We start from the raw sequence: 72089 nt of genomic DNA, 5'->3' as shown, positions 1-72089 counted from the left end.
GGCTGGGAGGGCACTGAGATATAACTAGCCCTGATGAGAACTATATGAACCATGGTTGGATGATGCACCACGGTGAACTGGACGACCCGTATGTGCGTGTCTATAGGGACGACCCCTGCGGTAAAACTGACCCCCTAAAGGACTACCGCTGAAATCACCTGGTCCACCATGCCTCTTGGCCTCCCTCTCTCCACGTTCCTGACTACAGACTATCTCTATCTGTCGAGCAATGTCAACTACCTCATCAAAAGTAGTACCAGATACTCTCTCCTAAGTCATAAGTAACCATAACTGATATGTGAGGCCGTCAATGAACCTCTTAATCCTCTCCCTATCAGTGGGAACCAACCAAACTGCGTGACAAGCCAACTCAGAAAATCTCATCTTGTATTACGTCACAGACATGCCATCCTGATGTAACTGCTCAAACTATCTACACAGCTTCTCTCTGTGAGGCCGCAACACAAACTTCTCCAAAAAGAGAACGAAGAACTCCTGCCATGTAAGTGGTGCTGCACAAACTGGCCTGCACCTCTCATAATCCTCCCACCATCTGAAGGCAGCCCCAAAAAATTGAAAAGTAGTGAACGAGACCCCATTGGTCTCCAGAATACCCGCTATCCGAAGCATCCGTTGACACTTATCCAAAAAGCCCTAAGCATCCTCTGATTCAGCACTGCTAAATGATGGAGGTCGAAGCCTCTCAAATCTCTCAAGTCTCCTCTGCTCATCATCTGCCATAACAGGAACTACCGGGGCCTGAGCAGCTTTAGCCAGCTAGGCTGGTAGTGCCCCCGGTATCTGAATTCCATGTACTATCTGGTATGGAGTGTGAGCAACAGGGGTATGAGTACCTCTCCCGGCCTGAGAAATGGAAGGTGCGGCATGAGCCGAAACCACCTGAGCAAGACCAGTGCAAACTGTCAATATCTAGGCCAAAGTCTCCTAAAGGCCTGGAATCTCAATGGGCACAACTGGTGCCAGAGCTGGAGCAACTGGCGGTACTACATGTGCTGCTCCAACCGCTGCACGAGCCATACCTCGTCCTCTACTTCGGCCCAGGCCTCTACCACGGCCCCGACCTCTCGCGACCCTAACTAGTGGCACTGGTGGTTGACCGTCCGATCCGATAGTACATGTCCTCACCATGTGTGAGAGAATAGAATAATAGAATCTTAATTTTTCGGAATCAACAAGTTCGCACGATAGAATACAAGAAAGTGAAATTTTCCTAAGGGTTCGGCAGCCTCTCGAAGATAAGCACAAACGTCTCCGTACTGATCTGCAAGGCTCTACTAAACCTGCTCATGACTCGTAAGACCTACGTAACCTAGGCTCTGATACCAACTTGTCACGACCCAAAATCTCACCCGTCGTGATGGCGCCTATCTCGATACTAGGCAAGCTAACAACATCAATAACCCACAATTTCTTTTAAGTTTGAAAATATAATATTTAAGCACAATCCACAAGTCTCACAAATACCGATACAAACACTCCCAAAACCTGGTGTCGCTAAGTATATGAGCATCTATACATTACAAGCCTGGAAAATACAGTCTATAATAGTCTAAGACCAAATATAGTAAACAAGAGATAGGGAAGGAGAGACAAGGTCTGCGAACCATGACAGCTACCTTTGAATCTCCAAAAAATCAACTGTGCGAGAGAATTAACACCCAGTGTATCCGAGATCACCTGGATCTGTACACGAAGTTTAGTGTGTAGTATGAATACAACCAACTCAGTAAGTAGCAATAGTAAACAAAGAACTGAAAGTAGTGACGAGCTTCTCAGCTAAGTCCAAATGTAGTACTTTCCAATATAAAAGAATAGGCATACTCTAAAGTTCAACATTTAAGATTTCACTGAAATTTCATATCAAGTTTGACCAAAATAGAAAATAATATTTTTCAGAGTTTTCCAAAACAGTAATATATGACAGCTGAAGTGGAGCAATAATGAAATCAATGCATCCTCTTTGAGTAACAGTCACTCAATCCTCCCATTGACTCCAACCTCACAATCACTCTTTCCTCCCAGTCACTCATTCCTCACAGTCACTCATTCCTCTCAATCACTCAGCACTCGACACTCGCACTTAGTAGGTACCTGCACTCACTAGGGGTATGTACAGACTCCGGAGGGGCTTCTTCAGCCCAAGAGCTATATCAAGCCAATCATGGCATAAATCAACAAAACATGCTGCGACGTGCATCCCGATCCCATAAATATCCTCACAATTAGGCCCTCATCCTTACTTAGTCATCAACCTCTACAGTCTCTCGGGCTCTCAGAAATCATAATAAGCTGCCCAACAACAATGATATGATGCCTCAATAAATAGCAACAGAGACTGAGATATGACATGAAATGAAAGAACATGACTGAGTGTGAAATTATAATTTTTGAGCATATAATTCAATCATAGAAATGACCCCAGTGGGTACCAACAATAATAGCATATGCCTAAGCATGATTTTTAATACAAGTCTCAGCTCAATTTTCTCTAACACGTAGAGAATGTACGTATATCAACAAAATATTCAACTATACAGTTCCATGAAATTTGACCAAGTCACAATTCCGACAGTGCACACCCACACTTCCGTCACCTAGCATGTGCGCCACCTCAAAACCAATCACATAACACATAATCCGGGGATTCATACCCTCACGACCAAATTTAGAACTGTTACTTACCACAATCCGAGTAATTCTTTATTCCAATAAGCCTTTTCCTCGCGATTTGGCCTCTAAACGCCTCAAATGTTAGTCAAAATAATTCAATACAATCAACACGAGATGTAGGAATCAATTCCATATGAAAATGCTAAATTTCACAAATAAATCCGAAATTAACTAAAAAAATCAACAGTGAGGCCCACGTCTTGGAACCCGACAAAAGTTATAAAATATGAACGCCCATTCATCCACGAGTCCAACCATACAAAATTTTCTAAATTCCGACTCCGATTCGGCCTTCAAACCCTCAAATCAATTTTTGGAAAATTTCTATTCTAATCCCCCAAATCATGAAATAAGTGCTGGAAATAATGTTAGATTCATGAATAATGGACCAAATCAAGTTAAGATCACTTACCTCAGTCCAATTTGTGAAGTTTGCCTCTGAAAATCACCCAAACCGAGCTCCCCAACTATTTTTATGTCAAAAATGGCCAAAAACCCCATTTATAGAGCCTCTTACGTTTTCGAGCGCCACAGGTAGCATAGAGCACTGCCTGTGGTGCAATTTCCAGTATCCCAAAAATTCCCAGAGCTAGGGCTAGCACCCCACGCTACCCTTGGCGCTGGCGGCGATGGAAAATCATTCCCGACACGAAAATAGGCATAACTCTCTCATACAGTATCTGAATTCGACGATTCTTATTGCTATGGCTCCGAAATTTCAATACGGATCTAATGCGTCAATCAAATCTGAATTCGGAGCTCATTTTATTAATGTGATACCACTTATTCTCTAAGAAACGAAGTCGGGACAATCTACATTCGATGCCAAAACCTAGCAACTCAAGTCCGATTGACCTCAAATTTTGCACACAAGTCATCAATGACATAATGGAGGTATTCCAATTTTCAGAATTGAATTCCGGCCCCGATATCAAAATGTCAACTCCTCGGTCAAACTTCCATCTTAAATTTCTATTTTAGCCATTTCAAGCCTAATTTAACTACGGACTTCCAAATAATTTTTTGGACACGCTCCTAAGTCCAAAATTACCATACGGAGCTATTGGAATTATCAAAACTCTATTCCGGGTTCGTTTACATATAAATCGATATCCGGTCACTATTTTAACCTAAGCTTTAAACCTTGAAACTAAGTATTCCAATTCATTCCAAAACGTCATCGGACCCGAACCAATCACCTCGACAAGTCGCATAACAACTGTAAAGCATAAATTGAGAAGTAAATGGGGAAACAAGGTTGTAATACTCAAAACGACTGGTAGGGTCGTTACAACAGGTTAATGTAAGCGACCTGCCTTAACCTCGTCACTACTTAGGCTCGGCACTTACCAGTACATGGAGTCGGTTATACTGATACTACAGTCTGCACTTTTTGTGCAGATTTCGGAGTTAGTCCCAGTGACGTACTATAGACTTGCTCGGATTTCAGCTACCTAGAGGAGACTTTAGGTATAACAGCACAGCGTCCGCAGTTCTAAAGTCCCCGTCTACTTTATTTTAGCTGCGTGTTTCCTTTCAGACAACTTTATTTTATTCAGACCCTTATTTGTATTATTCTAGAAGCTCGTGCACTTGTGAGTCCAGTTCTGGGATGGTATTTAGACATCGCTATTATTATTATAGATTATTCACTTTATTTGACATTATTTCCGCATTTGTTTCTATGTTATTAATAAATTTTAAAATTTTTGTTAAAATGGCTAATTATATTCTAACATTGGCTTGCCTAGCAAGTGAAATATTATGCGCCATCACGGTCCCGAAGGTGGGAATTTCGGGTCGTGATAAGTTGGTATCAGAGCACTAGGTTACTTAGATCTCACGAGTCACGAGAAATCTTAGTAGAGTCTGGAGGATCGGTACGGAGACGTCTGTATTTATCTTTCAGAGGCTATGAAGTTTAGGAACAATATCACTTCTTTCTTACTCTGTCGTGCTATTTTATTCTATCATCGATGATTGAACCATTCCATTCTTATTCTCTCGCAGATGGTGAGGACACATAATATATCTACCGATGGATCGGGACCAGAGCCCCCGGTGGAAACTATGACCAGGGGTAGAGGTCGAGGCTTAGGTCACACTAAAAGCCGAGGTCGCACTAGAGGCCGAGGTAGAGGTAGAGCTCAGTTTAGAGCTCGAGCAACATTACTTGTTGTTGAACCTCAGGTGGATCTTCAGGAGGAGGTTCCAGTTGAGACTGTACCTATTGGAACTATTCAGGTTCCGGAAGGATTCATAGCTACTCCAGTGCTTCAGGATGCTAAAGTCCGTTTGGTGAGTCTTATGGAGGGCGTGGCCCAGAATGGTACATTTTCAGTGGCACCAGCCGTCTCACAGGCTGGGGGAGGAGCACAGACTCCCACTACTCCCACTCCAGAGCAGATGGCTCCTGAGAATTAGGCTCCAGCATTCCCGCCAGTTGGGGTAGTTCAGCCAGTTGTTGCGGCACAGGCCAGTGATTGGCCCGCCATGTCTTTTGAGGCCTTATTGAGACTGGATAAGTTTACTAAGCTCTTTCCAGTTCACTTCAGTGGTACACCTTCTGAGGACCCACACGATTATCTTAACCGTTGCCATGATATGTTGCGAAATATGGGTATAGTTGAGACCAATGAGGTCGATTTTGCTGCAAGATGACGGGTTCCGCCAGGTGGTGGAGAGATTATATATTGACTAGACCAGTTGGATCACCTGCATTGTCCTGGGAGCAGTTTTCACGACTATTTCTAGAGAAGTTCCTCTCTATCACATTGAGAGAGGATTACCGCAGGCAATTTGAACTTCTACAGCAGGGAGGTATGACAGTTACTCAGTATGAGTCCCGTTTTATGGATTTAGCCTGTCATGCTCTCCTTTTACTACCTACTGATAGAGAGAGAGTGAGGAGGTTTATTGAGGGACACACTCACCCTATAAGGCTTCAGATGGCTAAAGAGATCGGAAGTGAGATTTCCTTTCAGGCAGCTGCTAATGTCGCGAGGAGGATCGAGATGGTTCTTGCACAGGAGAGAGGGCAGAGGTCTGATAAGAGGCCTCGTCAGTTCGGTAGTTTCAGTGGTGCCTCATCTGGAGGCAGGGGTAATTTTGGTAGGGGTCATCCTCCCAGACCATTTCATTCAGCACTTCAGGCATCTCCCAGTACTTCAGAGAGTCACGGTCCTATTATGCCTTACTTTAGGCAGCCAGCATTTAGTGCACATTCAGTTCCTATCAGTGCACCACCACTCAAGAGCTACTACAGCGGTTATCCAGCCCGTTCGAATCAGCTTCAGTAGCCACGGCAGCAGGATGGGTATTATGAGTGTGGGAACATTGGTCACATCAGGAGGTATTGCCCTAGGTTATCGAGGAACAGATCTCAGTAGGATTCTCGTGCCATCATACCGGCACCAGTTGCTTCACCGCCTACTCAGCCAGCTAGAAGTAGGGGTCAGGAAGCTAGAGGTAGAGGTAAGGTTGTTAGAGGTGGAGGTCAGCAAGTTAAAGGTCGTCCCAGGGACGCAGTTTAGAGTGGTGGGTCCCAACCCCAATTTTATGCTTTTCCAGCTAGTCCTAAGGCCGAGTAATCCGATGCAATGATCACAGATATTGTTCCAGTTTGCCACAGAGATGCCTCAGTTTTATTTGATCCAGGATCTACTTATTCCTATGTGTGCTCCTATTTTGGTTCATATCTAGTTGTGCCTTGTGATTCTCTGAGTGCTTCTGTATGTGTGTCCATATCAGTAAGACATTCTGTTATGGTAGATCATGTTTATCGTTCGTGTGTGGTTACTATTGGGAATCTTCATACTAGCATACATCTTCGACTTCTTGATATGGTATATTTTGATGTCATCTTGGGTATGGATTGACTGTCACCTTATCATGCTATATTGGACTATCACGCTAAGACGGTGACCTTAGCCTTGCGAGTTGCCTTGATTAGAGTGGAGGGGGACTCCTGGCCATTCTACCAGCAAGGTTATCTTTTATATGAAGGCTCGGTGTATGGTCGAGAAGGGGTGTCTAGCGTATTTGTCTTATGTTCATGATTCTAGTGCATGGGTTCTTTCCATGGATTCCGTACCAGTTGTTCGTGAGTTTCCAGGGGTGTTTCCTACAAACCTGTCGGGGATGCCACCCTATAGGGATATTGATTTCTGTATTGATTTGGCGCCGGGCAGTCAGCCCATTTCAATTCTGCCATACCGTATGGCCCTGCCAGAGTTAAAGGAATTGAAGGAGCAGTTACAAGATTTGCTTGATAAGGGCTTCATTAGACCTAGTGCCTTGCCCTGGGGGTGCACCTGTGTTGTTCGTGAAGAAGAAGGATAGATCGTTGAGGATGTGCATAGATTATCGGCAACTGAACAAAGTCACCATCAAGAACAAGTATCTTTTGCCAATTATTATTGACTTATTTGATCAGCTTCAGGGTGCCAAGGAGTTTTCGAAGATTGATTTGAGATCCGGCTACTATCAGCTGAGGATTAGGGCATCTGATGTCCCTAAGACAACTTTTCATACTAGGTATGGGCATTACGAATTCCTAGTGATGTCATTCGGGCCGATAAATGCCCTAACAACATTTATGGATTTGATGAATCAGGTTTGGATTTATTTGTGGTTGTATTCATTGATGATATCTTGATTTACTCCAGCAAACGAGAGGACCATGAGTAGCATCTTCGGATTGTGCTTTAGACTTTTAAAAATAATCAATTATATGCAAAATTTTCAAAATATGAATTTTGGTTAGACTCAGTTGCCTTCTTGGGGCATGTTATATCGGCAGAAGGTATAAAGGTGGATCCTAAAAATATTGAGGTTATTCAGAATTGGCCTAGACCTACTTCAGCGACAGAGATACAGAGTTTCCTGGGTTTGGTAGGTTATTATTGCTGGTTTGTGGAGGGGTTTTCATCTATAGCATCTCCATTGACCAGACTGACCCAGAAGGGTGCCCTATTCAGATGGTCAGACGAGTGTGAGTTGAGCTTTCTGAAGCTCAAGACTGCTTTGACTATGACGCCAGTATTAGTATTACCCACAGGTTCAGGATCTTATACGGTGTATTGTGATACATCCCGTATTGGGCTTGGTGCAGTATTGATGCAAGATGGTAGGGTGATTGCATATGTGTCACGACAGTTGAAAGTTCACGAGAAGAATTATCATGTTCATGACTTAGAATTGGCAGCCATTGTTCATGCGCTGAAGATTTGGAGGCATTACATTTATGGTGTCTCGTGTGAAGTATAAACTGATCATCGTAGATTACAATATCTGTTCAAACAAAAGGATCTCAATTTTGAGAAGATGGTTGGAGCTGTTGAAGGACTATGATATCACTATTTTGTATCACCCCGAAAAGGCCAATGTGGTGGCCGATGCTTTGAGTAGGAAGGCTGTAAGTATGGGCAATCTTGCGTATATTCCGGTTGGTGAGAGGCTGTTAGGTGTAGATGTACAAACTTTGGCTAATCAGTTTGTCAGGTTAGATGTTTCTGAGCCCAGTCAGATTCTAGCTTGCACAGTCACTCGGTATTCTTTATATGAGCGCATTAGAGAGCGACAGCATGATAATCCTCATTTACTTGTCCTTAAGGATACGGTGCAGCACGGCAATGCCAAACAGGTTGTTGTGGGGGAAGATGGAGTTCTGCGAATGCAGGGTCATATTTGTGTGCCTAATGTGGATGGACTTCGTGAATTAATTCTGGAAGAGGCCCACAGTTCCAGGTATTCTATTCATCTAGGTGCCGCCAAAATGTATCGAGATTTGCGGCAACATTATTGGTGGAGGAGAATGAAGAAGGATATAGTTGCATATGTAGCTCGGTGTCTAAATTTTCATCAAGTCAAGTACGAGCATCAAAGACCTGGTGGTTTGCTTCAGAAGTTAGAAATTTCTGAGTAGGAGTGGGAGCGTATCATTATGGATTTTGTTGTTGGACTCCCATGGACTCAGAGAAAATTCGATGCAGTTTGGGTCATTGTGGACAGGTTGACCAAGTCAGCACATTTCATTCCAGTGGAAGTTACCTATTCTTCAGAGCGGTTAGCTGAAATTTACATTCGTGAGATTGTCCGCATCCACGGTATACCCGTGTCTATTATTTCAGATCGAGGTACGCAGTTTACCTCATACTTCTGGAGGGCTGTACAGCATAAGTTAGGCACGCGGATTGAGTTGAGTACAACGTTTCATCCACAGACAGATGGACAGTCAGAGCGCACTATTTAGATATTGGAAGATATGCTTCGCACTTGTGTCATAGATTTTGGAGTTTCTTGGGATCAATTCTTGCCACTTGCGGAGTTTGTTTATAATAATAGCTACCAGTCAAGTATTCAAATGGCTCCATATGAGGTATTATACAGAAGGCGATATCGCTAGTTGGATGGTTTGAACCGGGAGAGGCTCGGTTGTTAGGTACCGATTTGGTACATGATGCCTTGGACAAGATCAAAATTATTCAGGATCGACTTTGCAAAGCTCAGTCTAGATAAAAGAGTTATGCCGATCGTAAAGTTCATGACATTGCATTCATGGTGGCAGAGAGAGTATTGCTCCGAGTTTCACCTATGAAGGGTGTAATGAGAATCTAAAATAGGGGCAAGTTGAGACGTAGGTATATTGGACCCTTTAAAATTCTTGAAAGGGTGGGGGAAGTAGCCTACAGGTTTGCTCTACCACCTAGTTTATCAGCAGTTCATCCGGTGTTCCATGTGTCTATGCTCTGGAAATATCATGGTGATCTGTCCCATGTTTTAGATTTCAGCTCAGTCCAATTGGACAAGGATTTGACTTACGAGGAGAAGCCAGTGGCTATTCGAGCCCGACAGGTTCGATAATGGAAGTCTAAGAGTTATCCTTCAGTTCAGATGCAATGGAGAGGTCCATCAATTGAGGCAGCTACCTGGGAGTCTGAGTTGGACGTGCGGAATAATTATCCATACTTTTTCACCAGCTCAGGTACTTTTCTAATTCCGTTCGAGGACGAATGTTTGTTTTAGATGTGGAGAATGTGATGATCCAAAAAGTCATCTTTAAATTTAATAATTATTTCTCTGTTCTGAAACCTCAAATAGCATTATTCATTGTTCCCCTACTTGTGTGTGTAGTCCGTATAATTTTCCGAAAAGTTTTTATATAAGAAATTGATTAAAATGTGAAATATAGATTTAAAACTCAATTGGTTTGACTTTGGTTAATAATTTTAGCAAACGGACCCGGATCAGTATTTTGACAGTTCCTGTAGGTCCGTATCGTGATTTGGGACTTGGGCGTATGCCCGAATTTAATTTGGAGGTCCCTAGCACAAGTTATGACCATTTAACGGAAACTAGTAATTTAAAGGCTAAAGATTTTCAAAGTTTGACTACGGATTTGACTTTTTGATACCGGGGTTGGAATCTAATTCTAGAAATTTGAATAGATCTATTATGTCATTAATGACTAGTGTGCAAAATTTTATGTCAATCGGACTTAATTTGAAAGGTTTCGACATCGAATGTAGAAGTTGAAAATTCTTAAGTTCCTTAAGTTTGAATTGGGATATGATTCGTTCTTTTAGCTTGTTTTAAATAATTTGAGGTTTCGACTAAGTTCGTATGATATTTTGGGACTTGATGGTATATATGGTTGAGGTCCCGGTGGCCTCGGGTGAGTTTCAGATGGTTAACGGGTTGAATTTTGGACTTGGAACTCTGCTGGAATTTGTCAGATGCACTGTCTGGTTTCCTTCTTCGCGTTCGCGAAGAGGAACTGGAGGCAGGCGACATTTACTTGTCGCGTTCGCGAAGAGGGGACCGCGTTCGTGTAAAAGGGCGAGGCCTGCCCGGGCACCAGGCGATAAGGTTTCGCGTTCGCATAGGGGAGACCACGTTTGCGAAGTCCAAGCTTGGCAAGGCATCGCGTTCGCGATACTGCCCTCGCGTTCGTGAAGAAGAAATCAGGGGCAGCACAAAAATGTTTTTCGCGAACACGAGGGTTCTATCGCATTCTCGAAGAAGAAATTTCTGGACAACAGAACTTAAGTTCTGGAAATGGGATTTCGCCCCATTTTTCATTATTCACGATTTTGAGCTCGGGTAAGGCGGGTTTTGGACGATTTTCACGGGGAAAAATTGGGATAAGTGTTTCTTATCCTATATTGACTATGTTTCATGATTCCATACTCATTTACATCAGGAATCCGTAAATTTATGGAAGAAAATCAGATTTTTATAAAATCTTCGAAAAATATAAAATGGAGATCTGAAAGCCAATCCGATGTCGGAATTCGATAATTTTTGTATGGTTGAACTCGTATCGGAACGGGTGTTCTGATTTCGTGAGTTTTTCGAGGATTCGAGACATGGGTCCCATTATTGATTTTTTTTAAAAAAATAAATTTCGGATTTAAATCCGAAAAATTAGTAAATTCATATGGAATTAATTCCTACGATTTGTATTGAATATATTGAACTGTTTATGACTAGATTTGAGAATTTCAGACACTAATTCGCGAGGCAAGGGTGTATTGAAAACTTGAATTTGGTTGCGAAGCGAGGTAAGTGCCGTGGTTAACCTTGACTTGAGGGAATAGAACCCTTGAATTATTTGCTATGTGAATTTCATGTGTAACCATGTATAGGCAAGGTAACGAGTACCTATACTTTGTCAAATTAATTATTTGCATAATTATTTAAAAATTATAAATTATTTTAAATCATAAATTAATTATTATATTAATTATTTCTCTCATACTTCTTGCTCAATATTATGCGTTGAATCCATGCTAAATTTGTTACATGCTTGTTTGATTTATGCGAGTTAATTGCTACTTGACAATTAGCATTCTAATTATTAAATTGCTTATTTCGTCCTTAATTTCCACAATTAATTGCTACTTGTCAGCACTTATTTCTAAATAGATTATAATTATTGTATGCCTTATAGTTTTTCATTGAACGTGGTATTTATTAGAGTATTTTTATTACATTTAAGTGTTGTTAAAATATATTGGGGGATCGGGTTGCATGCCTCAAAGAAAATAAAAATAAATATATTGGGGGAGCGGGTTGCACGCCGCAACAGATTTATTAAAAGTTTATATTGGAGGATGGGTTGCACGTCGCAATAGATTTATTTAAAGTTTATACTGTTGGAGCGAGTTGCACGCCGCAATATAAATTTATTGAATAATTATATTGTTGGAACGGGTTGCACGCCGCAATGGAAATTAATTGAAATAATAATTAATTATGACTGCCGAGTTGGTTTCAAATGTTGAAATGAGATAATTGTTTTATTTATATTATTGTTGTTATTACTATGATTGCGTACAGGTTAATGTAAGCGACCTGCCTTAGCCTCGTCACTACTTAGGCTCGGCACTTGCCAGTACATGGGGTCGGTTGTACTGATACTACACTCTGCACTTCTTGTGCAGATTTTGGAGTTGGTCCCAGCGGCGTACTATAGACTTGTTCGGATTTCAGCTACCCAGAGGAGATTTGAGGTATAACTGCACAACGTCCGCACTTCTTATCTGTATTATTCTAGAAGCTCGTGCACTTGTGATTCCAGTTCTGGGATGGTATTTAGACATCGCGATTATTATGGATTATTTATTTTATTTTAGACTTTATTTCCGCATTTGTTTCTTTGTTATTAATAAATTTAAAATTTATTGTTAAAATGACTAATTATATTCTAACGTTGGCTTGCCTAGTAAGTAAAATGTTAGGCATCATCACGGTCCCGAAGGTAAAAATTTTGAGTCGTGACATTACGTAATTTATTTTGGAATCCGACCCCAACTCGAGGTCTAAATTTCAATTATGCAAAAATCCCTAATTCCACCCAAACCTTCAATTTTCCACCATGAAATTCCTAGTATTTAGGTGAAAAACTCATGAAATGTAATGGGTAAATGAAAGAAAGTAGGTTAGAATCACTTACCAACAAATTGGGAAAGAAAATCTTATGGAAGAATCGCCTCTAGGTCTTTTAGTTTTGAAATTTTTGAAAGAATGGCAGAATTCCGTTTTGGGTTATGTTTTGAATAACTGGGCGACAGTGTTCATCGCGTTCGCGTGAACACCATCGCGTTCGCGAAGAGCTGCGCCTTAATGACTTACGCGATCGCGAGAGACTACATGCGTTCACGAAGGTTTAGCCCCCCTGACCTTCGCGCTCGTGGGATAAGACCCACGTTCGCGTAGAGTAACCTCAAGTTCCCCCAGTCCAGCCCATCTACTGCTACGCGTTCACGTAGGTTTGACGCATTCCCCAGTCCCCCCCACTGCTCCGCATTCGCGTCCTTTACCTCGCCTTTCGCGGCCTTTACCTCGCGTTCGCATAGGGTATTTTATCCCAGTCCCAATTTCCCTTTTGCGATTGCGGTTGGACATACGCGATCGCATAGAAGCCTACATGAGACACCAGTTGAAGCAAAACACCAGATTTTTTAAGTTCAAATCATCTCGTAGCCTATCCGAAACTCACCCGAGCCCTCGGAGCTCCAGACCAAACATGCACACAAGTCCTAAAACATCATACGAACTTGTTCGCATGATCAAATCGCCAAAATAATACCTAGAACTACGAATTGAACGCCAAATCAAATGGAATTTTCAAGAAAGCTTTAAAAAATTTATTTTCACAACTGGACGTCCGAATTACATCAAACTAACTTCGTTTCTCACCAAACTTCACAGACAAGTCATAAATATAATAATAGATCTATACCGGGCTCCGGAACTAAAGTACGGACCCGGTATCGACAAGACCAAACATCAGTCAATTCTTAAAATCATTAAACTTTCAAACTTATTATTTTTCATCAAAATTCCATATCTCGAGCTAGGACATCGGAATTCGATTTCGGACAAACGTCCAGGTCCCAAATTACGATACGGATCTATCGGGATCGTTAAAACACGGATTCGGGTCCATTTACTCAAAACGTTGACCGAATTCAACTCAAATTAGTTTTTAAGGCAAAAATTCTTATTGTTTTTATCAGTTTTTAACAAATAAGCCTTCCGAAAAAATACCCGGACCATGCACGCAAGTCGAGAAAGACAAAAATGAGATATTTAAGGCTTCGGAACACAGAATTGGGTTTTAAAATATAAGATGACTTATCTACCAAGACTAAAATTTATTCCCAACTAGTAGGTATCACCTTTATGGATTTTTCTCCTTCATTATGCTTTATCTTTAGTCCAGTCTGCATTGATTCCAAGAATTTGTAGGTCTTTAGAGAAAATTTCATTTCATGTGATTTTTGGGCTACGCGGTCCCTTTTCACAATTCAGACTAAAGAATATTATTATACTCTCGTAATAACGATGTCAAAGAAAGAATAAAATGTCCAATGAATATTGTTAGTATAATAAAGTAATAATATGAAAATTTAATGGATTATTCTAAAACCTAGAAAGTTACTTCTAATTAGTTAGTTTGATAAACATGAATTCTTAAAGACGGTTTGTTAGACGCAACTCCAACAAAGTATGTAAAATTGTTATCCAGGCTAAAATCGTAATGTGATCGTGTTCGCATACTTGATCAACAACGGTTTAATAAATTTCTCAATACCAAATATGACACAATCCCAAAGACATGAGCTAGGATAAAACTATGACTCACGTGAATAATAGTGGTTTTGAAGTCATTTGATAGAGACTTGGACCAGTTTTGGAACATTGATTGCACTTTAAACTTACAGGAAAAGTTTGTCTCTAAACTAGAGATGTGTTACACACTTTTATACAAGATAAAATATATTTTTCTATATCATTATACACTCTATATAAGATAGTAATATACAAGGGTGAATAAAAATATTACTAAAGATATGGGATGGTCATAATAAAGTTTAAGTCATTTTGTTATGTAAAAGAGGGAAGATTTTGTCCGTGCTTAGTCTATCTTTTCTTGCGGTGCTACTTCGCTATCGGTCACCTAGGAATATTTAGTCTTACTAGGCGGTCCTTGCTGATTCACACGGGACTCCATGTGCTCTATACTACTCGGGTCGGAGGCTAAGCTAGTAATACTTTCGGCTACTGAACTTTCTCCATCTAGGGTGCAACATTTGAGATGCTTCGCCTAGCAGCGCACCACGCTTGTATTGCTTTTCCACACCCTGTTTTCACGATTTAGGCTGTGCTATGCAAGTGTAAACTAAAAAAATAGCTGCGGGGGTGCAAAGTGTTGTGTTGGGCAGTAAATTTTGAAAAGCTCCCATTATTAACTAGAGGCCTATCATGTATTAGGCTGTAATTTTCTCAAGAAAATTTTACCTCCTATAGCAAATCTTTACACCTTATCTATTATAAATAAATATTTTTTTAAAATATTATTTTCTATAGCCACCTTTTAGTTTTTATAACAAAATATGTATTTATGGTCACTTCCTACTGTTAAATCATTAAATACGTTGTGTAATATTTTTCTCTATCCTTTTTTTTGTTCTTTCTCTCACAAAATCACCATATAGTATCTAACTTCTCTCTCCACGATCTCTCTCTCACAACACCATTCTCTTCCCCATTCTATAGCCATGATTCTCCAATGATTCATCTCCATTGTCTCTCTCAATTTTCAATATTGTTTGCTCCAAAAAGTTGTGGTAAGTGTTAAAGTTGTTAGATTTTCGCTGGTACTGTGCTTCTTCTGTTTTTCTTTACTAATTTTTTATAAATAATCACCATTGTTATACTTTCACCAGAAAACTCGAAATTTCCTCTCCAATGGCTGATTCATCAACTCAGAAGAGGGTTACCCTAATTATACCCACCAAAGCACTCAATTTCGATGGGCCATCTTTCGATTTGCAAATCACTCAAGCGTAACATGTATTTGCAGGTTCAACAGCCAATACAGTTGCAGAAAAGAGAATAAAAATATGCAATGACATATCGAAACAAGCCCAATTTGAGAAATCTTTGAAAGAATCAACACTTCCTGATGCGGAAAAGAGAAGAAAACTTATGGATGATGATTCAGGGGGTAAGGGAAAAGAGGTCGATACAGGAACTAGCTCGGAAACACCGAACGAAAAGGTAATTGTAGATGTATTTATATGTATTTGATTCTGCATACATTAATTATTACCTTCTATAATATTTTCTCTTCTTCTATGTAGATGTATTTATATGTATTCAATAGTGCCTACACTGATTTGTACTTATTACAGTGACTTTTGATTGTTGTATTTAGATGTATTTTATTTCATTCAACAACTTTTTAAAATACACTGGTTGTTCTAGTTTTAGTTATGTATTCCAACTAAGTGTTTTCATCTGTATTCTCAAGCCAACTGTATTCTGCTGTATTTAGAACTACAATCATTGTCATAACTCTCATTTTTTGTGGTAATTATCAATACATTATGTTTATAAATCATGAATGAGTTATGTATTTCAAATATTTGTATTCATCTATATTTTTAATCATTTTTTTTATCTTTTTAATTTTTGTTGTATGTAGAAAATAATACTCTTTGTTTAACACTCGCTTATTTTATCACTGTATATCAGTTCCTATACTAACACAGACATAGTCACGGACCTCAAAGAGAAGCTTACTCCAGAGCAGTACAAAATATTTGGTACTACTTGTTTTGGAAGTTTCCTCGATATGAAGCGCTATGAGGTTCAACATCAATTGTTCAAGTGTTTCATGGTTTTGTAGCTGGAAGAAAGTCATGATGATTCATTGAATTCAACACCCGCCTGTTTTGTTCTTGTCATAAAATTCTATATTCACTGTATTCATGCTTTTTAACACAGTGTATTTAGATGTATTCTATATTAACAGAAATATAGTAAAATATTGTATTCACTGTATGTTAGTGCTTTCTCTGCTTTCATTGAATTCAATGTATTTTGGTGTATTCAATGTATTTAACTATATTCAACGTATGCACTATAATCAGTGATATCACTTTATCTCAAACTTCATTGTGTTTCAATATTTTATCTAGTAATTTGTATCAGCAGTATGTATTTGTAATGACCCGACCGGTCATTTTGAGCTTTAGGGCATCGTTCAGCAGTTTGAGGCCATGAGCAACTTCACTTCATGTATTATGACTTGTACGCGTAGTCGGAATTGAGATTCATGGAGGTCAGAGTTGATTTGGAAAGAAAATTCTCATTTCGGAAGCTTTAAGTTGGAAGAGTTGACTAAGGTTGGATTTTTGAGAAAACGATATCGGAATCAGGATTTGAAGGTTCCAACAGGTTCGTATGATGATTTCGGACTTGGACGTATATCCGAATCGAGTTTTGGATGACCCGAAAGCGTTTCGGCGCCTATTGTCGAAGTTGACATTTTGGAAGAATCTCATAAATTTGGATTGAAGTGCATTTTAATTTTATCAATATCCGTTTGGGATTGCGAGTCTGGGAATAGCTCCGTATGGTAATTCTGGAATTGGGAGCACATCCGGAAATGGATTCGGAGGTCCGTAGGTCATTTTGGAGTCACTTGGCTAAAGCTAGAAATTTGAAAATTTTTGAGAAGTTTGACCGAAAGTGAACTTTTTGATAGTGGGGTCGGAATCCGATTCCGAAAGTTGGACTAGGTCCGTAATGTCAATTATGACTTGTGTGCAAAATTTGAGGATAATCGGATGTGATTTGATAGGTTTCGGCATCGATTTTAGAAGTTGAAGTTTCAAAGTTCATTAAGCTTGAATTGGGGTGCGATTCATGATTTTGATGTTGTTTGATGTGATTTGAGGTCTCAAGCAAGTTTGTGTTATGTTATGTGACTGGTTGGTATAATTGGACGGGGTCTCGGGGGCCTCGGGTGTGTTTCGGGGTGATTTCGGATCATTTCGGGCTATTTTGGAACTGCTGATTCTGGTGTCTGGTTTTCTTCTTCGCGAACACGAAGGAAGTCCCGCGTTCGCGAAGAAGAAATTTTGTGGGTGCTGGATTTGGTCTTCGCGAACGCGAAAGAGGGCTCGCGAACGTGAAGAGGTGCTTGAGGAACTTACGCAAACGCGAGGGGCCAGTCGCGAACGCGAAGTAGTGGAGCCTGGAACCTTCGCGAGCGCGAAGAGGAAATTGAAGTCCGTGCAAGTTTGGCCTTCGCGAACGTGAGTGCATTTCCGCATTCGCGAAGAAGGAGTCGGACTGGGCTGTGAGATGTTTTAAAACAGGATTTTTGGCTATTTTCACTTCATTTTCCTCCATGAGAGCCGGTCTTGAGGCGATTTTGGAGCTCCATCTTCATCATCTATGTCAAGGTAGGTGATTCCCACCTATTACAAGTTAAATACATGGTTTATATATGGATTTAGACATGAAAATTAGTAGAAATTGTGAGGTTTTGGTAGAAATTGTGAGGTTTTGATAGAAAACCTAGAAATTGGTATTTTTGGAATTTAACCACGAATTTGGGTAAGGAATTGGAAATGAATTATATATTAGAGTTCGTGAGGCTATGGGTAATGGTTATCTTCAAAAGATTTCGGAATCCGGGCACGTGGGCCTGAGGGTTGCTTTATCGATTTTTCGAGCGAAATTAATTTTTTTTATAAATTGATTAATTATAAATATTAGAGTATATTTTGATTGGGTTGCAACTTATATGACTAGTTTTGGAGCGGTGGGCATCGGTTTGAGATGTTAGGGAGGCTTTGGAGCTGGTTATGAAATTTAGGAGCGAGATAAGTCTCCTTTCTAACCTTGTAGAGAGAATTAACCTCATAGGTGAACCAATTTATTGTGTGCTTCTATTTATGGGGGCTACGTACGCACGAGGTGACGAAAGCCCATACGTAGTTACTAGCTATGCCTATGTCTGGATAGTTTTAGGCTCACATCATGCCTTGTTGATATTGTTATTAATTTATGTTATTGTCTGCCTTGAGAGGGGGCGAGATTGGGTTTGCTTATTAAATATTTTGAAAGGAGTTGAAATTGAAGAACTTAAGATTTAAAAGGTTTTATTTAAACTTCGTAGGTAAGTTCCTTAAAAAGCTACAAGATGAATTTCCCTTATTTTGAAAAGAATCAAGAAAGAGATATCATTTTAATATTAAATTTATATTTGACCGCGTCGCAAGTATGATCTACGAGTGGGGAGATTCCTTAAATTTATATTTGACCGCGTCGCATGTATGATTCGCGAGCGGGGTATTTCCTTCTACCACTCTTATGGGATCGGGCTGTTTGCCTCGGCAGGTTTTATGTACCACACTCTCATGGGAACGGGCCGTTCACCTCAGCAGGTTAATAGATGCATGATGGTTCGCGTCGTTCGACCCTCGGCAGTGCACAATTTACTTTTATGTTGGATCGAGCCGTACGCCTCGGCACTTCCTATATATATATATATATATATATTATCCTCATGGAATCGTGCGTAATATTTGGCAAGAAGCCAGTGTATTTGAGGGTTTTTCCCTGATTTGAATTATGACAACCTTTTTGATGAAATCCACTATATCTATATATATATGCTCCGATTATGGAGGAAATCTTACTAGTTGAGAGCTTGAGTAAATTGTAAAGAGAAAAATTATACCACGTATTTTATACTTGTTTGTTTCATATATTTACTCTGTCTCATATTTATTCACTTATTTACGGTACTTGATATTATTGGATCACTAGTAAGTGTCGAAGTCGACCCCTCGTCACTACTTCTTCTGGGTTAGGCGTGATACTTACTGGATACGCGTTGATTTACGTACTTATGCTACACTTACTGTATATTTTTGTGCAGGTACACATATGTTTAACGGCCTTGTGGGCGCAGAGGCGCGATTATGGAAGGGACTTAGGTGAGCTACATCCTTTACGACGATCCGCAGCCAACGGAGTCTCCCTCAGAGTATTGTATTTTTTTTCTGTCCAAATTTGTATCCCGGACAGTTATTATATTTTATTTTATCTTCCTAGTTGATGCTCATACACTTGTGACACCGGATTTTGGGATGATTATGAGTTGTACTATATTGGAATTTTTAAAGAGATTATTATTTATTTTGTAAGCTTCATCTTTTACGATTTAAATTGAAGGAAAATATGATTTCAAAAGTAACCAAAAATGAGAACCCATTTAAGTATTCATTATTGGCTTTCCTGACAGTGGTGTCCGGCGCCATCACAACCTTTATGAATTATGGGTCGTGACAGTATTCATTATTATGTATTTAACTGTATACACTATTGAGAGCAGTATTTATTTAGAAGTAGCTTAACTGTATTCAGCAGTAGGTATTTAACTGTATGCACTATATTCAATTTGTTTTCAGCAGTATTGAGTTCTATATTCGGTTTCTTCAATAAATATATTCAGTTTCTTCAATGAAGTTTTTTTTTTCTTGTTTTTAATTCAATGTACTTACGCTATGTATTCAATTTTATATACAGCATACTGATGTCATATTTTACTACCTGAGAAAGAAGGGCAAGTACATCCAACCACCAAGTTCAAATATAGAACTGTTGATAGTATATTCAAGACAAGAATTGTTGAAATCTTCTACAAGTATAATGATACAAATAGTAATGCAAGTGTATCCAAGGAAGATGTTGTATGTGAATATATAAGGGGCTACGGATTGCTAGCTAATGTATCATGGCATACGGTTGACAATGTCTTGATACCAGTCAACTTGAAGGACAAACTTTATTGGATATTGGAAGTTGTCTCATTTAAGGAGAGATGTATCAACATATATGACTCCTACCGATCAGCAGGTCATGATGCTTATGTGGGTACTGAGATAGATAAGCTTGCTAAGCTTTTACCTCTGTACCTATCGATCAGTGGTTTCTACAGAGATAAGCAAGGCAAAGATTGGTCTCATGAACCAGCATACAATGACAAGGCACAAACTGATCCCTTTGATGTTATTTTTATTTCGAATGTGCCTCAACAAAAGTTTGGGAGCATGTATGAATTCAATCCTTTTTCTTATTCTTGTATCATTTATAATACTAATAATATGAATTATATTTAATTGTGTCAATCTATATTTTTAGGGATTGTGGGTTACATGCCGCGGCATATGCAGAGTATTTAAGCACTTATGGATTGGTTCCACAAATAATATTTGATGCTAATTTACTTCGTCAAAGATATGGTGCCTTCCTTTGAAGATAGTTTTCTGTGAAGATAGTTTTTGAAGATAGTTTTTTTAAGATAGTTTTCTGTGAAGAATAGTCTTCTGTGAGGATAGTTTTTGAAGCTTATTAAAGAATACATGATGGTTTTACTCAACCTTTTTTATTTTTAGAATACATGAATGTCTTTTTTGTCTTTAAGATGTTGATGAAGGAATACATAACAACCTTTAAGTTATGTTGTTAATTAATATATTATGTTATATTCCCTATATTCAGTGTATTCACTTTATCTAAAGCTTCACTATGTTTCACTGAATTATCCAGCAATATGTTTTCGGCAGTATATATTCAGTGTATTTCAGTATGTGTTCTTATGTTTTTTTTAATTACTATTAGCTATGTATTCAGATGTATTTTTAATTAATAGCTGTTAAGTTATTCCCATATATGTTCAGCAGTAAATTTGTATTACAAGTCATGTATTCACTTTATGCACTGTATTCACTGTATTTATTATTTTCTATGTTTTCAATATATTCACTTTATTTTCATTGTATTCAATATATCTCGCTGTATTCCATGTATTTCACTGTATTCACTTCTTTAGTGTTTTCTACTTTTTTAATATATTCACTGTATTTAAGTGTATTCAATATAATTATATGTATTCAAAGCTTCACTTTATTTCACTGTTTTGTCCAGCAATATATATTCAGCAGTATGTATTCAATGTATTGTTGAATGTATTCATATATTTTTTTAATTAATATAATTTATGTATTCAAATGTATCTGCGGTATGTATTCAATATATTGCACTATAGATGACTTGCTATACTTCATATCTGTATATAAATCTATTTGTAAAGATACCACTAAAAAATATTTTAGTAATCTAAACTTAAAAAATTCATCACGTAAGAATCCAATACACCAATAAATCAATATGTAATATAAAACTTGAATAAATCTATGACATATCGTTATTGCAGTAATTAAAATTAGAACATGAACTAATTCCTATGCGGAGCATTTCTATAAGTACGCTTATTATGTGCTCCCTGCCTACATATACTACACGAATGTTGATTTTTCTTCTGATACAATTCACTGAACGGCTTATCGCGTTTCTTCTTTGGTCTTCCAGGAGGTCTTTTTCATTTGGGTTGTAAGACAACTTCTTCTGATATATGTGCTGCTATATTCCATTCACTTCGGTCAGGCAGTGGATACACGGGCACCTCGTATGTCATTACAACAGACTTTGGCTTGTAATAGTCCGAACAATAATCTTTCGGTATTAGAAACTTGATTTTCAAGACAGCCCATGCATGTGGGCATTGTAATTCGTCAAATTGGAACCGCCCACAACTGTATTTTTTCTCTAGGAGGCAAACAGTGTAATGTCTTCCTTCATCGTTCACCATATGCAAGTGTTCAGTCGATGGTACAACCTACATTAAACAGAGAATTATAAGATGTGGACATTTGTAAAAGTCATGTATCTCTCAAAGACTAAACGTATTAAATACAGTATATATGTATACAATAAATAATTATTTAAATATGTAACATGTCAACAAATATTAATCTGTCAGAATATTAAATATAATACATGTATATATGAAATACAATGACATACAATATACATATATAAAATAAAAATACATTTAAAATACACCAAATACAAACAATATTTAAATTGACAGGCTATTAAAGGTGAATACATTTAATTGATAAATACAGTGAAATACATTAAAATACTATCAATACAAAAATAAAATCATTGAATACAACCAATGAAATGCAGTTATAGTAACATGTATTGTTTACATATAATAAACAGTTTTTAAAACCGTTTCATAAAACAGAATACATACACAAGTTCTATAATAAAAAGAGCATGCAATATGTTAATAGTAAAAATTGTATCAGAAATAAATACATGCTATATCAGGCATAAATACATGATGCAAGAACTTATAGCAAAAATAACTTACAGTCATACGTGTAGACAATGCCTCATTCAAAGTAAGCATCTCCTGGTATTTTTTCCCAAGCGTTGTGTACGTGTGTGAAGCTTTTCCGATTGCTACAATTCCAACATCCAAACATCTTCCTAACTTTTTCTAGGAAGTCGTATATTGGCAATTCTCTTGCTGATACAAGTGTGGTATTGATTGATTCAGCAATATTTGACGTCATAGTCCATCCCCGGTTAACAGGTGCATACAACCTTGCCCATTTTTCGTATCCAGCTAATTTCAAGTATTCTTTCACCCGAATATCTACCTTATCCACCTTTTCTATTAGACTATCAAATTCATCCTGAGTGTATGCTTTTGCCATCGAGAAGTATGTCTCGCTCAACTTTGCATTGACTCTTTTTGAATTTCTTATATACGTTGTTCCATAGATGCCATATACAAGCAAAATGGGGTACCGTAGGATACACTCTCGATACAGATTTGATGATGCTCTCATTCCTATCTGAAACGATGCACATGTTTTTCCGCTCACCATAAGCTTCCTTGAATTGCTCAAAGAACCACAACCAAACATCATAGTTCTCTGAATCAACAATACCATATGCTAGTGGCAATATATTTTCTGTAAATAAAATTGCATACATATAAACAAATATCATTCAATATGTATTAGGAAGTAAAATTCCAAAACTTTATTATAATCCGTACATATATGTTTTTTAGCAGACTCACATGTACCATCCAACGTGCTAGCCGAGACGAATGTCCCTGTCTATGCCGATTTTAGGTGGCTGCCATCCACAACCACGAAGGGTCTACAGTGATCGAACCCCTTTATAAAATCATACGGCGATATATACAAATACATGAGCTCATTTTTTTGGTTATTTTACCATTCTAATATGCGAACCAGGATATGTCATATCCAGTGTATATAAGTACCCTGGTAATTTATTATATGAATCAGTTGGTTCACCTCTCAAAAAATTTATTGCCTTTTCTTTAGCCCGCCACGCCAACATGTAACTAACATCTACACCAAAGCCTAATTTTACATCATCAATTATATCCTTTGACGTGTATTTTCTCTTATGATTAGTAAACTTGGAACTAATCATACCACCAATCAACCTACTAGTTGCTTGACGTTGCTCATACACTTTATCCTTCAACGGACATGTATACTTATCATTGAACTCCCTCACTTTGAACATTTGTGATTTGTTAATGCTAGAAGCCTTAAATCTCCATTCACAATCCTCTGAAATATATAATAATATATAGCTGCAAATACATTTGTTTTATACATACGATTGGTTATGTATGAATATAAAGTATAAACAGATCCTACAACTGATTTGGCTATATACACACATCATTTTTATTTTCCAACAAAGTTGTCTATATAAAAACATACAACGGAATACAATGTTTGTTTATTGAATATACTATATTTTATTTTTGAATACATTGCATAAAATAAAAGTATAAACATTCATTAATATAAATAGTTAAGTTCTCATATAAATGTTTCAGAACACTCAATTACAAAAAGACTTATACAGAAATATAGAATGAAGGAAAGCATATATTATGAATACAACATTATACATGCTGTATTTTTTAGAATTCTGCCATGAATACATTATGCAAATATTCAGAATACATATCCATACAATTGAATACAACATATTGTTGAAGAGGTTGTAAGTAAAAATACTCAACCCTGATAGCATTAGACCTATCAACCCGGAATTGAAACCTTTCAGTAATTGTATATTGCTCCATCACCGCCTTCTATGTGGCCTTATCCTTATTTAGTACTTGTCCAACCATGACCTCTCTTTGATTAGTTTTTGAAATAATCAAATCCCTTTCCTGTTCGAAAACCTCAATTGGTTCAGCTGCATTTACTGACTCAAGAGCAAGTGTATCAATTGTATCAAATTCACTCACCCCATCTGTTTCGTCTAGTTGCATTAGATCGCCTTGAATTAAACTACCTCCAGCTACAATTTCTTTATCCATTGTTGTTCTACAAAATGGATACATCCTGAATTCTCTGTAACCCATGTCGTTGTGTATTTTCATTGGCTTGTAATTTCCTTCCACTTTGTATTCAATTTTAATTGACTTTGAGCTCAAATCTATGGCAAGTTATTTCGAAATTGAAGCAACCAGCTCATTGTACGACGCATACTCCTTTATCAGTATCACATCAATCAAATAATCGACATAGCTATTCTCAATATTCTACTTGCCAGAATGACGCAGTAGCAGGGTTAAACTTGCCATCTAGAAAATCGAATTTTAGTCTATTTCTATAGATACTTGTATGAATGCCTACCAGAACCTCGAACAATATCAGCGTGATAAAAATTCCACGAACGATACCATAAAAGAAAGGGTGGATTGAACTCTGAAGATTGCTCTGTTTTGGGGTGTTTTTCGTCTCAGAAATCTTTTCAATAACTGAAAATATAAATTTTGCGTGTTATAATTGAGTTTGTTGAGTTATATTAGGAGTCTATCATGTTAATTGATTCACTTACCGTTTTTAAACAGCTGGAGAGACCTATTTTTTCGCAGATTTCCGTTACTGTATTCACGAATACAACTCGCGAATCCATATGAATACAGCCGATGTTAGCTAGACTTCCCTGTTTTTCCGTCGAGTTTTGCTACTGTATTCCTGAATATAGTAGCTTGAATACATCGAATATATTCAATAACAAGTGAAAAGATAATTATAGGAAGTAATTAAGTAAATGGTAACTATAACAAGTTAATAGCCACTAAACAATAGTGGTTTCTGAAAATTTCTCTTTTCTCAAAATAAATGTTGGGCCTTTCAACAAATGGGTAATGTTGTCGAGAGCCCATAGTCCCACTTCCACACTTTAACTCTATGGCACTAAAAATTTATACTCAAAGAAAAGAAAAGAAAACATATCTATCGAGTGATACCAGCTTAACTATTAAGATGGTGGCTTTCCATTACCTGAAATGTGGGAAGTTCCTTTTTCGGTTCATAACTATACGTACCATGGGTATTATGGTACGTATAATATCATAACTATAATAAGGAAACTAACTTCCTTTTTCGGTTCAATTGTTCAGTTTTCGAAATTCGTTGAGGCGACAAATTCAAATTGTCGGATGGGCATACTAACAACATAAACCGTTTCTTACCAAAAGATTCTCAATTCCGAAGTTCTTTACTTTTTCTAACATGTTATTCACACTAAGGATTAAAAGGAAATCTTATCATGTTTAACATCCTAATTAAAGCATCAGCTAGTGACATATGCTTTCTTGATTTTTCAATTGTGACCCTTCACTTCACATTCTAATTTCTCCTCAAACTAATTTTTTTCATGAGGATACTAGTGATTTGAGAAATATTTCAAGAGAGTAAATGATTTGAAGAAATAATAGTTCTCACTCACAAATCTTCAATTATTACAAACACGTTTTTGAATTACACTTTTTCAACTTCCGGCTTCAACTAAATGTTGTCAAACGCCTAATAATATCCTTTAATTAGAGCACACATATGCAAAACCTAGAGCATGCTTCAAACTAGTAATTAAAAAAAAGGGCTAGTATACAAAATATTTCGCATTCATACAGGGTCCGGAGAAGGGTCACATCCCAAGTGATATATACAGTCTTCCCTAATGCAAGTATTAATGGCTGCTTTTACGGCTCGACCCCTGACTCACACGGAAACACTTCAAACTAGTACAACTCTCAATATTTCCCTTCTTTTTTAACAAGCTTGCTTGAACCCCATGTACTTTCCACTTGTGTAATCCCTCCAAACATCTACAGCTCCAAAACTTGTTATAAGAACAGTACTTAAAGCCATGACTATGCCAACAGAGAATACAATAAGTGATGCTCTCCCATGATGTTCTATAGCTCTGTGTACCACAACCAATCCAATAAGTGAAGCAATTAAACAAACAATTGCAAAGATGAGGGCAGTATTGACATGTTCCATGCCTAGAAATAGGTATTGTACAGCTGACATGGTAGATGAGAAAAATACCATGAATGAACAAGTTGCTGCTGTTACCTATTAGAAAAGAAAGTCATTAGTCCTACAAGGGGAAAAAAGTAGCAATGTATCGTGTTAGGTATGACTGAAGTCATTTATTCAGGAAAAGTATTTTTCACGAAACGTGTATTCTGATGTTTGGCTGATGAGCAAAATTGTTTTTTGGAAAAATATGTATTAGAAATTGTAGGCTATATAATATAAGCAAATTCGAGGGCGTATAAATAAAAGTTTTGAGTACCAAAGATTAATATTGATATCTAAGTATTAGTTAGAACAAATAATATGAAATTAAAAATTAAGATATATATAGTAGTAAGGAAGATGACTTCCGCCATAAGTGAGGGTAGTTAATTTTTTCCTACTTTATGGAAAATGGTCATCAAGCATAAGAAAATGACTTTTTTCATGAAAAATATTTTCGTGAAAACAGATTTCCGTCACACCATGTTAATTGGTGGGAAGATTTACCTCAGGTGCAATTCCAACTTGAATTAGAAGGGGACTAATAAGCATTCCACCACCAATTCCAAATACACCACCCAAAACTCCTGCTAACAGTGCCATTAATGGGAAGATTAACATTCCTGAACATCCATTCTTAGTTTCACAGGCAGCTACTTCCTTCAATAATAAGGCAATTTAAATGTTAATCAATAAATTAAGCAAAGAAAATTGCAAGAAGTTAACTTTTTGTATATATCAGGTAGGAGAAGGGGGTCTTGGAGCAACGGTAAAGTTATTTCCGTGTGACTATAGGTCACGAGTTCGGCCGGTGGAAGTAGCCACTAATGCTTGCATTAAGGTAGGCTGTCTACATCATACCTCTTGATCGTATCGCCTTTCCCCGGACCCTGTGAGAATACGGGATGCCTTGTGCACCGAGAAACCCTTTTTTATCTAACAGGTAGGAAATGAGAATATTTTGTAAATACCTGCTTCTTGGAATTCTGCTTATTGTCTCTGTTATATAAGATCCAGGATGTAAATATTATTGCAAGAGGAAATTGCACTGATGAGATGATCCAGTATGCCAACCCACATGCCTCCATCTGAATTATGCCCTGCAAAGATAAGAGTTGCTCCTTATATTTACTGGCAATATAAGAAAATTTTCATATTATCAATTTAATCAGATTATTAATTTCGCGGTGTATTTTATTTTTGCACACTGTCAATGATAAAAGTTACTTCATCTGTTTCAATGTATGTGCAAGGATTCAGGGTACGAGGGTCAAAGTATCTAAGTTACTGCATGAATTCTTCAAGTTTTATAAAATAAAATTTATGTGCATGCTTGAAAAATATATGAAAAGTATTGCAAGTCAACATAGCTAATAATTCAAAGAGTTTGAGAAAATCACAATAATAAAAAATTGTTTGACTTTTCTAATAGCACATTTACATAAAATGATATGAGACGGATAAAGTATTTCTTATCTGCCTCTTCACTTCCTTTGTCTATCTTTGACTCTTAACATAAATTAGCTAGAATTTCAGAAATACTAATAAGAGAACACCTAAGTTCCAGACCAAGTTCTGTTCCCATTTAACAATTAATGAAAGTGATTTGTACTCTTCTTAATAAATACATATTGTCTCTTAGCCTTTCGTGCAAGAAAAAGACAATTTAATTCAAGTTAAATATGTAACTTTAATATTAAGAAAGAAACAAGGTTGGTTTAAGATAGTAAAATGACTTTTCCACTTTTTACCCCATTGAGGCACCAACTCCAGTCTGTCAATGATAAAATACAATATTGGCCGGAAATAATCGACAAATAATTATTTTTAAAAAAAATAAGGAGACAAAAATATTATAGCTACTAACCACTAGAATTAAAAGGTGATTAGAGCAAATTAATAAGCCTAGCTTTGCGAGGAATTTGATATACATGCAACCTAGTGATGAATACAAACTAGAAAAAAGGCAGCTCGATGCACGAGATATCTTGCGTTTATGTAGGTTCGCCGAAAGATCATGTCCTATGGGGAGTGATATAGAGCGCTTACCCTAATACAAGCTTCTGTATACAAACTCTTGAAATAATTTCAAAGTTTGAAAAATATGCAATAAATTCACGCCTCATTCAATCTTACTCACACGACTCACTAATAGTACGAAGAGTCCAAATCAACTTTAAGAAAAGGCAAAACGTTAATGTTAAAGTAAAGACAAGTGCATGAAGACAAGATAAAGAGCCTTATTGGTCCATATCGATTTCCTCGTTCAAGGTATTGGGAAAAAAGAAGGAAAATCAAATACACCCTAAGATAATTTTAAACTACGGCCAAAAGTAGAGTTTCCGAAAAAATTAGAGGTGTAATTCATCAAATTCACGTTGAAGCTTTATTAAAGTCAAGAACAGATACAACACGATTTGTTGATAGAAAAGATATGAATAATCACAAAATATGACGGACGATAAAATGAAACTATTTCATCTAGTATGACAACCCGATGCACGAAACATCCCGCTTTCGAGCAGGATTCGGGGAAGGGCCGCAACCCCTCTGGGTTGATTCCATAGTCGACACGAAAACGACTTTGTCGTTGCTCCAAGGTTCGCTTTCAAACTATTTCATTTAATCCCGAAGCACTAAACTCCCGCTATGCACGGGGTTCAGGAAAAGGCCGGACTACAAGAAAATATTTTACCCTGTATTTTTGCAAGAGACTGTTTTCACGGCTCGAACCCCGACCTCCTGATCACGTCTCAGCAACAAACTATTTCATCTAGTAAAATGGTAAATTTTAAAAGTAAGTGAAGATAAGATAAAGAGACATACTTGTCCATATCGATTTCCACGAAGAAGATAGAGGAAAAAGAAGGAAAACCAAATCATAACAAGTACCCCCATTTTCATCCAAGGAATACTCCTTATTCCCTTTGCTTCTTTTTTCAACAAAGATTCTTCTACACCATTGATATTAACCCCTTCAATACCTTCAAAATTCTCATTTTTAAGCAATCCATTTCTCCTCACTTCTTCAGATTCAATTTTCCAATAATAAACTCCTGATTTGAATGTCTTGAAAGTGCACCAAGCAAGAAAGACTACAAACAGAATAGTAATAAGCCATTCTGGTAGGACAAGATTGCAAATTACTCCAATACTAACTCCCAAAAGAATGCATGGTTGTGAGAGTAAAGCTATGTCAAAATCAACCAAAATCTTCCCCCCATGTTTGGGACTTGGTAAAAACATGCTGCAAACAACGTTAGCGATCGAGCCTCCTGTTACCTGTTGAGGCATAACATAATTAAGTAATTAAAAATATGTTCTCTATGCTGACACATTTCAACGTTGTATTAAAAAATGAACGAGGTCCTGTATGAGTATGATTACATCTTACCGCTATTCAAAAACAAAATCAGGCTCACACATTAGGGGATGATGCAGACATATAATAATATACTACTCAATAGTAAATTGAAGGGAAGTCCGATGCAGAAAGCATCCTATGTTCCCGCAGGATCTGGGGAGGAGCCGCACCTTAGGGGTATGATGTAGTCTACCCTAATACAAATATCAGTGGCTGATTCCACGACTTGAACCCGTGATCTATAGGCAAAACAAAGACAACTTTACCGTTGCTCCAGCTACTAAATAGTAAAAAGTGTATACTTTTTCTAATTTTTTAAAACTTTTATATGAAATGATATCACATTGTAATATGATATTATATCAAGCAATGAGCTACTACATTCAAATCTCACTACTAACCAAAAAGAAAAATAAAGGCGTGAGTGTTGAGACATAATATAATTGAATAATTAAACTCTTTTAACAAACTAAAATTTTAAATTAGACTGATCACACAATTCAACATTACCATAAATGCGGAAAAGCTTGATGCTGTTTTGAGGTCAACCCCAGTAACAATGGTTAGGATAGGTATGTATAATCCTCCACCTCCAATTCCACCTGCACTAGAAATAGAGGCTGCTATAAAACACAAAACTCCTGCTATCACAGTGGGGGCTCCAAGTTTCAGATTGTTGGCATCTACTTGTTTCTGCTGTTGAATTCTCCATTCATAAACTGAATTCAAGAATTGATCAAATTTGAGGATTTTTGAGCTGGGTTTTGTTTGTTTTGTAAAGGAAAATCCAAAGGTGGTTAAAATAACAAGGAAAAACACACATATCAGGTAGTTGTTGTGACTATTCATTTTCTTGAAAGTTTAGATACAGTGTGCTTTTGGAGAGGATACATATATATAAGATGATAAGTGTCAGAAGGAGGAAGCAAAATGCTTTTAACTAAGAGACTTCTACGAGGGAAAAGTAGAAAACATAGAGGAGAAAGTAGATTAGATTTTTAAACTCAAATTATTTGTTGAGTTTGAGAGTAATTAAGTCTATTGTTGTACTTATTATATAACCTTAGTCCAATTGATGGAACTCTCAAATTTGTTGGGGGGGGGGGGGGAGAGGAGGAAGGGTATATATATAGTATATACGAAGTTGTGCTTATTATATAACCTTGAATATTCTCCTAAGTTTACAAACGTAGCGCTCCAAAACCAAAATACACTCAAATTGGGGGGGGGGGGGGAGGGGTGTATATATATATATATATATATATATATATATTCCTTTAGTTTTAATTGTATATTTTGTTAGCTTAGGGGTTAATTGAACCCAAACCCGCCGCATAACTGAAGCTTAGTATATCGAGCTGCTCTTTTGGATCGAATAGCTTATTATTACAAATTTTAAAGATCATATAGTCCGACCTTCAGATTTAAAGTACAATTGGAGTTAAGATGCACTAGAATATAGTTGGTGTCGTCGTCTATCTTTCAACCATTTTTCACGTCAACATCCTTGACAGTGGGAGGCAACTGCTGTTGCCTTTTTGATATTTTTTTTAAAGGCAAAATATCTTAAATCCCCCTAAATTTGGCACTCATTATTGGTTATATTCTTGAACTATCTATGGTCTTAATTACCCCCTATACTTGGTTATCCGATAGCTGTTACCCCCGTAGACGATCTCATCTAAAAAAAGTGGCATGCACTCGCCTGCCACGTAGACTTTTCTGTCTGTGTGGCATTTGTTTTTGAAAAATAAAATATATTTTTACTTTTTTAAGTATGTTACTTTTTTAGATAATTTTTTTCGAATAAAATTTATAATAAAACTTGGATAGAACTACATTATTTAGGCTAATTTATTTTATTTTCCTAGAAATAATAAAGTTTTAGTTATTCGTTTTTTTTGAATTTGATCTGAAAATAAAGATTTATACAATTGAAATAAATGGTCAAGGCATCTAAAAAGTTATAAAAAATACATAGTTTGAAATTTATTATTTTGGCTATAATTTTTTATATAGCTCTAAATTATGGTGCTCTAAATTTTGTTTTTTCTTTTTTTTTTTTTTTTTTTAACAGATTTTACCTAAAAAAGTAAAAAATACACAGTTGAAATAAATAGTCATTGCATCAAAAGAAAAAATAAAAGGAGTGTACAATTGCAAGTTTATTATTTTAACTATACTTTTTTTATTTAGTAAATACACAATTAAAATAAATAGACATTATATATAACGAAACAAAACAGGAAATATTCACAACTGGTACTCCATTACTTTTGCTAAAAGTTTTTTATTTGGCTAAAATGATGGAGTTCCTACCAAACGTTTTACAAATTTAACCAAAAACAAAAAAAGAAATATGCAGTTGGAACAAATAGACATTATATCTTAGAAGATATTAAAAATAATAGAAGCTAGAGTAAAGTCCACATTGTATGTTAAGATGAAACAAGAAGAAATACATAGTTGTAACAAATAAATCATTATATATGACTATATGGCAATTAAAAGTTAAAAAATAACCTATTTGGAAGCTGATTTTTCAATTTTTCTGCACTCCCACGCGCATAAAAGAGAGTGCACCCACACTCTTTGCCATATCAGCGTCCAGGGGGTAATGGCTCTCAAAAGGCCAAGTTGAGGGGATAATTAAGACCACGAATAGTTTAGAGTTGTAACTAATAATCCATGTCAAGTTTAGGGAGTGATTTAGGTATTCTGACTAATTCAAATAACTGTGGAGGTTTGTGTCGTTTTCTGCGTATGCAGTACTTTCTACCTTCTGCCAGCACCGGAGGTATGAGATAACTCTCCCCAATAAGATTTGGATGGATTTCACTTACTAGTTTTGTTTTGCTTATGTTGGATTTTAAACTTGAAATGTTACGATTCTCTACTCATTTCATTGATCACTATGTCATATCGTTGGCAGGAGCGGAGCTAAAGCACATGTAACGGATTCGGTCGAGCCCAATAAATTTAATTCAAACCCTAAATTTCTCTTAATAATTCGATTGAATATGTATAAATTATTAATTTAGAATCCAGTAACATAAACGAACTAGAATTTCGAACCCATAAATTTCAAATTACTCTGGGTGCGCCACTGATAGTCGGATGCTTGCTTTTGGATATATCTTTCAACGTCTGTCCACGTCTAGCTTAATAGTCACTGATTATGATTATTTAAATGAAGAAGGGGTCAATGGATGAATTGAACTGGGCAAATTAATGCTAAAACTATAAGTAACATTATCTTGATGTCAAATCGCAAGCCTAAAAAAACAAATATACAAGCTTAATAATTGAAAAGAACTTGGCAAGACATTGAACTAATCGTATTTCCTTAAATGAATAATCTGAGAGTCCAAGTTTATTAATATACAGGCTTAGTAATTGAAAAGAACTCGGTAAGACATTGAACCAATCATATTTTCCGTAAATGAATTTAGACTCATATTTCCTTAAATGAATTTGGACTAAAAAGCTATAAATATACAAGCTGAATAATGAAAAGAACTTGGTAAGACTTTGAACTAATCATATTAATTTCTCTTTAAATGAATTTGAGATTAAAGGTCATTATCTATATCTTCGCACAAACGAAGGGACAGTTTGTTTTGGTTTGGGGGGGGGGGGGGTAGGTAGAGAATTAAAGAACATGTTTATGGATACCTCTAATAATTTTAATTTGAACTTTATATATCTATTAACAATCTATTAAAAATAGATTTCAACCTCAGTAAATAAATGTGTTATAATAAAATTTCAAACTTGAACCCATAATATTCACATTGTTAATTCGCCTTCGCTCGTAATGGGTCCAATAATTCGCTTACTTTCTTTTCTCATTCCTTCTTAGTTGAACCCCTTTAGCCAAAAAATACACTCTATATATAAGGTCCTATTTTCATTTTAATATATTAGATGTTGAATGTTTTTAGTTTTTTCGTGTTGTTTATTTCTCCTTAGTGAAAATCCTACTTTTGTTACTGGTTTCTTCTGTCGCCCATAACAATTTGGATAGAATATGCTATACACGTAAATGTGAAGTTAATCAAATTGCGAAATAAATAATAGAATTCTTAAATTAACTACTACATTAACGCCAAACGAGATAAGCAACGCATTTTTTTAGTGTCCTTTTCCCGCCTCCCACACACGCCCATACGTCCGAAACTGAAAAAGAAAATAAAAAAAGCATTTACCCCCCCCCCCTTCTAATTACACAAAGTTCGTACAGTCAGACATCTCTATATGTAACGACCCGATCGGTCGTTTTGAGTATTATAACCTTGTTCCCCCATTTACTGCTCAAGTTATGCTTTACAATTGTATTATGACTTACCGGGTTAGTTGGTTCAGGTCCGGAAGGATTTCGGAGTGAAATGAGACACTTAGTCTCATAATTGAAAACTTAAGTTGAAAAAGTTGACCGGATGTTGACTTATATGTAAACGACCTCGAATTTAAATTCTGATGATTTCAATAGTTCCGTATGGTGATTTTGGACTTAGAAGCGTATCCAAAAAATTATTTGGAGGTTCGTAGTGGAATTAGGCTTGAAATGGAAAAAGTCGATTTTTTGAGAAGAATGACCGGGGGTTGACTTTTTGATATCGGAGTCGGAATCCGATTCTGAAAATTTGAATAGGTCTATTATGTCATTTATGACTTGTGTGCAAAATTTGAGGTCAATCGGACGTAATTTGATACGTTCCGGCGTCATTTGTAGAAATTGGAAGTTTCAAAATTCATTAAGCTTGAATACGTGTGGAATTCGTATTTTGATATTTTTTTTGAGATAATTTGAGGGTCCGACTAAGTTCATATTGGGTTATAAGACTTGTTGGTATGTTTGGTTGAGGTCCCGTAGGCCTCGGGTTGAATTCGATAACGGACTTGGAAGTAAGTTGAAGAAGCAACTGCAATTTTGTTGTTGCTGGTGTAATCGCACCTGCGGAGTTGGAACCGCAGGTGCGACCCTGCAGAAGCGGCCAGGAAGGATTTGGACAGCAGCCGCAGATGCGGACTTGTGGGCACAGAAGTGGGAGGAAGGGCACATGTGCGGGCAGGCGCGCAGGTGCGATGCAATTTTCTGCACCTGCGAAGGCGCAGATACGGTCCAAGGCTCGCAGAAATACAGGCAGCTGGGCTAAGTGACTTCCGTAGATGCGGTGTTTTCACCGCAGATGCGAAAATATGGCCGCAGGTACGAAAGCACTGGGCAGTGTACAAAACAGAAGGGTCCGAAAAATTTTATCATTTTTGACATTTCCAAAAGCGAGTGAGGTGATTTTTGAGCGAGAAATCACGGAAAATCTTGAGGCAAGTCACTTGTGATCATTTCTACTCCATAATATTGAATTATCATCGAATAATCCGACTAGATTACATGTTTTTAAGGTGTAAATCGAGGATTTAAACTTAGGGATTTGAAAATAAGATTTAATGATTTGGAGGTCGAGTCGAAGTCGGATTCTGGTAAAATTGGTATGGTTAGACTAGTGGTTGAATGGACTTTCGGATTTTAGTAACTTTTGTCGGGTTCCGAGACGTGGGCCCCACGTGCGATTTTTGAGCTAAATTTTAGATTTTTTTAGAAAATTAGTATTTTCTTATTGAATTAATTCGAATAAATTTTATTGACTGAATCAAAATATTTGTGGCTAGATTTGAGGCGTTTGGAGGCCAATTCACGAGGCAAAAGCAAAGCGGAATAAGGAATTACACGATTTGAGATAAGTAGCGGTTCTAAATTTGGTCCTGAGTGTATGAAACCCCAGATTATGTATTATAGGATTGGTTTTGAGGTGACACACATGCTAGGTGATGGGCGTGTGGGCGTGCACTGTATGAATTGTGACTTGGTCAAATTCTATGGAACTGTGTAGTTGAATAATCTGTTGTTATCTCCATATTATCCATGTAGTAGAGAAATTAAACCACAAATCATGTTTAGATTATGTGTTGGCACTGTAGGGACCCACAGAGGTCGTGTACCTGTTGAACTATCTGCTTAATTGTTATTTCGTACTCAGTCACAATTTACTTGTTTATTTTATCTCGGTCTCTATTGTTCACTATTGATACATCATATCATTGTTGTTTGGGATGATTTTTCACGATTATTGAGAGCCTGAGAGACTGAAGGGATTTATAACTGAGTGAGGCCGAGGGCCTGATTATGAGATATTATATTATAGCATGTGAGTTGTCCGTGCGGATCCATATATTATACTATAGCATGTGAATTGTTCGTGCAGTGCGTGAGTTGTCAGTGCAGATCCAGATATTATACTATAGCACGTGAGTTGTCCGTATAGCACGTGAGTTGTCCATACAGATCCAGATATTATACTATAGCACATGAGTTGTCCGTGCAATTTCAGATATTATACTATAGCACGTGAGTTGTCCATGCAGCAAGTGAATTGTCCGTGCGGATCCAGATATTGATACTATAGCACGTGAGTTGTCTGTTCGGCACGTGGGTTGTCCGTTCAGCACGTGAGTTGTCCGTGCAGATTATAGCGCTTGGGCTGTAGGAGCCCCTCCGGAGTCTGTACATACCCCCAGTGAGCGCAGGTACCTATTGAGTGCGAGTGCTGAGTGAATGGAATGGCTAAGTGATTGTTGTCTCGAGAGGATGCATTTGATTTCATTGTTGTTGCACTTCAGCTGTCATATATCATTATTTTGGAAATTTCTCATAGATACTATCTCATGTTTCAGTTTAACTTGACATGAAATTATTTTTTTCGCTTTAAATGATGAACTTGAAAGCATGCCTACCATATTATGTTGGAAATTACTATAATTGGACTCAGCTATGAAGCTTGTCACTACTTTGAGTTCTTTATTTAGTATTATTACTTGCTGAGTTGGTTATACTAATACTACACCCTGTACTTTGTGTGCAGATCCAGGTGATCCCGGACCCAGTAGGTGTTGATTCTTCCACACAGTTGATTTTTCGGAGATTCAGAGGTAGCTTCCATGTTTCGCAGACCTTGTCTCTCTTTCCCTATCATTTTGTTTATTGTATTTGGTCTTAGATTATTATAGGCAGTATTTCCCAGACTTGTAATGTATAGATACTCATGTACTGAGTGACACCGAATTTTGGGAGTGTATTTATATCCAGCATTTGTGGGATTTTCTCTTAAACATAACTATTATGTTTTCCATATTTAAAAGAAATTATGGGTTATTGATGTTGTCGACCTGCCTAGTATTGCGATAGGCACCATCACGGTGGGATAGGATTTTGGGTCATGACAAGTTGGTATCAGAGCCTAGGTTACATAGGTCTCACAAGTCATGAGCAGGTTTTGTAAAGACTTGTGGATCGGTACAGAGACGTTTGTACTTATCTTCGAGAGGCTACAGAACCCTTAGAAAAATTTCACCCTCTTGTATTCTGTTGTGCGAATTTGTTGATTCTGGAAACTAAATTTTTATTATTCTATTCTCTCACAAATGGTGAGGATACGTACTATCGGATCGGACGGTCAGCTATGAGTTAGGGCCGCGAGAGGTCGGGGCCATGGTATAGGCCGGGGCCGAGGTAGAGGTCGAGGTGTAGCTCGTACAGCAGTTGGAGCAGCACTTATAGCCCCACCAGTTGCTCCAGCTCAGGAGAAGATTCCAGATATTGTTGAGCCGGCGGGACCAGCTCAGGCACCAGCTGTGCCCATTGTGATTCCAAACCTTCAGGAGGCTTTGTCCCAGATATTGACAGTTTGCACTAGCCTTGCTCAGGTGGTTTCGGCTCAAGCCGCACCATCCACTTCTCAAGACGGGGGGGTACTCATACCCCTGTTGCCCGTACTCCAGATTAAGTAGTGCAGGGACTTCAGATCTGGGGGCACTACCAGCCCAGTGTTTTCTGAGTCAGAGGATGCTCAGGGTTTTCTGGATAAGTGCTAACGGATGCTTTGGACAACGAGTATTCTGGAGACCAGTAGGATCTCGTTCACTACTTTTCAGTTTTCTAGGGCTGCCTTCATATGGTGAGATGCTTATGAGAGGCGCAAGCCGGTCAGTGCAACACCACTTACATGGCAGGAATTCTCCGTTCTCTTTTTAGAGAAGTTTTTACCGCAGTCTCGGAGAGAGGAGCTACGCAGACAGTTTGAGCAGTTACGTCAAAATGGTATGTCTGTGACACAGTACGAGATGAGGTTTTCTGAATTGGCTCGTCACACGTTTGGTTGGTTCTCACTGATAGGGATAGGATTAGGAGGTTCATTGATGGCCTAACGTATCAGCTACAGTTTCTTATGACTAGGGAGAGGGTATCTAGTGCTACTTTTGATGAGGTGGTCGACATTGCTCGACAGATAGAGGTAGTCTATAGCCAAGAGCGTGGTGACAGAGAGACCAAGAGGCCTCGAGGTTCGGGTGATTTTGGTGGGATACCTTCGGGGGACAGTCCTACCAGAGCAGGGGTCGCCCTTATAGGCCCGCTCAGACGACTCATTCAGCTCATCATGGTGCATCAGCTAGCCACGGTTCTTGCAGTGCTCACTCAGGCCAGTCTTCATTTAGTGCATTACCAGCGCAGAGTGCTCATCATGCCTCGCCTGCTCAGGCTTCTACAGGTAATTCCTCGGGTTATCAGGAGCAATAGTTCCGTTAGAGGAGGGGTTGTTTCGAGTGCGGAGAATTTGGTCATTACAAGAGAGATTGTCCTAGGCTATTAAGTGGGGCTCCACAACAGAGTTCTCGGCCGACTGCACTAGCACTAGTAGTTATGCCACCCGCCCAGCTAGCTCGGGGTGGGGCTCATCAACTAGGGGTCACCCAAGAGGGGGAGGCCGATTAGGTGGCAGTTATGCCCGATTCTATACTTTTCCTGCCAGTCCAGATATTGTTGCTTCAGATGTAGTGATCACAGGTGTCACACCTCCTTTTTTCTGAGGGGATAGGGAGTTTTTTCAATTAAAGTGGCATTATCGAAATGGGATTATTTAATTAATCAGAGTTACCACTTGTGATAGTTATTAGGGTGTCCCAAGTCACCGATTTTTAAATCCCAAATCGAGAAAGTTTGACTCCGTTTAAAGTCTGCGAAAACCAGAAGACCAGGTAAGGAATTCTATTGACCCGGAAAAAGGTGTTAGGCATTCGCGGGTTCCGTGGTTATAGCACGGTCGCTCAACTGTTAATAATTAGACTAATTATCTGATTTGATACATATTTGAAACCTACTATGCATTTTTAAACTACTAACCGCTTTTAACTATTCAGTTAACCACTTTTAGTATTTATGGAATTATTTCTGGAACAAGTTACGATGTAGTACACTTGTCGTTTTGGTATATATTGCAAACCGTACTACGTGAAACGCACCCGCGATTTATAACATGTTAATGTTTATTATTATTTGAAGTTGTGGTCGAGTTACATGAAATGCACACTCGACTTGGGGATTACGTATCATGACTATGCCAAGAGAATCGTACCCATAGTCACGATGATTATTATTAATCGCGCCTAAAGCAACTACGCTATTTATGATTCAATTATCCTAAAATTTGGGATTTTGCGTGCGAAGTCTAGATTTATGGAGTGTATTTTGTTGGGAAAAAGTATCAATTTAGCTAAACAGAATTTGAGCTATTGACGAGTTAACACTTCTTCATTTATGGGTTGAATACGTTTGGGACTACTAAATTTCAAGAGAAGGTAGACAATTAATGATGAAAGGGAGATCTAAAATGAGGGAAGGTAGTACTGGACTTCATATTCTTTCAACTTGGGCCCAGAAACAGGCCCTAAGTATTATTGAAAATAAAAGAATTCCTCTAATCCACTATCAAATCCATTACAGGTATCATTATATTGTAAATAAAAGGTTCGAACAATTGGTTTCCTTACAAATAAGGGGAAAAGACTACTGAAGTCTCTTCCTCCTACTTTTCCCTTGTTGTCAGTGATTTCATTACATGTTAATAACCCACTTTTAACAAATTGAGAGAAAGTCGACTTTATCCAACTTAAAGAAACAAAACAGTGATTACCTACCTAAATTTTGACAAAGGCTACTTCCCAAATCTTAGCATAATAGAGTCACTAATTAAACGAATAAATTAACAAAGTTTGTATATTTAACATACACCTATATTCACGCTATGTGTGTATCTTTGGATCATGGACATAAGCATATTAAATTCCAGAACAACGATTTACTGATCATTTAACGTTGGATGAGAATCCAGCATAAAGACTAAGACCATAACATATTTATACACTACATGAAAACTTATGTACCAACTTCGGGTCGAGATCTACTAATAACAAATAGAATATGATATTGGTTAACAAGAAAAAGAATTAAACAATTTAACAAAACACAAGAAATAACAGCTGAAAACGACTGATTCCATTAATTTCAAAGCACACATATCTTCATATCCAATTTGTAGCCTAAAGTTCAAAAGGGGTGTACCTGGACACCAAAAGCAACAAAATAGAAAATAAATCTCTGAAATTGGAATGAAGCAACAACAGTCAGAAGAACAACAACAGAAAATAGCTTCAAATAGAAGAAATCATAAGCAACTTTGAAAACTCTTTCTATGATTTTGATTTCTAGTATTTTCAAACTTGAAACCTAAACTTTCTAGCTACTTTCTCTTTTTTCTGTCTGAGCCCATATACTTTTTTTAGAGTGAATGTGCAGAGAATTCTCCCTCAGTAAAATGAGAGGGGGAGTCCCTTTATAGAATGTGAGCATGTGCTATATGTGAGGGAGATGGGGTGTGGGAATATTCTGCTAGCTTTCCCTAAAAATAAGGGAATTGGCATCTTTTGCAACTGAAATGGACAGTTGTCCAATTCCAGAAATTCCTTTCTATTCTTCTAACCCCTTAACTTCTCAAATTGACCCTTAATTCCCTTGTTTTTACTGCACCCTAGGCCTTCTAGACACTTCCTAGAAGTTATATAAAGATTCCTTTAATTACAAATCTCCTAATAACAGAAATTTGGGCGTTAAGACTCAATAGGCCTGCCCGTCAACAAGGCAGGCCTCCAATCCATTTTCAAAATAGGCCACAACCAATATGATTCTGGAACATATAATGCTAACTATAACAATGGAATTCAAACAAAGCTATAGAAATTCAATAACATAACCTAAATTAACAAAGAAACGATTATGATTAAAACCAATTATCTTAAAACATCTAACGATCTACCAATCTGTCTCCTAAGAACAAGTTTAAACCAAAAACAGAGATGAGCAATTAAGAGTAATAGACAACAACTCAACCCTAACTAAGGTCATCAAAAATCAGAGAACTTGATAAATTCTAAGGCATGCAACAATCATATCCTATTCCTAATTAAGGAATTAACTAAATATGTTTTCAATTAAACTAACAGATTTAATCTAATTATCATGCAATCAAAAAATTAAAACTCTATAACTAATCTGAAATTAAGTCATTAGAGGAAAAGAAAGAAGAAGAGAAGAAAAGATAGGGGTTACTCATTAAGACAGAAGAAGCTTAAGACATAGGAATCGAGCTTCAAACCTGCCAATGACGACTTGATCGGATTCTTGAAAATTTCGGAATGAACCAAAACTGACATCGATCGATTGCACTCATCAAGAGCAATCGGTTAGTGTAGGTTTTATATCAAAGTTTGAGAGTGAAAAACTGGTTTGAGCTCTTTTTTATTTTTTTTATTTTTGTTTTGGGAATTTCAGATTTGTTTTTTGCTATGATTGAGACGGATTTAAAGGGAATGGATAAGAGGTTTAGGTTGTGGAGGAGTTGGGGAGTGTAGGGTGTTAATTTAGGGTTGTTTGGCGGTGGTCTGCCGCCGTGGGCAATTTTCGGCGGCGGAAACGGTGGCGGATGAGAAGGGGGGGATATGGGTAGTCTATGAGGGTTTCATGGGGGTATGGGGGTGTTTAGGACAGTTATAAGGGGATGTGGTGTAGGGTTCTGGGCCGTTCGATTAAGGGAAATCAACGGCTAAGGTCGTCATTACTAAAACGACGCCGTTTTGGTTAAGTGAGGGCTGGAACAGACTGGGCTTGGGGCAAGTTTGGTTTTGAGGGGAATTTTGGGCTTAGACATTGTTTGTCCCAAATCCGTAACCAGACAAAATCCCTTCTCTCTTTCTTTCTCTTTTTTTTGTTTCCTTTTGATTTTAAATCCTAATTGAATTAATTAAAATCCTAAACAAATTAACTAAAATCATTGAATTAGATTCTTAATTGTAGAATTAAATTAATTATATATTTCTAACATCAAAATAATTAATTAATTTAAAGCTAATGAAAGGGAATTACTAATTTGCAACTAAAAGTTAAAAATATAAAAATAACCCATATAATTTGTGATTTTTTGTTTAACAAATGCAATTAACTTATGTAATTAAATCCTAAATGTAATTAAATCTAAGATGTTATGCAATGAATATTTTAGATATTTTTTCATAATTTTAAATATGCAACTAAATGCAAATAAAATTAACTAGAAAATCCTAAAAATTCTATAAAAATTCAAATAATTTAGAAAAATCTATTTTTGAACTTTATAGGAGTATTTTTAGTTGGAAAAAAATCACGTGCTCACAGCTGCCCTTCTTTGCTCGAAAACACGAAGAGTTTTCGGGCAAAGATAAAGTGAGAAAATACGAGCAATATTTTGCCCGTTTGGATACTCCATGGGAAGCGTTTTGAAAAAGTCTGACTGAAGCTTGCTTCGGAGGTTGCCTACATATCCTTGGCTATAAAGGAATCAGGTTAGAGTAGTTTTTGAAGTTTCGGTAGCTGGGCCTACTGAGAAGTTGTGGTTTCACTGCTGTTGCTGCTGCTATTGCTTGCTGAACTCCTAATTATACCAAAATCAAAATGAAAAGAAACTAAGCAAGTCTATCAGATATGAGTTACAAGATTCCTATCTATAGGTCTTCTGGAACTTGATCTTGAATCTTCTACAGTTCTGTTGTGCATCTCGAACTAACGACTCGCATTCTTGAGGCGAGTTTCTGTTACCTCTAACTTGAACTTGAAATAAATTCCTTCATTCTCCAGGTGGGCGTCTGATGCTGACTTAAAACCTGAAATGAATTCCCTCGTTCTTCGGGTGGGAACCTGATGCTGACTTAAAACCTGAAATGAATGCCCTCGTTCTCCAGGTAGGCGCCTGATGCTGACTTAAAACTTGAAATGAATTCCCTCATTTTCTAGGTGGCCGCCTGCTGACTTAAAACTTGAAATAAATTCTCTCATTCTCCAGGTGGGCGCCTGCTGACTTAAAACTTGAAATGAATTCCTTCATTTTCCAGGTGGGTGCCTGATGTTGACTTAAAACTTGAAATGAATTCCCTCATTCTCCAGGTGGGCGCCTGCTGACTTAAAACTTGAAATGAATTCCCTCATTCTCCAAGTGGGCACCTGCTGGCTTAAAACTTAAAATGAATTCCCTCGTTCTCCAGGTGGGCGCCTAATGTTGACTTAAAACTTGAAATGAATTCCCTCGTTTTCCAGGTGGGTGCCTGATGCTGATCTAAAACTTGAAATGAATTCCCTCATTTTCCAGGTGGGTGCTTGATGCTGACTTAAAACTTGAAATGAATTCCCTCATTTTCCAGGTGGGTGCCTGATGTTGACTTAAAACTTGAAATGAATTCCCTCGTTTTCCAGGTGGGTGCCTGATGCTGACTTAAAACTTGAAATGAATTCCCTCATTCTCCAGGTGGACGCCTGTTGCTGACTTAAAACTTGAAATGAATTCCCTCATTTTCCAGGTGGGTGCATGATGTTTACTTAAACCTTAAATAAATTCCCTTGTTCTCCAGGTGGGCGCCTGATATCAACTTGAACTTGAAATAAATTCTCTCATTCTCCAGGTAGGCACCTGCGATCACAACAACACAGACAAAACAGAGAAACTTTTCTGCCACGATTTGTACCAGGAACATTCATTGAGTGTTAGTTGAATCCCATTATCCAGGAGGGTCCTGAAAAATTAAAACTAGATACCATTATCCAGGAGGGTCTTGAAAACTTGAAATTAAATTCCATTATCCAGGAGGGTCCAGGAGGGTCCTGAAAACTTGAAATTAAATTCCATTATCCAGGAGGGTCCAGGAGGGTCCAGGAGGGTCCTGAACACTTGAAATTAACTCCCATTATCCAGGAGGGTCCTGAAAACTTAAAACTGAACTTGTCTGGAACATGCTTTCCTCATGGGGGATTCTTGGAAAAGCAAACAAAATTTCTTGCCCTGCTTTAAACAAAGAAAATTTTGTCAGTTTGAGAATGTGGCGGTTAGTTTGTGGCATCCTTGCTGAAGGTGTCTGCTTCTGCCACTACCCCACTTCATTTTGATTAGTTGCTTCGGGCTACAAAGAATTGTTTGACCTTCTGATCGTACCTCGACCATAAAACCTCTGAATGACTTGAATGCCTTACACTCAACTCGTTGTATGGTACTTTTATTCTGACAATTGTTGAGCATTTGCATTTTCTCAAAATTCACGAATCGCTTGACCACCTGAACTTCAATTACCACCACATTGCTCATTCTGAATTATGTCACTTGTGATGTGCTTGGCCGAATTTCGCGTGGTGTAATTAAAAAGCTGGTAATGGGCTTGAAAGTCCTTTATTGCTTGCTTTACAAAGACTAACTTGACAGAGACTTAGAAAAATAGACCCAAAAGAAACGAAGCGAAGTGACTTCGAGAATTGGGAATAAAGAGGAAAATTTTAAACATATATGACTATTTGAAGAAGAATGGAAAAGAGACTTATCTGAATGAACCAGTTGGCTCCAATGATCATGACATGCATTTAGGATTGATCATCCTAATCCATCCAACTAATAACATTTCAGTTCATGCCATGTCTTCATACTTCAAAACCGGGATTTTCATAATTCAATTTCTATGTAAAGTCACCAACCTCTTTCGACTTGTAGTGCCCCGAAGGATTTTCACCAACAAGCCTCTCTCATTTGTTCATCTCTCAACTCACCACCGCCTTACGATGCCCGCGAGGGTTTTCACCAATAAGACCCTCTCATTTTAAATTTTTTCCTCATCTCACCATCGCCTTACGGTGCCCGTGAGGGTTTTCACCAATAAGACTCTCTCACTTTGTTTATTTTTCTTGTGCCCATGAACAAGGTGTTACCCATAATGTAAATCATACCTCTATCTCACTTGACTTGGTATCCTCAAATATTGATCGGAAGGTCTTTCTTTGGACCGTAGTGTAGGCTTTTGGACATGGTTAGAAAGAAAAGGTGACATAAAGGCTCAAAACAATTTAAAATGAAAGGGTTCAAAATTACAACTTTTGGAATCAGTTCTTTAGCAGAACTAAAACTTATGCCCCAGTTTCTTTGAGTCTGGAAAATTTTGAATTTTTATTTGATGAGACCGAACCTCAGAATAAGGCTGCCTACGTATCCATTAAAGGAATCAGGTCAAACGTAGTTCCTACTAGTAAAAGTTATTTTGTTTTTTGTTACTTTGCTTTTCTTTTTTCTTCTTCTCTTTTTTATTTTCTTTTTTGTCTTTTTGTTTTCTATTTCTAACTCTGCTTCTGATTCCAAAAGAGGGGTATGGAATAAAATAAATAAGGCTCAAAAAGGGGTAACAAAGGATAAAAGTGTTTGGGGGTAGCAGAATAAGATGCCTTCGTCATTCCAACTTTGAACATGCCGAGTACAAAATGCGATTGAAGATAAGCGAAGAAATCATAAATAATATCTCTTGACTGCATCAGAATTGATAGCCATATCAGCACATTTTCCTTCTATGTCTATTAAATACAAAGCACCATTGGGAAACACCTTTGTCACAATGAACGGCCCCTGCCAGTTTGGGGTGAACTTACCTTTAGCTTCAGCCTGATGTGGAAGGATGCATTTCAATACCAGCTGGCCCCCTTCATATTTCCAGGGACGCACCTTCTTGTTGTATGCTCTTGCCATTCTTTTCTGAGATAATTGACCATGACATACTGCTGCCAATCTTTTTTCATCAATCAAACTCAACTACTCTAGCCGAGTTTTGACCCATTCATCATCATCAATTTCAGCTTCAGCAACGATCCGAAGGGATAGAATCTCAACTTCCGCAGGTATAATGGCCTCAGTTCCATATACCAGCAAATAAAGAGTTGTACCTACTAAAGTGCGAACAGTAGTGCGATAACCCAGTAAAGCAAAAGGTAACTTTTCATGCCATTGCCTGGAACCTTGCACCATCTTATGAAGTATCTTCTTTACGTTCTTGTTAGTAGCCTCAACAGCTCTGTTTGCCTTAGGACGATACAGAGTGGAGTTTCGATGCATAATCTTGAACTGTTGGCATACCTCTTTCATCAAATGACTGTTGAGGTTAGCAGCATTGTCTGTGATGATTACCTTGGGAATTCCGAACCGGCAAATGATATTTGAATGAACAAAATCTACCACCGCCTTCTTGGTCACGGACTTGAAAGTTACATCTTTGACCCACTTGGTAAAGTAATCAATGGCCACCAGAATAAACCTATGACCGTTTGACGTTGCCGGCTCAATTGGTCCAATGACATCCACGCCCCAAGCAACAAAGGGCCACGGTGCAGACATTGTGTGCAACTCAGATGGAGGGGAATGAATCAAATCACCGTGCACCTGGCATTGATGACATTTTCGAACAAAGCTGATGCAATCTTGTTCCATGGTGAGCCAATAATAACCTACTCGTAGATCTTCTTTGCCAAAACATACCCGCTCATATGCGGCCCGCAAACTCCGAAATGTACTTCGGTCATGATAGTCGACGCTTGTTTAGCATCTATGCACCTTACTAGTCCTAGATCTGGAGTCCTCTTGTACAAGATTCCTCCGCTCAAGAAAAATCCACTAGCCAGACGTCGAATGGTTCTTTTTTGATCACATGTGGCATGTACCGGATATACCCCGACTTGATGTATTCCTTGATATCGTGGAACCAAGGTTCACCATCAACTTCCTGTTCAACCACATTACAATAAGTGTGCTGATCACGGACTTGGATATGCAGAGGGTCGACGTAAGTCTTATACGGATGGTGTAACATTGACGCCAGAGTAGCCAAGGCATCGGTAATCTCATTATGAATCCTGGGAATATGCCTGAATTATACTGACCTAAATCGTTGACAAAGATCATGCAGACACTGTTGATACGATATAAGCTTTAAATCTTGAGTCTCCCATTCTCCCTAAATATGGTGAACCAACAAATCAGAATCTCCAAAACCAGTATTTCCTGGACTCCCATATCTACAGCTAACCTCAAAACCAGAATGCATGCTTCGTACTCGGCCATGTTGTTGGTGCAATAAAATCGAAGTTGGGTCGTCATAGGGTAGTGATGCCTTGTTTCAGAAATGAGTACAACCCTTATTCCGACACCTTTCATGTTAGCAGCTCCATCAAAGAAGAGTTTCCAACCTGGCTTTTCATCATGATCAGCCTCGTCAACATACATCACTTCTTCATCAGGAAAATAAGTCTTTAGTGGCTCATATTCTTCATCCACTGGATTCTCGGCCAAGTGGTCGACCAAGGCTTAGGCTTGCATCGTGGTCCGAGTCACATAGATGATATCAAACTCTGTGAGTAAAATCTGCCACTTTGCAAGTCTTCCTGTAGGCATAGGCTTCTTAAAGATATACTTTAGAGGATCCATGCGAGAAATGAGGTAAGTAATGTAGGACGATAGATAATGCTTCAACTTTTGTGCCACCTAAGTCATGGAGCAACATGTCCTCTCAAGAAGAATATACTTAATCTCATAAGGAGTGAACTTCTTACTGAGATAATAAATGGCTTGCTCTTTATTTCCCGTTATGTCGTGTTGACCCAACACACAACCAAAAGAATTATCCAGGACCGTCAAATAGAGAATTAAAGGTCTCCCAGGCTCCAGAGGGACCAGCACGCGTGGGTTTGATAGGTAACTCTTGATCTTATCAAATGCTTCCTGACACTCATCAGTCCACTTAACCGCAGCATTCCTCTACAGCAACTTAAAGATGGACTCACAAGTTCTTGTGAGTTGAGCAATAAACCTGCTGATGTAGTTTAACCTTCCGAGCAGGCTCATCACCTCGGTTTTATTCTTTGGCGATGGTAATTCTTGGATGGATTTGATCTTTGATGGATCAACTCAATACCGCGTCGACTGACTATGAATCCCAACAGTTTCCCAGACGGGACACAAAATGCACATTTCGCCGGATTGAGCTTGAAATTGTACATGCGGAGCCTTTGGAAAAACTTTCTCAAATACCCGACATGGTCAGTCTGCTTCTTTGACTTTATGATCACATCATCTACATAAACCTAAATTTCCTTGTGTATCGTGTCATGAAATATGGTAGTCATTACCCTCATGTAAGTTGCCCCAGCATTCTTCAAACCAAATGGCATTATCGGGTAGCAATATGTACCCCATAGCGTGATGAACGCTGTCTTTTCTGCATCTTCCTTATCCATCAGGATCTGGTGATATCCCGCGTAGCAATCCACAAAAGACCCGATCTCATGCTTGGCATAATTATCAATCAGAATGTGGATGTTCGGTAATGGAAAGTTATGCTTTGGACTTGCCTTGTTAAGACCACGATAATCAACACATACCCTGGTCTAACCATCCTTTTTTGTTACTGGCACCACATTAGCTAACCAAGTGGGATATTAAGTGACCCGAATAACTTTCGCCCCAAGTTGCTTTGTGATTTCTTCTTTAATCTTCACACTCATGTCAGTCTTGAACTTTCTTAACTTTTGCTTGACATGAGGGAATGCCGGATCAGTTGGCAATTTATGAACTACCAAATCAGTGCTCAAACTCGGCATATCATCATACGACCATGCAAAGACATCTTTGTATTCAAACAGTGCTTTGATTATTTCTTCCTTGATTTGTGGTTCCAGATACACACTTATCTTGGTTTCCCTGACATTATCTTGATCTCCTAAATTGATTACTTCAGTTTCATCCAAATTAGCCTTGGGTTTTCCTTCAAAATGTTTTAGTTCTCTACTGATTTCCTCAAATGCTGCTTCTTCATCATATTTTGTTTCATCATCACTCTACTTCTTAGATTATTATTTCAGAATTAGATTGACTTTTAAGATTTGGCTGAAAATTCCTCATGCATGTCATGTCATTGAAAGCAGCATAAAAAGAACTGTATAGAAAAAACAAAACAAAAATGAAATGCTATAAGGAATAATGGAAAACGGAAAATTGTATTTCATTGAACATAAAAGGATAGAAGGGTTTGTACATCAAAACAAGCAAAAAAATAAAATAAAAATCTGGATTACAACCCTGGAATAACCCAGATGACAGAAAGAAAAACAAATCAAACTACCAAAACTCCTTCCGGGTGGGGAGAGGAGTAGTTTTCCAATTGCTAAGCTTCACATTTGGCCCAACAAGCTACACATCGGCATTACTGGAACCTTCCCCGATTTCTACTATATTAACCTCATCAAATAGACTCTGGAACCTCTTGATCAGCTTTTCATCAAAGTCGATCACCGGTTTAGGGACCGCTGATATTGGGCATTTTGCGACCCCTGGCTTGACAAAAGACTTGGAGATGTGTGGAACAGGCTTAGGAAGTGGCCATGGCTTCCTTTTTCCAATTTGTAGCCCTTTTCACGTCCTTCCATATGAGTGTGAATCCCAAACTAAATGTACTGAAACTTTCATGTAGACACACCGGATGCGCAATACCCTGTAGAGATGAACCCAGACCTTTGCCCGACACAAAACCATTCTTCAACATTTCATTTGCTACCATGACGGATGCCGAGGGTAGCTTCGAACCTGAAATGCATTCTCCCTCAGGAAGCTTCTCGACAGACACTGTTTCGAACGTTTGGTAAACTCAAGGCCCTTTATCATCTTCAGCTTGAATAAATGGATCAGTTGTGTCATTGTAAGCAGATAAGTTCTCATCACCGTGCACAACTATTTCCTGCATGTCCTATTCGAACTTTACCATTTGATGCATAGAAGACGGGATTGCCTTGGCAGCATGTATCCAGGGCCTACCCAACAATAAGTTGTAGGAGACAGCCACATCTAGCACTTGGAACTCCATAGTGAACTCAACTGGCCCCATTGACAATTTGAGCATTATATCACCGACAGAATCTTTCCCTCCTCCATCGAAACCTCGAACATATACATTGTTCATGTGGATCCTTTAAGTGTCGATCTTCAACTTTCGCAAAGTGGACAGAGGGCAAATATTTTCACTAGAACCGTTATCAACCAGTACCCTTGAGACAGCAGAATCCTCGCACTTCACTGTGAGATAAAGAGCACGGTTGTGCGCTATACCCTCCATAGGAAGTTCATCATCTGAGAAAGTGATCCTGTTTGCTTCGAAGATCTTGTTAGAAATCTTTTCCAAGTGGTTCACCGTGATCTTATCAGGAACATGGGCCTCATTCAAAATCTTCATCAGGGCTTTGCGGTGTTCATCTGAATGTATCAGCAAAGACAAAAGAGAGATCTGAGATGGTGTTTTCCTTAACTGCTCCACAATGGAATAGTTTTGCATTTTCATCTTTTTCAGGAACTCTTCAGCCTCTTCTTTGGTGACTAGATTCTTTACTAGGATGTGTCCATCTTGAATGGCTTGGCTTTCCTCAGTTCCTCCGGGCTAAAACATCTCCCAGAACGAGTCAGTGCTCTGGTTTCATTGACTTCTTCCTCTACTTCTTTCCCTTTATATGTCACTATCACCTGTTTGTAATTCCACGGAACGACCTTTGTGTCAACCATTGGTAACTGGGTCACTGGCTTAATAATAACAGGGGTAATACGAGCCCCTTCCACGATTATGACAGGCTTGCCCGGGATCCCTGGCACGACCACTTTTTATTTTTCCTGGTTCACTCCAACATCAATTGGAGGCCTTTTCACAACCAATACAGATGGCTTCACGTTGAGCGTGCTTAGCTTCTCCGTCACCCCTTCAACTGTCAAGGGCATTGCTTTTGCAGAATCTGGAGCTTTAACTGAATTACTTTCGCTAGCCCAGATCATCATGACAGATTTGGAAGAATTCTTGGGCTCCCCATCCTTATGAAATATCTCAATCATATGTGTCTCTTCATGGGCCAACAAAGGATTTTGGTTGATGTTTGGCACCTCCGAGCTCTGGACCACCATTTGATTTGTATCAATAAGCTCTTGGATTGCCCTCTTCAAATGCCAACACTTCTCTGTGTCGTGCCCCGGGGCATCAGAACAATATACATATCTGAGGGTATAATCAAGGTTACTTGGAGGTGGATTTGGTATCTTTGGCTCCATCGGCCTCAAGACTTCCAACTGCCTCAATCTTTGAAACAAACTGGTATACAACTCTCCAAGAGGGGTGGAGGTTTCTTTCCGCTGCTGCCTTTATTTTCTATAATTCGGCCTTGGTCGAAAGCTTGGGCCAGTAGGGTTTCGGTATGGTTGTGAGGGTGGATAAGGATTTTGTGGAGTTGGAGCACGCCATTGCGGGTAAGGAGGGGGTTGAGCATATGACTGTGCGTGGTGAACATGGTATTGGGGTGGTCTGGCTAAATATTGAGGGTCTTGTGGTGGGAAATAATGTTGGGATGGATTATATGGAGCATGGGTGTAAGCTTGAGGTTGGGGTTGAGGTTGGGTGTACTAGCGAAGCGAACCCCTTGGGCCATGCCATGATCCAGAGATAATCATAGCGACATCATCCTTCTTCTTCTTGCCTAACAGGCTTCCGGTGCTACTTTGAATTGCCTGTGTGGTTGCTTTTATGTCAGAGTAGCTCATGATCGTGTTTGACTTGAGTCCCTCTTCCACCATTCCTCCCATCTTTACCACATCATTGAAGGACATACTTATGGCTGAGATCAAATGGTCAAAGTAAGTAGGCTCTAGGGCTTGAAGAAAGTATTTGACCATCTCATCTTCTTCCATTGGAGGATTGACCCGTGCAACTTGTTCTCTCCATCTGAAACCATATTCCCTAAAGCTCTCACTGGTCTTCTTTTCTACCTTGGTCAAAGATAGGTGATCCGGGACAATGTCTATATTGTACTAAAAGTGCCGAGCAAAGGCCTGAGCCAAGTCGTCCCATGTGTACCACCTGCTAGCGTCTTGGCGGGTGTACCATTCCAGAGCCGCCCCACTCAAACTCTGACTGAAATACGCCATTAATAATTCGTCTTTCCCACTGACGCCTCTCATCTTGCTGCAAAAGCCTCTAAAATGGGCCACGGGATCTCCATGTCCATCGTACAGGTCAAACTTGGGCATCTTGAACCCATCGGGCAGTTAGACATCAGGGAATAAGCATAAATCCTTGTAAGCCACACTTACTTGGCTTCCTGTCCCTTGCATGTTCTTCAAAGATTTCTCTAAACTCTTTACTTTACTGAATATCTCATCTCGCTCCACATTCCGGGATGGTTTCTCAGTTTCAACAGGAGCTTCAAAGTGAGGGGTGTAGGAATAAGGATCCATGACTTTGAAAGTTGGTTTTGGAGCATAATATTGGGTATCTGGAGCTTGGAACGCAGGTTCACTAGAATATCGGTGGAGGGTAGCTCACGGAAGAGCTACGAAAATAGGAGTAGATGTCAGAGCAGGGTATGCGGTTGCTTTGGCTGGTGGAGCATGGAAAGATTGGAACAAAGTGTCGGGGTAGTGGTGGTAAGGGGTAAAGCACGGTGCATGCTGAGAGGAAAGATCAACGGTAGTGGAATCCTAGGCTTGTGATAGTGGTGGGATGAAGGCGGGATTTTCTGTGTAGTTAGCATGGAATGAAGGTGGAGGATGCCCCCTGATCCAGGCTTGATACATTTCTACCATTTGATGTTTCAACCTATGGACCTCCTCTTTCAATTCCGACTCCGATTCTACAATCTCCCCCGGCGGGTCAATAACACCCGTGTCCAATTCCATGCTAGTCATGGCTGCCTTGAGCATTGATCTGGTGTTGTATGGGTGACTTGCCAGGATGCCAACAAACTAACCACTTGAACAGAACCTGTACTTATTGCATCCAGCAACCTTGTTAGTTTTGAGACGCATAACGGATAGAAAATTGCACATTGGGATGCAATGCACCTAAGGAGTTAAATGCTTCTACCATGTGTTTGAACGGTTACATGTTTCATCCCGACCTTAACTAATCCCTTTTTCACTCTGTAACTTTTTTCACTCATTTCTGCCTCCGTTTAATCACTCTTGATTTTCTCATTCTGTTTCTGTTGCTCTTTTATTTTTTGCACTCTCTTTCTCTCTTTTTTTGTTTTTGCCACTTTTTCTTTGTTTTTCACTCACTTTCTTTTCTCTCCTTTTTTTTTATTTTATTTTATGGCTATGATCAAATCCTATGGGGATTGCCTACGTATCATGATGCCGCATGAATCAGATCATTACGTAGTTCAAGGATATAAATGCGAAATGAAAGAAAAGAAAATTTTTGGGTTTTTCAATATTTAATTAACAAAAGACATCTTTTTGGATTTTTTATTACAAGGACTTAAGATTAGTGATGACTACAAGCAAAAATCTACAGACTTGAAATAAAGCAATAAACAATCTTGACAAAGACGAACAAAACTCGAGAAAAAGTAAAATACAGACTCAAAAACTAAAAAATCAAAAATACATAAGAGTCTCCACTGGTACTCCGGGGGCTTGCGGGACATCAGCCGGTCTCCGCACCGGCCTACGGGCAATATCTTCTTGAAGGTGGTCTAGGTCAATCATCACCTGGCGAACGAATGTCATCACAAAAGCAAAAAATATAGACCTGGTCATGTCTTCACATTCATGGCATTTCATTACAACATAATCAACTATATCTTTAATCCTCATTCTGATAACACCTTTTTCTTGAAGCAAACGTCCAATCTGCTAGACCCGAGCCTCCAACACTTGTGTATCTGTGTTGGTTTGGTCTTGTAACTACTGCATGCTTTTTTGTTGTTGGTAAATCAATGTGTAGCAATGGGGAGTGCTAGTGGAATCTGATCCATAACCTTCACAAGTAAATTCTGAACAGTGCTCATTTTGCACATTTTAAAATTAGGGTGACCAGATTAAAACATGTGAATTTTGTTTAAAACTGGCCATGAAAAGATTATTTTTGCAAAATCCAACCGAAAACAAATCATGGATACTTTTGCAAATACGGACCTTCAGCACTTCGGAAGGGAAGATTTTAGGGTTGTGTTTGCTAAGTGGCCAAATATTCTTAAAAAACCATGAGTGGCTATTCTTGCAAAAATAGCCTTCCAGCGTCCCGTCGGGATATTTCTGGCTATTTAGGCAAAAACGGCATCGCCTAACTTTATTTATGACAACATTTCCCTATTTTGATTATTTTTGCAAAAATGAGGCTGGACCCGATAAGGGTTGCCTTCGTATCCCACACCTGGTGGGAATCAAATACGCGTAGTTCGGTGAGTTTTGACGCATGGAAAAGTAGGACTTATTTTTGAAAGACTTCTTTTTTTCAAAATTTCGGCAAAGTTTCGGGATATTTTGAACACTGGTATTTTTAGAACCGGATATTTTTCTATCCTACCTCACTCTTGATTTTGCTTGATTTTCTTTTCCTACTCTAAAAGCTGGTCAACATACAAGCCGAAATAGATAAATGCACAAGTAGCACGTAAAATGCATCAGAATGGTCTTTTAAATTGGATACACCTATCTTAGACGGACCCAACCCTTGTGTTGAGTCCCCAAAGTCAAATGCACGTGATGCAAACAAACGTACCTACTAGGGATCCGGCATAAGGCTGTGTTATTCTAGGTTTAATTCCTGGGGTATGTTGTTCTAGACCTGGCTTACCCGAGCGGAAAACTCGAGCAGAGGGGGAGCAACGTACCAGTAACCAATAGGCCATCCAGCTTTGTAACTGATCTGATCCTCGTTCTAAATTAGGGTATAACACTAACAGAAAAGAAGTCATGTCAGCGTGCACTTCCCAAAAGATTTAGACGACTCAGAGAGAAGAAGGATTTCGTAATAGTTTATATACAGTCCAAATAATATCAAAGCGGTAAAAATCGGCATTTAGCACATTAGGCTCAAACAGGTAAAAAGAATTAAACAATCATGAAAACCAATCATAACAACTATTCTAAGCTCGAATTCTTGAACCCTGAACCCGAGATTCTGGGTTCTTGTTCCCCAACAGAGTCGCCAAAGGTGTCAGACCTCCTTTTTTTCGAGGGGATAGGGAATTTTTCAATTGAAGTGGCATTATCGAAATGGAATTATTTAATTAATCAGAGTCGCCACTTGGGATAGTTATTAGGGTGTCACAAGTCACCAGTTTTTAAATTCAAATCGAGGAAGTTTGACTCTGTTTAAAGTCTGCGAAAATCAGAAGACCAGGTAAGGAATTTTGTTAACCCGAAAAAAGGTGTTAGTCATTCTCGGGTTCCGTAGTTTTAGCACGGTCGCTCAACTGTTAATAATTGGCCTAATTATCTGATTTGATACACATTTAAAACCTACTGTGCATTTTTAAACTTCTAACCGCTTTTAACTATTCAGTTAATCACTTTTAGTATTTATGGAATTATTTCTGGAACAAGTTACGATGTCGTACACTTGTCGTTTTGGTACATATTACAAATCGCGCCACGTGAAACGCACCCGCGATTTACAACATGTTTATTTTTATTATTATTTGAAGTTTTGGTCGAGTTGCATGAAATGCACACTCGATTTGGGGATTACGTATCATGAGTATGCCACGGGAACCGTACCCATAGTCACGATGATTATTATTAATCGCGCCTAAAGCAACTACGCTATTTATGATTCTATTATCCTAAAATTTGGGATTTTGCGTGCGAAGTCTAGATTTATGAAGTATATTTTGTTGGGAAAAAGTATCAATTTAGCTAAACGGAATTCGAGCTATTGACGAGTTAACACTTCTTCGTTTATGGGTTGAATACGATTGGGACTACTCAATTTCAAGAGAAGGTAGTCAATTAATGATGAAAGGGAGATCTAAAATGAGGGACGGTAGTACTGGACTTCATATTCTTTCAACTTGGGCCTAGAAACAAATCCTAAGTATTATTGTAAATAAAAGAATTCCTCTAATCCACCATCAAATCCATTACTGGTATCATTATATTGTAAATAAAAGGTTCGAGCAGTTGGTTTCCTTACAAATAAGGGGAAAAGACTACTGAAGTCTCTTCCTCCTACTTTTCCCTTGTTGTCAGTGATTTCATTACATGTTAATAAACCACTTTTAACAAATTGATAGAAAGTCGACTTTATCCAACTTAAAGAAACAAAATAGTGATTACCTACCTAAATTTTGACAAAGGCTACTTCCCAAATCTTAGCATAATAGAGTCACTGACTAAACGAATAAATCAACAAAGTTTGTATATTTAACATACACCTATATTCACGCTATATGTGTATCTTTGGATTATGGACATAAGTATATTAAATTCCAGAACAACGATTTACTGATCATTTAACGTTGGATGAGAATCCAGCATAAAGACTAAGACCATAACATATTTATACACTACATGAAAACTTATGTACCAACTTTAGGTCGAGATCTACTAATAACAAATAGAATATGATATTGGTTAACAAGAAAAAGAATTAAACAATTTAACAAAACACAAGAAATAACAGCTGAAAACGACTGATTCCATTAATTTCAAAGCACACATATCTTCATATCCAATTTGTAGCACAAGGTTCAAAAGGGGTGTACCTGGACAGCAAAAGCAAAAAAATAAAAAATAAATCTTTGAAATAGGAATGAAGCAACAGTAGTCAGAAGAACATCAGCAGATAATAGCTTCAAATCTCAGTCCAAAATCAGCTTTGAGGAAGACAGAACTTGTATAAAGATGTAGCAGAAATCACAAGAAACTTTGAAAACTCTTTCTATGATTTTGATTTCTGGTATTTTCAAACCTGAAACCTAAACTTTCTAGCTACTTTCTCTTTTTCTGTCTGAGCCCGTATGCTTGTTTTTAGAGTGAATGTGCAGAAAATTCTCCCTCAGTAAAATGAGAGCAGGAGTCCCTTTATAGAATGTGATCATGTGCTATATGTGAGGGAGAGGGGGTGTGGGAATATTCTGCCGGCTTTCCATAAAAATTAGAGAATTGGCATCTTTTGCAACTGAAATAGACAGCTGTTCAATTCCAGAAATTCCTTTCTATTCTTCTAACCCCTTAACTTCTCAAATTGACCCTTAATTCCCCTGTTTTTACTGCACCCTAGGCCTTCTAGACACTTCCTAGAAGTTATATAAAGATTCCTTTAATTACAAGTACTCCTAATTACCCTTTAAGACTCTGCTATTTACCTTTCCAACCATAATAGAAATCTGGGCCTTAAGACTCAATAGGCCTGCCCGTCAACAAGGCAGGCCTCCAATCCATTTTTAAAACAGGGCACAACCAATATGATTCTGGAACATATAATGCTAACTATAATAATAGAATTCAAACAAAGCTATAGAAATTCAACAACATAACCTAAATTAACAAAGAAACGATTAAGATTGAAACCAATTATCTTAAAACATCTAACGATCTACCAATCAGTCTCCTAAGAACAAGTTTAAACCAAAACAGAGATGAGCAATTAAGAGTAATAGACAACAACTCAACCCTGACTAAGGTCATCAAAAATTTGAGAAATTGATAAATTCTAAGGCATGCATTTATCATATCCTATTCCTAATTAAGGAATTAACTAAACATGTTTTCAATTAAACTAACAGATTTAATCTAATTATCATACAATCAAAAAATTGAAACTCTATAACTAATATGAAATTAAGCCATTAGAGGAAAAGAAAGAAGAACAGAAGAAAAGAAAGGGGTTACTCATTAAGATAGAAGAAGCTTAGGACATAGGAATCGAGCTTCAAACCTGCCAATGACGACTTGACTGGATTCTTAAAAATTTTGGAATGAACCAAAACCGACATCGATCGATTGCACTCAACAAGAGCAATCGGTCAGTGGAGGTTCCGAATCAAAGCGATCCATCTCTTGAGAGTGGAAAACCGGTTCAAGCTCCTTTTTATTTTTTAATTTTTTTGGGGGATTACAGATCTATTTTTGACTATGTTTGAGATAGATTTAAAGGGAATGGATAATCGGTTCAGGTTGTGGAGGAGTTGGGGAGTGTAGGGTGTTAATTTAGGATTGTTTGGCATTGGTCCTCCGCCGTGGGCGATTTGCGGTGGCGGATGAGAAAGGGGGGTATGGGTGGTCTTTGAGGGTTTCATAGGGGTATGGGGGGGTGTTTAGGATAGTAATAAGGGGATGTGGTGTGGGGTTCTGAGCCGTTCGATCAAGGAAAATCAACGGCTAAGATCATCGTTACTAAAACGATATCGTTTTGGTTAAGTGAGGGCTGGAACGGACTGGGCTTGGGGCAAGTTGGGTTTTGAGGGGAATTTTGGGCTTAGACATTGTTTAGCCCAAATCCGGAACCAAACAAAATCCCTTCTCTCTTTCTTTCTCTTTTTTTGTGTTTCCTTTTGAATTTAAATCCTAATTGAATTAATTAAAATCCTAAACAAACTAACTAAAATCCTTGAATTTGATTCTAAATTGTAGAATTAAAATAATTATCTATTTCTAACATCAAAATAATTAATTAGTTTAAAGCTAATGAAAGGAAGTTACTAATTTGCAACTAAAATTTAAAAATGTGAATGGCCCATATTTTTTTGTTATTTTTTGTTTAAAAAATTCAATTAACTTATGTAATTAAATCCTAAATGCAATTTAATTTAAGATGCCATTCAAATGAATATTTTAGATATTTTTGGCATTTTTTCATAATTTTAAATATTAAATATGCAACTAAATGCAAATAAAATTAACTAGAAAATCCTAAAACTTCTATAAAAATTAAAATAATTTAGAAAAATCTATTTTTGAATTTTGTAGGAGTATTTTTAGTCGGGCAAAAATTACATGCTCACAACAGGTGTTGTCTCAGTGTGCCACATGGAAGCTTCTATATTATTTGACCCTGGTTCTACTTATTCGTATATATCATCGTACTTTACTCATTATCTGGCTATGCCCTGTGAGTCCTTAGTTTCACTTGTTCGTGTATCTATGCCGGTGGATGATATTATTATTGTGGACCGTGTGTATCGGTCATGTGTGGTAACTATTGTGGGACTAGAGACTAGAGTTGATCTCTTATTGCTCAGTATGGTTGATTTCGATGTAATCATGGGTATGGATTGGTTGTCTCCATGTCATGCTATCCTGGACTGTCACGCAAAAACTGTGACGTTGGCAATGCCGGGGTTGCCGTAGGTCGAATGGAGAGGTTCTCTAGATTATGTTCCCAGCAGGGTAATTTGTTATTTGAAAGCCCAACGTATGGTTGGGAAGAGGTGTTTGTCATCCTTGGCTTTTGTGAGAGATGTTGATGCAGATACTCCTACTATTAATTCAGTATCGGTTATGCGAGACTTTTCGGAGGTTTTCCTGCAGACCTGCTGGGTATGCCACCAGACCGGGATATTGATTTCGGTATTCACTTGGTGTCGGGCACTTAGCCTATTTCTATTCTTCCATATCGTATGGCACCAACCAAGTTAAAAGAATTGAAAGAGCAACTTTAGGAACTTCTTGATAAAGGGTTTATTAGGCCTAGTGTGTCGCCTTGGGGTGCACCGGTTCTTTTTGTGAAAAAGAAGGATGGTACTATGCAGATATGCATTGATTACAGACAATTGAACAAAGTCACAATCAAGAATAAATATCCTTTGCCGCGTATTGATGACTTATTTGACCAGCTTGAGGGAGCGAGGGTATTCTCCAAAATTGATTTGAGATCCGGGTATCACCAGTTGAAAATTCGGGATTCGAATATTCTAAAGACGGCATTCAGGACTAGTTATGGTCACTATGAATTTCTTGTGATGTCATTTGGGCTAACCAATGCCCCAGCAACATTTATGCACCTGATCAATAGCGTATTCCAGCTGTATCTTGACTCATTTATCGTGCTATTTATAGATGATATCCTGGTGTACTCACGTAGCCAGGAGGAGCATTCACAATACATGGGTATTGTATTGTAGAGGTTGAGAGAGGAGAAACTATATGCCAAATACTCTAAATGTGAATTCTGTCTTAGTTCGTTGGCATTCTTGGGACACATAGTGTCCAGTGAAGGGATTAAGGTGGATCCAAAGACAATAGAGGCAGTTTAGAGTTGGCCCAGGCCATCTTTAGTTACTGAGATTCAGAGTTTTCTCGGCTTGGCTTGTTATTATCATTGTTTTGTGGAGGGTTTCTCGTCTATTGCGATGCCTATGACTAAATTGAACCAGAAATGTGCTCCGTTCAAATGGTCGGATGAGGGTGAAGAGTGCTTTCAGAATCTCAAGACGACTTTGACTACAACCCAAGTATTGGTGTTACCTACAGGATTAGGGTCTTATACTGTGTATTGTGACGCATCGCGTATTGGTCTCAGCGCAGTGCTGATGCAAGATGGTAGGGTGATTGCCTATGCATCCAGATAGTTAAAAGTACATGAGAAGAATTATCCGGTCCATGACCTTGAGTTAGCAGCTACTGTTCATGCCTTGAAGATTTGGCGGCATTATTTATACGGTGTCTATTGTGAGGGTTATACCGATCACCGGAGTCTACAACATCTGTTTAAATAAAAGGATCTTAATTTGCGACAGCGCTAGTGGTTGGAGTTGCTTAAGGATTATGATATCACAATTCTCTATCATCCCGAAAAGGACAATTTGGTGGTCGATGCCTTGAGTCGTAAGGCGGAGAGTTTGGGCAACTTAGCGTACTTACCGGTAGCAGAGAGGCCTTTAGCCTTGGATGTTCAGGCCTTGGCTAACCAGTTTGTTAGATTGGATGTTTCAGAGCCAAATCGAGTTTTGGCTTGTGTGGTTTCTCAGTCTTCACTCTATGATCGTATCAGAGAATGTCAGTATGATGACCCTCATTTGCTTGTCCTTAAGGACACGGTTCAGCACAGTGATGCCAAGAAAGTTACTATTGGGGATGACGATGTATTACGGATGTAGGGCAGGCTATGTGCGCCTAATGTAGATGGGTTGCGTGAGTTAATTCTCCAGGAAGCTCACAGTTCGTGGTACTCCATTCATCCAAGTGTCGCGAAGATGTATCAGGATTTGAGGCAGCACAATTGGTGCAGGTGAATGAAGAAATATATAGTTGGGTTTGTAGCTTGGTGTTTAAATTGTCAACAGGTAAAGTACGAGCATCAGAGACCGGGAGTATTGCTTCAGAGACTTGAAATTATGGAGTGGAAATGGGAGCGTATTACCATGGATTTCGTAGTTGGACTTCCACGGGCCTTGAGGAAGTTTGATGTTGTTTGGCTGATTGTGGATTGGTTGACCAAGTCTGCGCATTTTATTCCAGTTGGTACTACTTATTCTTCGGAGCGGTTGGCTGAGATTTATATCCGCGAGAGTGTTCGCCTACACGGGGTGCCCGTGTCCATCTTTTCAGACCGGGGCACGCAGTTTACATCACAGTTTTGGAGAGCAGTACAGTGAGAATTAGGTACACGGGTTCAATTAAGTACATCATTTCACCCTCAGACGGACGGGCAGTCCGAGCGCACTATTCAGATATTGAAAGATATGCTACGCGCTTGTGTTATAGATTTTGGGGGTTATTGGGATTAGTTTCTGCCACTCACGGAGTTTTCTTACAATAACATCTACAAATCGAGTATTCAGATGGCTTTGTATGAGGATTTATATGGGAGACGATGTCGGTCTCCGGTAGGTTGGTTTGAGCCGGGTGAGGCTAGGCTATTGGGCACTGACTTAGTTGATTCAGGAGAGACTTCACACAATGCATTCTAGACAGAAGAGTTATGCCGACAGGAAGGTCCATGATGGTTCTTACATGGTTTGGGAGAAGGTTCTGCTTAGGATTTCACCCATGAAAGGTGTGTTGACGTTCGAGAAGAAGGGCAAGTTGAGCCCTCGGTATATCAGGCCTTTTGAGATACTTAAGAAAATTGGAAAGGTGGCTTATGAACTTGCTTTGCTACCTAGTCTATCAGGTGTTCATCCAGTATTCCATGTATCCATGCTCTGAAAGTATGTCACGGATCCGTCTCATATTCTGGATTTCAATACGGTGCAGCTGAACGGTAATTTGATTTATGATACGGAGTCGGTGGCTATTTTAGACCGGCATGTTCGAAAGCTAAGGTCAAAGAATATAACATCAGTGAAGGTAAAGTGGAGAGGCCAGCCAATCGGAGAAGCTACTTGGGAGATTGAGCAGGAGATGCAGAGCAAATATCCACCTATTTGAGACTCCAGGTATGATCCTAAACCCGTTCGAGGACGAACGTTTGTTTAAGAGAGAGAGAGAATATAACTACTCGGCCAGTCGTTTTGAGTATTATAACCCCGTTCCCCTATTTACTGCTCCAGTTATATTTTACAGTTATTTTATGACTTACCGGGTTAGTTAGTTCAGGTTCGAAAGGTTTTCGAAGTGAAATGAGACACTTAGTCTCATAATTGAAAACTTAAGTTGAAAAAGTTGACTGGATGTTGACTTATATGTAAACAACCTCGGATTTAAATTCTGATGATTCCAATAGCTTTGTATGGTGATTTCGGACTTAGGAGCGTGTCCAGAAAATTATTTGGAGGTCCGTATTGGAATTAGGCTTGAAATGGCGAAAGTCGAATTTTTGAAAAGTATGACCGGGGGTTGACTTTTTGAAATCGGGGTCTAAATCCGATTCTGAAAAATTGAATAGATCTGTTATATCATTTATGACTTGTGTGCAAAATTTGAGGTCAATCGGACGTGATTTGATAGGTCCCGACGTCGTTTGTAGAAATTGGAAGTTTCAAAGTTCATTAGGCTTGAATCAGTGTGAAATTCGTGTTTTGATGTTGTTTGAGGTAATTTGAGGGTCCGACTAAGTTCGTATTGGGTTATAAGACTTTTTGGTATGTTTGGTTGAGGTCCCGGAGGCCTCGGGTTAAATTCGGGTGGTTAACAGACTTGGAAGTAAGTTGAAGAAACAACTGCAGTTTTGTTGTTGCTGGTGTTATCACACCTGCGGAGTGGGAACCGCAGGTGCGAGCACACAGAAGCGGGGAGGGATTCGCAGAAGCGGCCAGGAAGGATTTGGGCAGGGGTCGCAGATGCGGACTTGTGGGCACAGAAGCGCTTGCGCAGAAGCGGTAGGAAGGGCGCACGTGCGGGCAGGCGCGCAAGTGCGATGCAATTTTTTGCACCTGCGAAGGCGCAAATGCGGTCCAAGGCTCTTAGAAGTGGAGGCAGCTGGGCTAAGTGACTTCCGTAGATTCGTTGTTTTCACCGCAGATGCGAAAATATGGCTGCAGGTGTGAAAGCATTGGGCAGTGTACAAAATAGAAGGGTCCGAGAAATTTTGTCATTTTTGACATTTCCAAAAGCGAGTGAGGCAAGTTTTGAGCGAAAAATCACGGTAAATCTTGAGGTAAGTCACTTGTAATCATTTCTACTCCATAATATTGAATTATTATCGAATAATCCGACTAGATTATATGTTTTTGAGGTGTAAATCGAGGATTTGAACTTAGGGATTTGAAGATTTGGAGGTCGAGTTGAGGTCGGATTTTGATAAAATTGGTATGGTTAGACTCGTGGTTGAATGCACTTTTAGATTTTTATAACTTTTGTCGGGTTCCGAGACGTGGGCCCCACAGGCGATTTTTTAGCTAAATTTCAGATTTTGTTGGAAAATTAGTATTTTCTTATGGAATTAATCGTGGCTAGATTCAAGGCGTTTGGAAGCCAATTCACAAGGCAAAATCATAGAAGAATAAAGAATTACACGGTTTGAGATAAGTAACAGTTTTAAATTTAGTTCTGAGTGTATAAAACCCCAGATTATGTGTTTTATGATTGGTTTTGAGGTGACGCACATGCTTGGTGACGGGCGTGTAGGCGTGCACCATAGAAATTGTGACTTTGTCAAATTCCATGGAACTGTATAGTTAAATAATAGTACATTCTCCATGTAGTAGAGAAATTGAACCACAAATCATGTTTAGATTATGTGTTGGCACTGTAGAGACCCATAGAGGTCGTGTACATGTTGAACTATCTGCTTAATTGTTGTTTTGTACTCGGTCACAGTTTACTTATTTATTTTATCTCAGTCTCTATTTTTCACTATTGATGCATAATATTATTGTTGTTTGGGCTGATTTTTCGTGATTATTGAGAGCCCGAGAGACTAGAGGGATTTATGACTGAGTGACGCCGAGTGCCTGATTGTGAGATATTATATTATAGCACGTGAGTTATCCGTGCAACATGTGAGTTGTCCGTGCAGATCCATATATTATACTATAACACGTGAGTTGTCCGTGCGGATCCAGATATTATACAATAGCACGTGAGTTGTCCATGCAACACGTGAGTTGTCCGTGCGGATCCAGATATTATACTATAGCACGTGAGTTGTCCATTCAACAAGTGAAATAAGTTGTCCATTCAACACGTGAAATAAGTTGTCCCTAGCAAATAACTTTAAATCTTACACCTAAAATAACGCAGCCAAAGCATTTTATTACCTTAAGAAGGGTTAATTGAGTTACACTATTGAAAACAGATTTTGTACTTAATTATCACATTACTTTATTTGGTTATTCCCATTTACAAAAAAATAAAACTAACAAATCTGGAATATAACATGTATTATTATACATATGGAAGCCTAGAATATAATCTCAGAATTGTGATAATATACATTGTATAAGTCATGTATAAATTGTAATAAACTATGTACAAATTACATTAGATAACTTATATACAATGTAAACCATGTATAAATTATACCAGATAATATACCAAGTAAAAATCACGTATATATTTATATATTTTAACATAAATTCTCCAACCATTGTATATATTGATTGTGTATTAATATTAATAAAAATGAATATATATATATATATATATATATATATATATATATATATAGTACATGCATGAATGTAAATATGTATATTCACGATATAATGATGATATTTAATAGTATATAAATTACAATAAAAATTCTAATATGGTAATATACACAGCATAATAATGGTAGTTAATAGCGTATAAATCACAATGTTATCCTTTTAGAAGAAATATGGCATAAATCAACGAATAGAGGGAAATTTCTTTGAGATTTTTGGTATATTTTGGTTTATGGAAAGAGAGAGAATCTGGAATTTTGTTTTTTGCTTTTTATTTTTTTGGAAGAATCTGAAATATTATTAGTGTTGGCAGAGATGGAAAGTGTTTCCCTAAATATTCGTAAGACTGTTTCATGGATACGGTTTCTTAATGCTCTTTTTGGCTTTTAAATGGAATTCCTATTGTAGTGGCATTTAAGCCGTTATATATATATTTAAATAATACTACATGTGTAATAAAATTTGCTATTATTGCATTAAACAAGAAATACTATTAGTTATGAGAATAAATTTTGTAAAGATATCATCCATGTAAAAAACTCAAGAGTATGTGGGTCATTATTAACCCAAATATCAACCATAGTACAAATAGTAGTATATTATTTCCAATTTATGGAATTTGGGAGATGCTAGGGTGCATTTAGATTATACCTGTTAATAGGCCCGGGTTGATCCGTTTACAGCCCGGTTCAGCCCGTTAACCCATTAACGGGTTGTTAACGGGTTACAGCCCGGTTCAGCCCGTTTATTAACGTTTTTTTTTTAATGGACCAACTGAAACTCCTAATATGACACTTGTATTTCTTATCTACACAAACATTTAGAAACATTATATAATTATTATGCTAACATTGTTGATGCTTCTTCTGCTGTAGATGCAAATATTCCTTCAAGTTCAGTTTTAACATCTGGGACCAGTGCTTTGGATGATAATGATGGTGTTGAAGATTATTTGATTTGGTCTACAATAGGGGAGCATCAAGCCATCAACAAACCAGTAGCAGGAATAACAATGAACTTCAATTCTACTTGCAAAAGTCAGCAGAGCCCCGCACAAAGGAATTTCTACCATTGGGTTGGTGGAGGAGCAACTCAAATCAATTTTCTGTTCTTTCGGCCATGGCTCGAGACGTGCTAAATATGCCGATTTCAACAGTCGCATCAGAGAGCGCATTTAGCCAAGCAAGGTAGCAATTAGGAGATACCCGTCATTCATTGGGTAGCAACGCTTTGGAAATTCTAGTGTGCTTCAGAGATTGGATAAGATCAGAACGACGAAATCAAGGGCGTGACGAGGTAGATGAAGCGGAGGACCAAGAAATTGGAGATATAATGGTTTATGGTTCCGATTCAACCAATGCCGGAAATCAAAAACCTCATGTTGACATGAATGAACTTACAAAAATGATGCAAAGCATGTGATGTACTATTTGTTTTTTTATAATTATTGTAAACTTTTAATTTGCAAGTTTAAAAATAACAAAATCAAAAAAGAACTTGCAACTTAATTTGAAGTATTATATATTATTCAATAAAAATATCAAATGAAAGTCTTCGGAACTTGATCCTTACATATAGGTCTTATTAAATAATTTTTTGTAGCCACTTACTTTCAAATTTTAATTTTAACATTATAAAATTCAAATTTTAAATTTTAAATTTTAAATTTTAAATTTCAAAGTTTAATTCTAAGCCTTAAAAGTTTACAAACACTTAAGTATCAATAACATTGAATAAGAAAAATAAAATTTATTTAAAAATAAAAATAATAATCCACGGCCCGCTAACAACCCTCTAAGCCCGAACCCGGATGGACAAAAAAAAATTCGAAAAAGTACAGCCCACTAACTCAGTCCTCTAACAGCCCGCAACGTTAAACGGATGAGCTGATTTTTTTTTGTCTAGCCCGTCCCAACCCGCCCGTTAAACACCCATAATTTAGATGGATGAATGAGCCAATTGAATCCTTCTTTTGTGAACTTCTACAATAAGTTGTCTGTCCTAAGATTAAAAATTTCCTAGCCACAAAATGCATGTTTTATTACCTTTTCTTTTTAATTTAACAACAGAAAAACTTTTAAAACTTGTGATTTTAAATATGTGATGATATTCGCATGATTAAAAAAGTATGTTATTAAGAGAAAAATAAATTAAAATTAATTATTTTCAATCATTGATTTAACGATATACTTTGTCATGATAGTCAGAGGCGAGCCTACCTTGGAGGTAGGGGGTCACCGGAACCCGTTAGCCTCGACAAAAATACTGAAAAAATATATTATGCACATTTGTATATACACTCGGGACCCCTCAAATAAATTACCTGGCCCCCTTAAGTAATAAAAGCCGGACAGAAGCGCTGGTTTTGTAGCCTGCTCAAGTGCTTCAGTACCCAGGTTCGAAACTTCACTCCTTCCCTTTTTCTTTTTAATTCAACGATTGTTACTTAGTATACTAATCTACTATTTTTTTTATTTTATCGTTTCTGATTTCTTTAATACTTGTACCAATACTCAACCTAAATTTTTAACTTTTTTAAAAACCCCTCGCTCACCCCTTCCTCACTCCTTCCCTTTATCTTTTTTAATTCAACGATTATTTACTTAGTACTAATCTACTACTTTTTTTATTTTATCTTTTATGATTTCTTTAATGCTTGTACCAATACTCAACCTAAATTTTTAACCTTTTTAAAAACCCCTCGCTCACCCCTTTTGCTTAAAAACAAATATTCTTTTTCAATTGATTGTTTTAACTTTTTTCTGCATTTGCTGAACTCTGACTGTGCGAATCAGCGACGGTGACTCAGTTTGAGACTCTTCTTCAGCTGAAACATACCCTTAGTAAGTTTTTTTTTCTTTAGAAGATATTAACTTAGCAAAATAATCTGCTATCGAACTTTTGCTTTCTACAAAGAGCGGAGTTAAAAAAGAACGCCAAATTAATGCCGTAGCTAGTAGGCATTTGAAAATTGAGTGCTAATGTTAATTTGAAATATTCTTTCAGTGAAGTGTTTGTCTTCAAACAAAATTGTGTTTGAAAATTAGTATAAAGTAGAACTTCGAATTAGGATATCTTTTACAGGACTAGGGTGAAATTTTGAATTTATTTAATTTAATTAATACTTGTTCCCATAGTAGTTAGGTTAAGTAGTAAGCCTTAAAATCTTATTATAACTTGAACATTGGAACTGTTTTTATTAACAAAGTAGTAAGCATTAAAATCTTATTATAACTTGAACATTGGAACTGTTTTTATTAATAAAGTGTGTAGTATAATAATATTCATTTCTTACAAATGGATTTTGGTCATGGGATAACTTTGTTGTCCACTTGGTAACAATATGGTATTTACGTATATAAGTAATGATATTGAATAAAATTAAAGTTTGTATTTTGCTGATAATTTATCATAATTATATGTATTTATACTATGTATTGACTCCCCTTAATTTTCTGATATGTTTACTTTTATATATTTGAAAACTCCTTAACGAAAATTATGGATCCGCCATTGGCCAGTAATTGGTACGCTTAATATAATAGTGCCCCCGTAATGCTCAAATTCTGGGTACGTCTCTGATGATAGTGCACGGCCAAGATTAATAGATCGCCTTATATATGGACTAGTAAAAATTATAGTGTTGTGGTAAAATTAAAGATTTAAAAAGCTCCTTTAATTCACAAGTTTCAATCTCACCTATAGTATTTTCTTGAATACCTTTTTATAAATTCATATCTCCCCCCTGCCTATATGACTACTATCATATAAAGGAACTTGATTGTAAACATATTAAGATTATGTTTACCTTCAGAGCAACAAAGAGTTTTAGAGTGGCGACATTACATTTTTCACTCCTTACCTTTTGTAACTGCGAGCTTATGGGTTATTCATTATCTTATGGTGATTTCGTAATAATCAGATTATTACTTAAAACACTAATTATGAACTGATTTTTGGAAGCGAATCCTAGGTTAGGTTGCACTAAAATGGTAGAAATTTCAGATGAGACTCGTCAAACGTTGTAAGAGATACTGGGCGTGCCCATTTACCCTTCTCTACTTAATTATCAAGCTTTCATGCGACGTTTCTAAACCTTGTACTAATAAGAAATATAAGAAAGCTAGTAAAGAGAATTCTAGATATTAATACTGTATTTCTAAGGTCATTTCAACAGAAATAATGTCATATAGATACTGCTTTCTGCTGAATGAAATACTTCGTAAATACATATCATGAAAAAAGCCTTATAATTTACCCTCTTAGTCTCACTCAATCACCTTATTCCTTCCTATTAGATATAGATTTAACACAATATATAAATTTCTTACACCATCAGGTTAAGTTGACCTGTAACAGATAGTAACTGTTTCACAATAGACAGTAAACTTAAACTCGATCATTGTACGCGTCTATCTTGGATGCAGTTCTGTAATGGATACTTCATTCTCAGACAATAATGGTATTGATTTGCTTGTAGAATATTGATCTGATTCTAGCCCTTTTGGTAGCATCTCTGTTCGACTACGAAAAAAGAATGCAGGTTGTTGAGGCGCCGCCTTGGTAACAGAGTAACTATTAAGCATGAGCACCACAGATTCCATTGTAGGCCTTTCAGTAACATCTTCTTGAACACATAACAATCCGATATGTATACACTGTATCACTTCATTTCTTGAGTATGACTCTCCAAATGTTGGATCCATTATATTCAATGGCGTTCCGTCTCTCCAATTCTTCCAAACCTATAAGATTTATCGATCAAATGATTCAAAATTAGCATCAGCAAGCAACTTATCTAGCTGGAGCTGCATTTATAACTTTAACTAAGTATCGTAGAAAGTCATAAACTATCTTTTTATAACCAAGAAATCACTCAATTTTGCAATCATAGAAAGTCACTAGTGGCGGCTAGGGGTGGATTTAGGGGGCGGAAGAGGGTTTCGCCGGAAAATTACACCGTACATATATGATAAAATCCGTTTTGTGCCTCTATATATTATATTTTGAATCATCTGTCCAAAAGCAAAGCTCTGTGGTTAAGGGTTTAAAACCTTTGTGAGGTTGCTAGTTCAATTCCCACTGGTCATAGTCCTTTTTAATTTTTAAACTTTTTCTTTTTTGAACTCCCTTAGCGGAAATCCTACTTCATCCATTGGTAGCGGCAACACTTTCTTGTGCATGATTATAATTAGTGATTAATGTGATACTTAGGCAAAGTTGAGCGTTTCTATTATGAAAAACAGTTTAGTGATTTCAGGTGATACTTACACAAAGTTGAATTACTCTTTTGTGACAATAATAATTTAATGACTTTGGTTCGATAAAATGAATGTTGACTGACCATCCGTAAATTTACCCTAAATGTGAACTTACATAGCTAAGAAGATCTTCAGCTCCATCTGATTGGTAAAATGAGCTATTCTTCTTTCCACTTATGATCTCCAAAAGTAGAACACCAAAGCTGAAAACATCAGATTTAACAGAGTATTGTCCATGCATAGCATACTCCGGCGACATGTAACCGCTATAGTATAACAAACAAGAAGAAATGTTAAGCTAGAAAAAGGGTATTTTTTTAAAGGAAAACAGACCTTTAACAACTTTCAGATTCTTAGTAGAAGTTGAAAATGTGCCAATATTCAATGATTCAATGGGCATTGTGAAAAGAGAAACAATAGAATCTAAATAGACAGGAAAAGAGGATATATTAACGTAGCTAATTCAAAACTTACTATGTCCCAACAATCCTGTTTGTTATATCTTCACTTTGATCAATTCCAAATATTCTTGCCATTCCAAAATCTGATATTTTGGGATTCATATCAGCGTCTAACAATATATTGCTTGCTTTGAGATCACGGTGTATAACTCTTAGACGTGAATCCTCATGAAGGTAAAGTAGTCCACGCGCAATCCCTCCTATAATCTTGTAACGTCGAGACCAATTCAGTAGATGCTGCTTTTCAGGATCTAAACATTTATCATAAACAGAGTTATGTTTAGGCAAAAAGGTGTAAATCTTGGAATCAAGAAAACTAGCAATGACAACTTGAACTACCTCTTAAAGATCTTAAGAAATCACTCTATGTAAAATGTTGCATGTAAGTTGCATAAGCTAGATTTTCACTAGATTAAGTGAATGCATATTTGTGATAGATAGGCCCAAAAAAAAGGAAAAAAGACAATTTGGTGTACTAAGCTCCGGCTATATGTGCGGTCTGAGTAAGGATCGGATCATATTGGATCTATGTACATTGTCTTACCTTGACTTTTTGCAAAAGGCTATTTCTTTCCATAATAAGTAATTTTAGCAACAAACCTAGTTTTATCCGACAAGTGGGGTCTGGAAGGGTACGCTGTACGCAGACCTTACCTCTACCTTATGAAGGTTGAGAGGTTGTTTCCAGTAGACCCTCAGCTCAAGGAAAGCATAGTCGCAACAGTATTGGAAAAAAATACGGTAGTTTAGAAGCCATGGAAAAAGAGGTAGTAACAACAACAAGATAATAAGATAATAAAATAGCCGAAGCAAAAGAAACATGTAGAAATAGAAATCTAAGGATATGAAATACGAGAATACTATTACTACTGACATGAAAGATTTTAGCAACAAGAAGAATAAAATGAATGTTAGCATATTGAAAGTTGAAACCAACCAAATAAGAAATAGTCAAGGCTTTTGTTGGGGACAAATTCATAGACAAGTAGCTTTTCCTCTGCTTCAAAGCAATATCCCAGTAGTCTCACTAAATTTCTGTGTTGAAGCTTCGCGATCAACACGATCTCATTCTTAAATTCTTGTGCACCTTGCCCTGAACTTCTCGATAGCCTCTTCACAGCTATCTCTTGTCCATTCGGAAGT

The 72089-nt window shown here is 37.8% G+C and overlaps 2 protein-coding genes across 4 annotated transcripts in view; both read right to left on the bottom strand.

Moving 5' to 3' along the window:
* Nucleotides 1-26383: 26383 nt before the first annotated feature.
* Nucleotides 26384-31176, bottom strand: LOC107807624 (sulfite exporter TauE/SafE family protein 2-like). Its single transcript, XM_016632047.2, has 5 exons — nucleotides 30679-31176; nucleotides 29631-30086; nucleotides 27776-27904; nucleotides 27312-27464; nucleotides 26384-26858 (listed from the first exon to the last, which is right to left on the bottom strand). Exons 1-5 carry the CDS (start codon nucleotides 31015-31017, stop codon nucleotides 26550-26552), a joined length of 1386 nt encoding a protein of 461 aa, XP_016487533.1. The 5' UTR covers nucleotides 31018-31176; the 3' UTR covers nucleotides 26384-26549.
* Nucleotides 31177-69392: 38216 nt separating this feature from the next.
* Nucleotides 69393-72089, bottom strand: part of LOC107807623 (cysteine-rich receptor-like protein kinase 10) — a 6316-nt gene continuing 3619 nt past the window's right edge. For all 3 annotated transcript variants that reach the window (XM_075229815.1, XM_016632046.2, XM_075229816.1), the window contains 4 exons: nucleotides 71884-72089; nucleotides 70960-71197; nucleotides 70601-70751; nucleotides 69393-69969 (listed from right to left, as the gene is read on the bottom strand). The exon at nucleotides 71884-72089 is cut by the window's right edge and continues 5 nt beyond it. In XM_075229815.1, the coding sequence (XP_075085916.1) occupies nucleotides 69637-69969; nucleotides 70601-70751; nucleotides 70960-71197; nucleotides 71884-72089 (928 nt within the window). In that variant the 3' untranslated portion in view covers nucleotides 69393-69636. The remainder of the gene's footprint in view (nucleotides 69970-70600; nucleotides 70752-70959; nucleotides 71198-71883) is intronic.

This window comes from Nicotiana tabacum, chromosome 14 (genome assembly GCF_000715075.1).
Source record: "Nicotiana tabacum cultivar K326 chromosome 14, ASM71507v2, whole genome shotgun sequence".
Lineage (NCBI taxonomy): Eukaryota > Viridiplantae > Streptophyta > Magnoliopsida > Solanales > Solanaceae > Nicotiana > Nicotiana tabacum.
This window is presented reverse-complemented; position numbering and strand designations above follow the sequence as displayed.

Excerpts from the sequence above, each read along its gene's own strand:
- LOC107807624 (XM_016632047.2), bottom strand. The coding sequence starts at position 31,017 with ATGAATAGTCACAACAACTACCTGATATGTGTGTTTTTCCTTGTTATT. Across the intron at positions 30,087-30,678 it reads CAAGCTTTTCCGCATTTATG|GTAACAGGAGGCTCGATCGC; the intron begins GTAATGTTGAAT and ends ATGCCTCAACAG. Across the intron at positions 27,465-27,775 it reads AGCAGAATTCCAAGAAGCAG|GAAGTAGCTGCCTGTGAAAC; the intron begins GTATTTACAAAA and ends TTATTATTGAAG.